The sequence below is a fragment of the Triticum urartu genome, chromosome 6A, assembly GCF_056163025.1.
Source record: "Triticum urartu cultivar PI428250 chromosome 6A, HENAU_Tu73, whole genome shotgun sequence".
In the NCBI taxonomy this organism is placed as follows: domain Eukaryota; kingdom Viridiplantae; phylum Streptophyta; class Magnoliopsida; order Poales; family Poaceae; genus Triticum; species Triticum urartu.
The window spans coordinates 601,786,424-601,858,512 of record NC_141878.1 but is presented as its reverse complement, the minus strand read 5'-3'; the positions used below and the strand labels follow the sequence as shown (position 1 = coordinate 601,858,512).

At 46.3% G+C, this 72,089-nt stretch overlaps 1 protein-coding gene and 2 pseudogenes across 2 annotated transcripts; 2 read left to right on the top strand and 1 right to left on the bottom strand.

The window, feature by feature from the left end:
* Positions 1–128, top strand: part of LOC147967141 (disease resistance protein RGA5-like) — a 7,446-nt pseudogene extending 7,318 nt beyond the window's left edge.
* A 17,316-nt stretch (positions 129–17,444) lies between these two features.
* On the bottom strand, positions 17,445–19,570 carry LOC147967140 (uncharacterized). Its single transcript, XM_087531054.1, has 6 exons — positions 19,519–19,570; positions 19,109–19,410; positions 18,636–19,015; positions 18,476–18,546; positions 18,153–18,400; positions 17,445–17,588 (listed from the first exon to the last, which is right to left on the bottom strand). Exons 1-6 carry the CDS (start codon positions 19,568–19,570, stop codon positions 17,445–17,447), a joined length of 1,197 nt encoding a protein of 398 aa, XP_087387180.1.
* A 13,459-nt stretch (positions 19,571–33,029) lies between these two features.
* On the top strand, positions 33,030–38,128 carry LOC147967139 (disease resistance protein RGA5-like; annotated as a pseudogene). Its single transcript, XR_015609151.1, has 3 exons — positions 33,030–33,924; positions 35,442–37,380; positions 37,606–38,128. The product of XR_015609151.1 is annotated as a disease resistance protein RGA5-like (transcript).
* The last annotated feature ends 33,961 nt before the right edge of the window (positions 38,129–72,089 follow it).

Here is a 72,089-nt window from a genome sequence, read left to right as displayed (position 1 = left end):
AACCTCCAGAAACTTACGACCACGGGTTTTGTCTTCCCAAAGGTTCCAGATTGGGTAGGATCGCTCGTCAACCTACAGAAGTTATGCTTGCAAGTGAAGAGAATTAAGCATGAAGATTTGTGCATCCTTGGAGCCTTACCTGCTCTGCTCTCTCTAGGTCTTGAAGCAAAGGAATACCAATCTTCCTGTGAGGATAAAAGGCTGACAGTCACTTGTGAAGTTGGGTTCCGACGTCTGAAAGTGTTTACTTATTGGGCACAGGGAGATGGGATGGATCTCATGTTTGTAGCAAGATGTATGCCCAAGCTAGAAAAACTGGTGATTGTTTTTCTCGGCTGTGACAATGAGTCTCTGAGCAGATCTGGTGCTTTCAGTTTTGGGATTACAAACCTCTCCAGCCTCATTACATTCAAATGTGTCTTAAATTGCTCGGGTATCACGAGAAGTGCTGGAATTTAGTCTATTTTGGGCAGCCCAATAACTATTTCAGAAATTCCTAATAAATCCTACAGGCCCACTTAGCCCATTTGTGCAAGGCAAGGGATACTACTAAAGTTTAGTCCCACATTGCTAGTTTAGTGGGAGTTGGACCTCCTTATAAGGGAGGTTCTTTCCCCACTTGTACGAGCATGAGAACAAGAGGGATATCCACGTGCGCTCCTCCTCCGCCGCCCGCCTCGTCACGCCGCGGGTATGAGCCGAGCCGATATCTAAATTTTTGCCACGCACTACGGGTATACGAAAGGTCACTTGGGAGCTAGAAAGTTTTTGCTGTAGTGGATATTGAATACGAACGCTGCACCCTTCGGCTGCTGACTGTTCGTTTCATCTCCCGCGTTCCCTTCAGCTCCCGGCGCAGCCTCTCACCTCCTTCTCTTGCACCTATAAAAGGGAGGTCGCTCCTCTCAGAGAGACGCACCAGAATTTCTTCCTCCTCTCGCCACAAGTTCCTGAGCACTACGCTGCTCCTACGATCTTCCCCATCCCGGCTTGCGGCGTGCACCGCGGGTCGGGACAGTAGGCCTCCGAAACCGCACCTCTTTGAGTCCTGTACGGGAGAAGGGTGATAAGGTTTTTGGGGAGCGCTCCGCGCGACTACTGACTCCTTCATCACGGACTCCGACGACTACTTCCCCGGCGACGACTTCTTCCCTGACATCGACGACATGGCTGGAGAGGACGTCGACCCCAAGTCCAGTGCTTCTGCTGCTGCTGTCCCGTACGTATTTATGCTCTTTCTGTTAGATGTCCTGCCACAGTTCTTTGCTCTAGTTTTTGCCCTACATGTGTTAGGTTCTACTTCATATATGCAACTTGCTATACTGTCTGATCTAGATGTGTTTACTTACAGTTCATATGTGAAGTTGCTATTTACCTTCTCTTTGTCAAATCGCATGACTTGCTTTATCACTGTTATATTAGTCATGCTTTATCTAGTATTTCTGTTAATAAAATCATTTGGTAAATTGCTCATATTTCCAACAATCCAAAAACCTTATTATAGGCAATTTACCCCAAGTGGTTTTGCTGCTTCCATGAGACCTCCTATGTTTGAGGGTATCCACTATAAGAGGTGGCGCGTGAGAGCAGTCTTATGGTTTCAAACCATGAGTTGCTATGACGCCGCTCTCGGCAAACCTGAAGCAGAGCTTGATGCTCAAGAGGCACAAGCTTTTCAGAAAATGGATACTCTGTTTAAGGCTGCTCTCTTGAGTGTTCTTGGTGAGAACATAGTTGATGCTTATGCGTCAATTGATAATGGAAAAGATATGTGGTATGCACTCGAGGCCAAGTTTGGGGTCTGGGATGCTGGCACTGAGCTGCACATCATGGAGCAATTCTATGATTACAGGATGACTGAAGAGCGCTCCGTGGTTGAGCAAGCTCATGAGATACAGTCATTTGCTAGAGAACTTGAGCACTTCAGTTGTATGCTACCGGACAAGTTTGTTGCCGGAGGTATCATCACTAAGCTTCCTCCTTCATGGAGGAACTTTTCTACCTTGCTGAAGCATAAGAGGCAGGAGTTTTCCGTCCCGGATCTCATTGGCACTCTTGATGTGGAAGAAAAGGCAAGAGCAAAGGACACACGTGCTCGAGGTATTGAGGGAGGATCTAGTGCCAATGTGGCACAGAAGCAGAACTTCCAGCCCCACAAGTTCAAGAACAAGGGCAAGTTTGATGGTAAAGCAAAGTTTGATGGGAAGAACAAAGCTGTGCAACACACGAACTTCAAGAAGAAGAATGGCAAGAAGAAAGGTGCTTGTCATGTGTGTGGGGATCCTGATCATTGGGCTCCTAGTTGCCCTAATCGCTATGACAAGCGTAATCCTGGGAAAGGCGGCAAGACCGCTAATGTTGTCATTGGAGACACTGACATGAAGGATGCTGGGTATGGTATATTTCCCACTATTCTTTCAGTATGTCATTCTCCTGACTGGTTGATTGACACGGGTGCTAATGTGCATGTATGCGGTGATATTTCCATGTTTTCGTCTTATCAGACCGCAGGGACTTCAACCGTGCTGATGGGCAACGGTTCAAGTGCTTCTGTTCGTGGTGTTGTCACGGTCGATCTGAAGTTTACTTCGGGGAAGATCGTGCGGCTAAAGAACGTGCATTATGTCCCCTCCGTCAATAAAAATCTTGTTAGCGGATCTCTTCTGTGTAGAGATGGCTACAAGCTTGTCTTTGTGTCGAATAAATTTGTAATATCCAAGTATGGAACCTTTGTTGGTAAAGGCTATGAGTCAGGAGGCTTGTTTCGTTTATCCTTATCAGACATTTGCAATAAAGTTGTTAATCATATTTGCAACAATAGTGAATCCAATGTGTGGCATTCACGTCTTTGTTATGTTAACTTTGGTTGCATGTCGCGACTAGCGAAGTTGAACTTAATCCCTAGTTTCACCACCGTCAAGGGATCTAAGTGTCAAGTGTGTGTGCAAGCTAAGCAACCTCATAAGTCTCACACGACTGCGGAAATAAGAAATCTTGCACCACTAGAGCTCATACATTCAGATCTATGTGAAATGAATGGTGTGTTGACAAAAGGTGGAAAGAAATATTTCATGATGTTAATTGATGACTCCACTAGATATTGCCGTGTGTATCTTCTGAAGTCTAAGGATGAGGCTTTGATCTTTTTCAAGATCTATAAAGCCGAAGTGGAAAACCAACTTGATCGAAAAATCAAGAGGCTTAGGTCCGACCGTGGTGGAGAGTATTTTTCCAATGAATTTGATGCTTTTTGTGCGGAACATGGTATAATTCATGAGAGGACGCCTCCTTATTCACCTCAGTCAAATGGGGTGGCCGAAAGAAAGAACCGTACTCTAACTGATTTGGTTAACGCCATGTTAGACACATCGGGTCTCTCCAAGGCATGGTGGGGGGAGGCGATATTGACAGCATGTCATGTCCTGAACCGAGTCCCCACAAAGAACAAAGAGATAACTCCATTCGAAGAATGGGAGAAGAAAAGGTTAAAACTCTCTTATCTTTGAACATGGGGTTGTTTGGCGAAAGTCAATGTTCCAATTCCAAAGAAGCGGAAGCTTGGACCAAAGACTGTGGATTGTGTTTTCTCGGGATATGCTTTTCATAGCATTGGCTATAGATTCTTGGTTGTAAAATCTGAGGTACCTGACATGCATGTCGGTACGATCATGGAGTCGAATGATGCGACTTTCTTTGAAGATATCTTTCCCATGAAGGATATGGCTACCTCATCTAATCAGGAGATGCCTAGTTCATCGAATCAGGAACCAGTTATAATTACCGAACCTACCATTTCGATGGAACACTTCGAAAGTCCTGTGGAGGAGAACAATGAAGTTCCTACCAGGAGCAAGAGACAGAGGACTGCAAAGTCCTTTGGTGATGATTTTCTTGTGTATCTCATAGATGACACTCCCAGTTCTATTTCAGAGGCCTATGCATCTGAAGATGCTGACTACTGGAAGGAAGCGGTTCGTAGCGAGATGGATTCCATCTTGGCAAATGAAACTTGGAAGATAACTGATCGTCCTTATGGGTGCAAACCTATAGGATGCAAATGGGTATTCAAGAAGAAGCTTAGGCCTGATGGTACTATTGAAAAGTACAAGGCTCGGCTCGTGGCTAAGGGTTATACCCAAAAGGAAGGTGAAGACTTCGTTGATACTTACTCACCTGAGGCTCGACTGACCACTATTCGAGTTCTACTTTCACTAGCTGCCTCGCATGGTCTTCTCGTTCATCAAATGGGTGTTAAGACTGCTTTCCTAAATGGAGAGTTGGACGAGGAAATTTATAGGGAACAACCAGATGGGTTTGTACTAAATGGTCAGGAAGAGAAAGTGTGCAAGTTGCTGAAGTCTTTGTACGGACTTAAGCAAGCACCCAAACAGTGGCATGAGAAGTTTGAAAGAACTTTAACAGCTGCAGGCTTTGTTGTGAACGAAGCTGACAAATGTGTGTACTATCGCCATGGTGGGCGAGGAAGTTATCCTGTGCTTGTATGTCGATGACATACTGATTTTCGGAACAAATCTGAAAGTTATTAAGCAAGTCAAGGATTTCCTATCTCGTTGTTTTGAGATGAAGGATTTAGGAGTGGCTGATGTCATTCTGAACATCAAGTTGTTGAGAGACGATGATGGTGGGATTACTTTGCTTCAATCTCACTATGTGGAAAAGATCTTGAGTCGCTTTGGCTATAGTGACTGCAAGCCCTCTCCAACACCATATGATGCTAGTGTGTTGCTTCGAAAGAATCGAAGAATTGCTAGAGACCAATTGAAGTGTTCTCAGATTATTGGCTCGCTTATGTACTTAGCCAGTGCTATAAGACCTGACATCTCTTTTGCTGTTAGCAAACTTAGTCGGTTTGTTTCAAAACCAGGAGATGTGCATTGGAAAGCTCTAGAAAGAGTTTTGCGTTATTTGAAAGACACTGCAAATTATGGAATTCACTACACCGGGCATCCAAAGGTGCTTGAAGGGTATAGTGACTCAAACTGGATCTCAGATGCTGATGAGATAAAGGCCACGAGCGGTTATGTATTCACTCATGGAGGTGGCGCTGTTTCTTGGAAGTCTTGCAAGCAGACCATCTTAGCGAGGTCAACAATGGAAGCAGAACTCATAGCACTAGATACAGCTATGGTTGAAGCAGATTGGCTTCGCTGGCTCTTGAATGACTTGCCGGTTGTTGAGAAACCTGTATTGGGTGTCCTTATGAACTGCGACAATCAAACTGTGATCACGAAAGTGAGCAGTTCAAAGGATAACATGAAGTCACCAAGACACGTTCAGAGAAGGTTAAAATCTGTCAGGAAAATGAAAAACTCCGGAGTTATCACGTTGGATTATATCCAAACATCTAAAAATCTGGCAGATCCTTTTACCAAGGGTCTATCACGTAATGTGATAGATAATGCATCGAGGGAGATGGGTATGAGACCCACAATATGAGTTGTTCACAGTGGTAACCTATTCTTTGTGATCGGAGATCCCGTGAATTAGATGTGGAAGACAAGCTGTTGGCCAACTGAGAGGAGAGTATCCTTACTATTCACAATACCACTCCATGAAGATGCAATACTCTCCTAATCTGCATGGCAGGTTGATGTATATCTTAATGTGCTCTAAGTGGCTTACTTAAGCAGAGATGTTATCCTGCAGAACATCTTTTGAAGAACACACCTATATGAGTCTGATTGTTAAACATCGCAATCTATGAGAGTAGGGTTCTCTCTAGTAAACTCATGAAAGGTCACGGAGTATGACGCATAAGCTCCACCCGCGGGGAATGAAGGAAATATGCCCTAGAGGCAATAATAAAGTTATTATTTATTTCCTTATATCATGATAAAAGTTTATTATTCATGCTAGAATTGTATTAACCGGAAACATAATACATGTGTGAAAACATAGACAAACTATGTGTCACTAGTATGCCTCTACTTGACTAGCTCGTTAATCAAAGATGGTTATGTTTCCTAACCATAGACAAAGAGTTGTCATTTGATTAAACGGGATCACATCATTAGTTGAATGATCTGATTGACATGACCCATTCCATTAGCTTAGCACCCGATCATTTAGTATGTTGCTATTGCTTTCTTAATGACTTATACATGTTCCTATGACTATGAGATTATGTAACTCCCGTGTGCCGGAGGAACACTTTGTGTGCTACCAAACGTCACAATGTAACTGGGTGATTATAAAGGTGCTCTACAGGTGTCTCCAAAGGTACATGTTGGGTTGACGTATTTCGAGATTAGGATTTGTCACTCCGATCATCGGAGAGGTATCTCTGGGCCCTCTTGGTAATGCACATCACTTAAGCCTTGCAAGCAATGTAACTAATGAGTTAGTTGCGAGTTGATGTATTACGGAACGAGTAAAGAGACTTGCCGGTAACGAGATTGAACTAGGTATTGGATACCGACGATCGAATCTCGGGCAAGTAACATACCGATGACAAAGGGAACAACGTATGTTGTTATGTGGTCTGACCGATAAAGATCTTCGTAGAATATGTAGGAGCCAATATGGGCATCCAGGTCCCGCTATTGGTTATTGACCGGAGACATGTCTCGGTCATGTCTACATTGTTCTCGAACCCGTAGGGTCCGCACGCTTAAGGTTTCGATGACAGTTATATTATGAGTTTATACGTTTTGATGTACCGAAGGTTGTTCGGAGTCCCGGATGTGATCACGGACATGACGAGGAGTCCCGAAATGGTCGAGACATAAATATTAATATATTGGAAGCCTATGTTTGGATATCGGAAGTGTTCCGGGTGAAATCGGGATTTTACCGGAGTACCGGGAGGTTACCAGAACCCCCCGGGAGCTATATGGGCCTTAGTGAAAAAGAGAAGGGGCAGCCTAAGATGGGCCGTGCGCCCCTCCCCTCCCTTGGTCCGAATAGGACAAGGAGAGGGGGCTGGCCCCCCTCTCTCTTTTCCCCCCTCCGCGAATCCTATTCCAACTAGAATTGGGGGTGGGAGAATCCTACTCCCAGAGGGAGTAGGACTCCTCCTGGCGCGCCTCTCCTAGGCCGGCCACACCCCCCCTTGATCCTTTATATACGGAGGCAGGGGCACCCCAGAGGAACACAAGTTGATCCACGTGATCATATTCTTAGCCGTGTGCGGCGCCCCCTGCCACCATAGTCCTCGATAATATTGTAGCGGTGCTTAGGCAAAGCCCTGCGACAGTAGTACATCAAGATCGTCACCACGCCGTCGTGCTGACGGAACTCTTCCCCGACACTTTGCTGGATCGGAGTCCGGGGATCGTCATCGAGCTGAACGTGTGCTAAAACTCGGAGGTGCCGTAGTTTCGGTGCTTGATCGGTCGGGCCATGGAGACGTACGACTACATCAACCAAACGCTTCCGTTGTCGATCTACAAGGGTACGTAGATCACACTCTCCCCTCTCGTTGCTATGCATCACCATGATCTTGCGTGTGCGTAGGAAATTTTTTGAAATTACTACGTTACCCAACAGTGGCATCCGAGCCTAGGTTTTATGTGTTGATGTTATATGCACGAGTAGAACACAAGTGAGTTGTGGGCGATATAAGTCATACTGCTTACCAGCATGTCATACTTTGGTTCGGCGGTATTGTTGGACGGAGCGGCCCGGACCGACATTACGCGTACGCTTACGCGAGACCGGTTCTCCCGACGTGCTTTGCACATAGGTGGCTTGCGGGTGACAGTTTCTCCAACTTTAGTTGAACCGAGTGTGGCTACGCCCGGTCCTTGCGAAGGTTAAAACAGCACCAACTTGACAAACTATCGTTGTGGTTTTGATGCGTAGGTAAGATTGGTTCTTGCTTAAGCCCGTAGCAGCCACGTAAAACTTGCAACAACAAAGTAGAGGACGTCTAACTTATTTTTGCAGGGCATGTTGTGATGTGATATGGTCAAGACATGATGCTAAATTTTATTGTATGAGATGATCATGTTTTGTAACCGAGTTATCGGCAACTGGCAGGAGCCATATGGTTGTCGCTTTATTGTATGCAATGCAATCGCGCTGTAATGCTTTACTTTATCACTAAGCGGTAGCGATAGTCATGGAAGCATAAGATTGGCGAGACGACAACGATGCTATGATGGAGATCAAGGTGTCGCGCCGGTGACGATGGTGATCATGACGGTGCTTCGGAGATGGAGATCACAAGCACAAGATGATGATGGCCATATCATATCACTTATATTGATTGCATGTGATGTTTATCTTTTATGCATCTTATCTTGCTTTGATTGACGGTAGCATTATAAGATGATCTCTCACTAAATTATCAAGATAAAAGTGTTCTCCCTGAGTATGCACCATTGCCAAAGTTCGTCGTGCCTGATGAAGCTATGTACCTAGGGTAGGGGCATGGACCTGTCCTAAGAGTCCTACCCAAGGACATCCCTAGAAGAAGTCACCTTTCAATCGACTTGAAGGTATCCCACTCGACGGATTCAAAACACTCGACCACGAAGCCAACCACTCGACTGACAGGAGATCTAAAGTCACCCCGCAAGCAAACGGTCGGCCATTAAGTAGTCTTTATGGTCATCATAGCACTTTATTAGGGACGTTACCAGTAACGCCCAGTCTTAATGTATTTTAACTCTGCATTACTGAGGGCCGGAGGGGTCTGGCGAACTCTATATAAGCCACCCCCTCCTCAGTAGCAAGGGTTTGACCCCTGGAATTCATACACACATAATCCAATCGACCGCCTCCGGGCTCCGAGACGTAGGGCTGTTACTTCCTCCGCGAAGGGCCTGAACTCGTACATCCTGGTGTGTTTACATCTTCTCCATAGCTGAGATCTAGCCTCTCCATACATACCCCCCTACATCACTGTCAGAGTTAGAACCACGACAGTTGGCGCCCACCGTGGGGCCGGAGTCTTAGCGCCTAGTTGGAGAAGTTGCGGTTTTTCCAATCCCTTTGATCATGTTTTCGTACGGAGATTTGGTGGAGGGCCGCGAGATCCGTCTCGGCGCGCTCACGTTCATCGCCGACGACTCCGCTTGGCTTCAGGAGGCTCCACTCGACATCGACGCACTCCCCGTCCACGGTGCGATGCACTTCCGCGCATGTGTTCGCGGCATCCTCCTGCGGCAGCCGTCGACCCAGTATCGGTCGGCTCCCGTGTCATCTTCCCGCCCTGTCTCCCACCGGCGCAAGTGCTCCGGTCGGTTGAGACTTAAGAGGTGGGTGAGGCATGCCATGGCTCGCCAGTCGGCAGCCCCACAAGTCGCGGCAATCGAGCCCGGTGAATCCCTCTACGGCCTGTTCGACCTGTCGACTGGCTCCGCGGAGACCACATCCGAGTGCGACAGCAGCGACCCAGCGGCTGAGGTTCTAGCGGTCGATGGAACACACAGTCCTCCCGGTTTCCCTCGCGCCGATGGAGGCGCGGGCGGAGGCGACCCGTCGCATCCCCACAATGAGTATCTCCCCGAACCTCTCACGTCATTGCAGCGAGAGGAGCTTCGCCGCCGGAACATGGATGCACTCCACACTCCTATCATCGGAGAAACCCCTGAGGCCCGGGCCTTGGAGCACGCGCGCTTGGCTAGCCGAGTGCACTCGACTGGAGAATCTCCAGCGAATACTCGACGAGCAAGCGCGTCAGCGAGCTCCCGAGTCCAGCCGACGTCAGCTCTTCCCGCCTACGCAGGTATATCGAACCCCAGTTCAGAATTTGGCAGCCGCGGCCCATATAGCAGAATCGATTCAGCCCTCCCAGTCGGAGGCTGGCAGGGGCTTGTTGCAAATCAGAGCGTTGCTCCAGGCAGCGGGAAACCAGAATTCCGCTGTTTCTCAGTCGCGGAATAGGATCCACAGTCGATCCGTTGCAACAGATACAGTCCAGTCGGCTCACAGCCCAAGATCGGCCCCGAGGCGTGAGGGGCGCGGAGACCGGCACGATCAGTACAGAAGAAATGAGCAGTATGATCACCGATTCGATCGGGATGATCGGCATCGAGTGTCAACCCCTCCCCCGAGGAGTGGGTCATATGCGCCTCGGCAGGGGGATGACAGACGCCCTCATAGTGTTGGGCGGAGGGTTCCTGTCGACCCCAGGGACCCAGGCTTTGATGCGAGATCCATCCTCGTTCAGGGTCTGGTTGACAAGAACAGAGCTCACCGAGAAGGCCACGACAGAGATGCGCCTGCCAGCAGCAGAGTACATGTTTCAGGGCCAGAGTGTTTCAGTCGAGCCATTAGAGCCGCAGTGATTCCTCCCAACTTCAGGTTGGCGACTGGAGTCAGCAAGTTCACCGGTGAGTCTAAGCCTGACACTTAGCTCGAAGATTACCGAGTGGCTGTCCAGATTGGCGGTGGCAATGATGAGGTAGCTATGAAGCATTTGTCTCTCATGTTGGAGGGCTCAGCCAGAGCGTGGCTGAATCAGTTAGCACCCAGCAGCATCTACACTTGGGAGGACCTCTCCCGAGTGTTTGTCACAACCTTTGAAGGAACATGCAAGCGACCTGCAGGCCTTACAGAATTTCAGTCTTGCGTGCAGAAACTGAATGAAACTCTGAGGGATTACATCCATAGGTGGATCACATTGCATCACATGGTTGAGAATGTACCAGATCATCAAGCAGTTTGTGTCTTTAAAGAAGGCGTTAAGTATAGAGAATTGAACCTGAAGTTTGGTCGAACTGGAGAGATGTCTCTGAATCGAATGATGGAGATTGCCACCAAATACGCTAATGGTGAAGACGAAGATCGCCTCCGGAGTGGCAAGCACAAGGCAGTCGCCCAAGAAGCTGGAGGAAATTCTAGTCGGAAACAGAAGCGGAAGGCCGAGCCAGCCGCCCCTGGGGAGGCCCTGGCCATAACCCAGAGAAAATTCAAGGGAAAACCCAAGGGGCCTTGGAACCCCAAGAAAGTTAAAGATCAAGATGGAAATGATGTTTTGGATCTGCCATGTCACATCCACACCAAGAAAGATGAAGAGGGTAATCTTATTTACCCAAAACATACCACCCGACAGTGCCGGCTCCTGATCCAGCAGTTTCAGGGCAAGCAGTCCAAAGACAAGGAAAAAGAGTCAGACAGAGTTGAGGACAAAGAAGATAGTGACGATGGATACCCCCAAGTCAATTCCACCCTGATGATTTTTGCTGATGTCGAAAGCAAAAGTCGACTGAAAGTCATTAACCGTGAGGTGAATATGGTTGCTCCGGCAACACCCAGTTACCTGAAATGGTCTCAGACTGCCATCACATTCGACTAGTCTGATCACCCTACGCACATTGCCACCCCTGGGAGGCAAGCTTTGGTGGTCGACCCAGTTGTCGAAGGCACTCGACTGACCAAAGTCCTGATGGATGGTGGCAGTGGCCTGAACATACTGTATGCAGAAATATTGAAAGGGATGGGCATTCCGATGTCCAGGCTCAGTACCAGTAACATGAGCTTCCACGGAGTCATTCCTGGGAAGAAAGCCGAATCACTCGGCCAGATTGCTCTTGATGTGGTTTTCGGTGATTCAAAGAATTACCGCAAGGAAAGGTTGACATTCGAGGTTGTGGACTTCCAAAGTGCTTATCATGCCATTTTGGGCAGGCCAGCTTATGCATGCTTCATGGCTCGACCGTGTTATGTGTATCTCAAACTGAAGATGCCTGGCCCCAGAGGTGTGATTACTGTTACAGGCAATCGAAAGAAAGCAGAAGAGTGTTTTCAGAAAGGCTCAAAGATCGCTGATGCTCAGATGGCAGTGGTCGAGCTGCAAGAGTACCATAAGACTGCCGATCCGAGTGAATTGCTACGAGGCAAGAAGCCTGCTTCAGAATCAGCTTTTCAGTCGTCCGGAGAAACAAAGCCAGCCCACATTCACCCGACCGACCCCAATGCTGCCCCGACTCACATCTCAATGACGCTCGACTCCAAATAGGAAGAAGTGCTCATCTAGTTCCTCCGTGAGAACTGGGACATCTTCGCATGGAAGCCCTCTGACATGCCTGGAGTTCCCAGGGAGCTGGCTGAGCACCGTCTACGAGTCGACCCAAAATTTAAGCCTGTGAAAGAACATCTTCGACGGTCCGCCGTCCAGAAGAGGAAAGCTATTGGCGAGGAGGTGGCTCAGCTCTTAGCAGCGGAGTTCATCCGAGAGATTTACCACTCCGAGTGGCTCGCCAATGTTGTCATGGTCCCCAAGAAGGACAAGTCACTTCGCATGTGCATTGATTTTAAACATATCAATCGGGCCTGCCCGAAAGATCATTTTCCTCTCCCTCGCATCGACCAAATAGTCGACTCGACCGCGGGGTGCGAGCGATTGTCTTTTTGGATGCCTATTCTGGGTACCATTAGATCCGTCTGTATGGACCCGACGAGATCAAAACAGCTTTCATCACTCCATTCAGATGCTTCTGTTATGTCACCATGCCATTCGGCCTCAAGAATGCCGGAGCCACGTTCATGAGGATGATTCAGAAGTGTTTACTCACCCAAATCAGTCGGAATGTGGAGGCATACATGGATGATATTGTGGTTAAGTCACGGAAAGGTTCCGACCTGCGGACTGACCTTGCTAAAACCTTTGCAAACCTCAGGAGGTATGATATCAAGCTCAATCCATCAAAGTGCACATTCGGAGTTCCAGGTGGAAAGTTACTCGGTTTTCTCGTTTCCGAACGGGGAATCGACGCCAATCCTGAAAAAGTCGGTGCCATACTCCGGATGAAGCGCCCTGTGCATGTGCACGATGTCCAGAAGCTTACAGGTTGCTTGGCCGCTCTAAGTCGATTCATTTCTCGTCTCGGTGAAAAGGCGTTGCCCCTTTACCGACTGATGAAGAAGTCTGACAAGTTCGAGTGGACTCCAGAAGCTGATGCAGCATTTGCAGAGCTCAAAGCTCTGCTCTCCACCCAGCCGGTGCTTGCTGCCCCAATCATTAAAGAGCCTCTGCTGCTTTACATTGCGGCCACGGGACAAGTTGTCAGTACAGTACTTACGGTCGAGCGGGAAGAAGAAGGAAAGGTCTTCAGAGTTCAGCGCCCAGTATATTATGTGTTTGAAGTTTTGACCCCTTCAAAACAAAGCTATCCTAATTACCAGAAGCTTGTATATGGGATTTATATGACCACGAAGTAGGTTGCTCATTACTTCTCTGACCACTCCATTACAGTCGTCAGTGACGCCCCACTGTCAGAGATTCTGCATAATAGAGATGCAACTAGTCGAGTGGCAAAGTGGGCGATTGAACTCCTTCCCCTGGATATCAAGTTTGAAGCAAAGAAGGCTATCAAGTCCCAAGCAATCACAGATTTCGTTGCCGAGTGGATTGAACAGCAGCTTCCGACTCAAATTCACTCGGAGCACTGGACCATGTTCTTCGATGGATCTAAGATGCTAAATGGTTCCGGTGTTGGGGTAGTATTAGTCTCCCCCCGAGGAGATAAGCTCAGATACGTTCTCAAGATTCACTTCGATTCCTCCAATAATGAAGCAGAATATGAAGCACTTTTGTATGGGTTGCGCATGGCCATTTCACTCGGCGTCCGTCGCCTCATGGTCTATGGCGACTCAGATTTGGTGGTCAATCAGGTGATGAAGGAGTGGGACGTCAGAAGTCCGGCAATGACTGGTTATTGCAATGCAGTGAGAAAGTTAGAAAAGAAATTCGAGGGGTTAGAGCTTCATCACATCCCCCGACTGAAAAATCAAGCGGCTGACGATTTGGCAAAGATAGGCTCCAAGAGAGAAGCCATTCCCAGCAACGTGTTTCTGGAGCACATCCAATCACCGTCAGTCCAAGAAGATCCTTTTACAGAAGAAGCCCCGCAGCCGAAAAGTGCCACAGATCCGACTGAAGTCGAAGTTCCTGCTGTGGTCGACCTAATCATGGAAGTCTTGGCAATCACTCCCGACTGGACGATACCATACATCACGTATATCCTGAGGAAAGAACTCCCGGAGGACGAGGAAGAGGCTCAACAGATCGTCCGTCGATCCAAGGCCTTCACGGTCGTAAAGGGACAGTTGTATAGAGAAAGCGTGACTGGAATCGGTCAGAAGTGCATAACACCAGAAGAAGGTCAGATAATCCTTGATGATATCCACTCGGGGACCTGTGGTCACCATGCGTCTTCTCGGACCATTGTGGCTAAAGCATACCGAGCGGGATTTTACTGGCCAAGAGCAAATGAAATGGCAAAGGAGATAGTCGACAAGTGTGGAGGGTGCCAGTTCTACTCCAACATGTCACACACGCCTGCATCAGCCCTGAAGACCATTCCACTCGTCTGGCCTTTCGCTGTTTGGGGACTGGACATGGTTGGCCCGTTGAGAACAAGCAGGAGCGGCTTCACTCATGTGCTTGTGGCAGTCGACACGTTTACCAAATGGATCGAAGCTAAACCTATCAAGAATCTTGACGCCTGCACTGCTATCAGTTTCATCAGGGAGTTAACATTCAGATATGGACTCCCGCATACCATCATCACTGACAATGGATCAAACTTTGATTCGGACAAATTCAGAGCTTTTTGCGCCTCACAAGGCACACGAGTCGACTACGCATCGGTCGCCCATCCTTAATCGAATGGACAAGCTGAAAGGGCAAATGGTCTGATTCTCAAAGGACTAAAGCCTCGACTGATGCGTGATCTCAAGCACGTGGCAGGTGCTTGGGTCGACGAGCTTTCGTCAGTTCTGTGGGGATTGAGGACCACCCCGAACCGGTCGACTAGAAGAACTCCATTCTTTCTGGTTTATGGAGCCGAAGCAGTTCTGCCGAGTGATCTTCTTCACAACGCACCCTGAGTCGAACTTTATACCGAAGATGAAGCAGAGCAAGCCCGGCAAGACACGGTCGACCTCTTAGAAGAAGAGAGGGAAATGGCCATGATCAGATCGACCATTTATCAACAAGACTTGCGTCGATTCCACGCCAGGAATGTGAAGAGTCGAGCCTTCCAAGAAGGAGATTTGGTCCTCCGAGTGGATCAACAGAAACCACACAAGCTTGCTCCTACTTGGGAAGGCCCCTTCATCGTCACCAGAGTCCTCCACAATGGAGCGTATCACCTCTACAATGTTGATCGCCAGATCGACGAGCCGCGAGCTTGGAATGCGGAACTGCTCCGCCCCTTTTACACTTGAGTTCTCTCTCGGATAAGATGTAATAAGAAAAACTTTTGCAGTTCATTTTTATCAAAGACAAGAGTGTCCCAATAATTGCTGTCACTTTTGTTTGCGTTCGAAATCCCCCAGTGGGTGACTTAGCTGCGAATCCGTTTCGCCCAAGTTTATAAAAAAAAAAACCTACCGAGTGGAGAGCAAACCTCCCACTCGGAGGCTTAGCTGCAGCCCAGTGCTCGCCTAAGTGTTTAAAAATCCTACCGAGTGGAGAGCAAACCTCCCACTCGGGGGCTTAGCTGCAGCCCAGTGCTCGCCTAAGTGTTTAAAAAATCCTACCGATTGGAGAGCAAACCTCCCACTCGGGGGCTTAGCTGCAGCCCAGTGCTCGCCTAAGAGTTTTAAAATCCTACCGAGTGGCGAGCCAGACTCCCACTCGGAGGCTTAGCTGCAGCCCAGTGCTCGCCTAAGTGTTTAAAAATCCTACCGAGTGGAGAGCAAACCTCCCACTCGGGGGCTTAGCTGCAGCCCAGTGCTCGCCTAAGAGTTTTAAAAGTCCTACCGAGTGGAGAGCAAACCTCCCACTCGGGGGCTTAGCTGCAGCCCAGTGCTCGCCTAAGTGTTTAAAAATCCTACCGAGTGGAGAGCAAACCTCCCACTCGGGGGCTTAGCTGCAGCCCAGTGCTCGCCTAAGTGTTTAAAAAATCCTACCGATTGGAGAGCAAACCTCCCACTCGGGGGCTTAGCTGCAGCCCAGTGCTCGCCCAAGAGTTTTAAAATCCTACCGAGTGGCGAGCCAGAATCCCACTCGGAGGCTTAGCTGCAGCCCAGTGCTCGCCTAAGTGTTTAAAAATCCTACCGAGTGGAGAGCAAACCTCCCACTCGGGGGCTTAGCTGCAGCCCAGTGCTCACCTAAGAGTTTTAAAATCCTACCGAGTGGCGAGCCAGACTCCCACTCAGAGGCTTAGCTGCAGCCCAGTGCTCGCCTAAGTGTTTAAAAATCCTACCGAGTGGAGAGCAAACCTCCCACTCGGGGGCTTAGCCGCAGTCCAAGTACTCGCCTAAGTTTGAAAAATCTTACCGAGTGGAGAGCAAACCTCCCACTCGGGGGCTTAGCTGCAGCCCAGCGCTCGCCTAAGTACGGAACACAACCCAACCCGCAAGGACGATGAGGTGCAAATCGTCTGCTACCTTCTTCTTCGGAGCTGCACCACAAATGCAAGGTTATTTCGACTGAAGATCTAGTTCCACTCGACGGATCGACCACGAAGATATTCCACGATAAATCAAGTTTAGATAAGACCCAAAGGTCCCAGGCCTCAGATCAAAGTGCTCGAGCCCTCGGCTCGACAGAGTTTAACGGTTACAAAATCCACTCAGCATTCCGAGGCAAATTTAAAGTGAAGCATAAAAGTTTTTCATTCCTCAAGTGGAGGACTGGAAGGGGCGACGAACTGGTCCAAGTCGATCCCGTCTGCAATACGAGTAGCAGCAGCAATGAAAGTCTCCATGAAGTCTTGAAAGCTGTGCTTCCTGGTATTGGCAACTTGGATGGCGGCCAGCTTTTCTTCTCGCGCCTCCTTGCAATGGACGCGGACCAGAGACAGAGCGACATCAGCACCACATCTAGCAGAAGATTTCTTCCATTCCGCCACTCGACCCGGGACTTCATCCAGTCGAACCATCAGGGACTCGAGGTCGTTCTGAAGCGTCGTTCCAGGCTAGAGTGATGTGTCGATCCGCGACATCGCAACCTTCAGCCGAGCAAGATAGTCAACAACGCTGGTAACACGAGACTCCAGTCGGAGCACGTTCATAGCAGCCTCGTCCTTCATGAGAGAATTGGCGGGATCCAAGCCTGGCTCCACTCGACTGGTTTCCTCTTCGAAGCTCTGGCAGAATTCTGCAAACACGATTCAAGAATAAGACAGTGGCCTTATGCGGGCTTGGTAACTGCAAGACAGCCGGGTCGGAGTAATTACCTTCGAGCATGATGAACAGCTTCTTGGCGAGTCCACCGAGATAAACCTCCAGATCGTTTACCTTCCCCGCCAGCTCACCCGCCTGGTCGTGCAGAACCATCTTGTCGTACTTCAGTCGGCTGACCTCTTGATTAGCTGTCTCGAGAGCAGTTTTCAGTCTGGAGTTCTCCTGCTCAAGAGTTCCGACCGAAGCCAGTTTCTCTTCTGCAAGCTTCGTTTTGCTCAAGGCCTCCTTCTGTGCTTCGGCAAGATCTTGATACTTCTTCTTCAGAGCTTCCTCCAGTTTATCTACAGAATGATGAGTGAACTCAACATCAAGAACGGGCAAGAAAGGAAAGTCACTCGTCAAGAATGAGAAACCTCACCAGCCATACCTTTTGCTTCGTCTCGCGCCTTCTGCAGGTTCTGTTGAGCGAGCTTCAAGTCAAGGTTGAGCTGGATCTGTTTGTTCTCCAACTCAGTGTAGAGAGCCACAAGTTCACATGATTTCTGCAAAAATCAGTCGACAGAGGTCCAAGATAAGTTGCTTCCGAGTAACCAAGAGACAATGATGGCGTTTCTAAGACTACAGCTGAATCAAAAACATTCAACAGTAGTCTCGGGGACTACACCCAGTGGGTGCACTCAGCGTGCCCCCACTGGTTTTGAAAAAAAATCGACTGCCCGCAGTCGACCGGATACAGTTTCATTCGACATGGCCTGGCCAGACCGAGTGAAGAAGTAAACCTACAGCAACACAATATAAAGACTATAGTCGACTGCCAGCAGTCCACCGTAGTCTCGGGGACTACACCCAGTGGGTGCACTCAGCATGCCCCCACTCGACCAAAAAACTTAACAGAAACACCCAGTGGGTGTACAGATCTAAAGATCTTCGGAAAAGAGATTCTTCAGAAAGCATACCCTAACAGAACAAGCAGTGAATCGACTGACCTGGACGTTACTCTGAAGAGCTGAACTCGCGTCATAAGCCGCTTGGCTGGCTTCTCGAACCACCTTGACCTACTCCATCATGATGCCTGCCTGGCGTATAGCTTCCTTAGCTACACCCACTTGGTCCTCAGGGATGTGGTGTGTGGCGAAGAGCGAAGGCGGATTTACGGTCGTCGTCGAGGGCCGCACACTCGTCAGAGGATCGGCGAAAGTCACAGAAGCCCGGGTGGTATCGCCACCGTCTCGAGCTACGGCCTCAGGCGCCGGAGTGGATGGTGGGGTCTCGCCAGCCAACGCTTTCCTGTTCCGCCTCACTCTCAGCGGCGCTTCGTCTTCGTCGTCAGGAAGGTTAATAACATGAGGAGGAGCTACGAGAAAAATTCAATCGACCAGAGTTATAAGAAATCGTCAGTCGATTCAAGGCAGAACATCAGTAATCATACCAGGGTTGGAAGTAACAGCATCTTCCATCTCTTGATCATCGTCCTTGGCGGAGATCTCAGAAGTAGCAGCACTGCAAATTTTGAAAGACAGTCGGTCGGCTCAGTGGATCGACCAAGGATCCGTCCACGGTCGACAAAGGAGAACAAGTTCTATCATTACCCAGAAATGGTGGGGACAGTCATCCTCATCTTGGGCAGAGCCTTGGCTGGCTTAGACGGCGCCGCGCGGGGGTGCTTGGGAGCTTTTTCAGTCAGTGCTGGAGTAGAGGTCCGAGGGCGCTTCGACGACTGCCCAACGGGAGCAGTCGCCTTACCACGTTCCCACGCAGGGTCGTGTGTAAGCTTGGATCGCCTTTCCGAGCGGGGAGGTTCAGCTTCCTCCTCCTCCTCCTCTTCGCTGGAGTCGACGTCGTCGTCTCCCTCTCCTTCACCGTCAGATTCCCACTCTCCTTGTTCGTCTCCACTTTCGCCTCCGCTCGCCTCCCCTTCTTCGGCCTGCTCCTGTGCTCCATTGGGTGTCGAGTACATCTCTATAGTTGCCTGGAGAACAGCAGACAAGTCGAAAGTCAGTCGACTGATTCAAAGAGAGCAAAGGAAGAAAGCAAGATCTCATTCGAGAACACAAGGTCAGACCTGGTCCACGTCGAATGTACTGTCAAGCGGGGGAACCCTCCTGGCTCCTCGGGGGTTGTCTTTGTTCCCTGTGATGCTCGACAGCCACCCTTCCAGCATCTCGTCAGTGACCTCCTCTGGATGAATCCGAGTGGTGTCGTCGAGACCCGAGTACAGCCACATAGGGTGGTCACGAGCCTGAAGCGGTTGGATGCGCCTCCGAAGGAAGACCTCCAGCAAGTCCATGCCCGTCACGCCCTCTCGGACAAGCTGAACCACTCGACCGACCAGCACCTTAACTTGCGCCTTTTCCTCCGGCAGCACTTTCAGAGAAGCGGGTTTTTTAGCTCGGTCCAGAGAGAAAGGGGGAAGACCAGTCGACTGCCCTGGGGTCACCTGGTCTCGGCAATAAAACCAGGTCGACTGCCAACCACGGACCGACTCGGGAAAAGTGATGGACGGAAAAGAACTTTTTCCCCTCATCTGGATCGCCAGGCCCCCGCACAGCTAGATCACTTGCGTCCGTTCGTCACTCGACTTGGCTTTCTTTACCGATTGGGAACGGCAAGTGAAGATGTGTTTAAAGAGTCCCCAATGAGGGCGGCAACCCAAGAAACTTTCGCACAAGGAAACGAAGGCCGCAAGATACACGATGGAATTGGGAGTGAAATGGTGGAGCTGCGCTCCGAAGAAGTTCAAAAAGCTCCGAAAAAAAGGATGAGGAGGTAGAGAAAATCCGCGATCGATATGGGTGGCAAGGAGGACGCACTCACCGTCACGAGGTTGGGGTTCGACTTCTCTCCCCGGGAGACGCGCAGCTTCATGGGGAATGACTCCCCCTCGACCATGTCGTCAAGATCTTCCTGCCGAATCACCGACGGCATCCAGTCGCCTTGGATCCAATCCCTGGGCAGAGCAGTCCTCGAGGAAGATCCGCCCCGAGCAGACCTCTTCCCCTTCCCCTGCACCGCCGCCTTTTTTGCGCGCTCCAAAGCCGACGTCTTGTCCTTCACCATCGTCGCCGGCGAGGCTCGAACGGACCTACGGCGATAGGGTGAGAGCGGAGGTGGCAGAAGACCTTGCGGGAGGAGGAGGAAAGGCGAGAGCACACTGTTGGGGAGCCCCGAGCCGGCAACTTATAAGGAGCCGCTTCCGAGTGGCTGACCAGTAGGCCCAGGCGATCCCGTCAAATCCCACAACAGGCGCGCGTGCGGTACGTGGCGAAAAAGGTGGCGCGGGGATCGAGGAGCTTCCATCCTATCCCATCCGATTATTGTGGCCGCCCCTGTCCCGCTCGCTTCCCGAAATTCAAATCCCGCGAAATCCGCGAGCTGTGGAACAACCCATCGAACAGAAGATCCCGCTTGTGCCGGCACTTGGTATTTCACAAGTAAGGAAATTCACTCGACGAGAGACCAAGAATTGATCAAGGTGACCGAAAGAAGTCGACAACGTCATCCGTGACGATTGATCCAGTACAAGACATTCATAGAACGCTAAGGACCGGACGGGAGGACCCCCAACTCCTTCCCCACTTGAACCTCGATCCATTCGGGGGCTAATGATGAAGCTATGTACCTAGGGTAGGGGCATGGACCTGTCCTAAGAGCCCTACCCAAGGACATCCCTAGAAGAAGTCACCTTTCAATCGACTTGAAGGTATCCCACTCGACGGATTCAAAACACTCGACTAGGAAGCTACCACTCGACCACGAAGCCAACCACTCGACTGACAGGAGATCTAAAGTCACCCCGCAAGCAAACGGTCGACCATTAAGTAGTCTTTATGGTCATCATAGCACTTTATTAGGGACATTACCAGTAACGCCCAGTCTTAATGTATTTTAACTCTGCATTACTCAGGGCCGGAGGGGTCTGGCGAACTCTATATAAGCCACCCCCCTCCTCAGTAGCAAGGTTTCGACCCCTGGAATTCATACACACATAATCCAATCGACCGCCTCCGGGCTCCGAGACGTAGGGCTGTTACTTCCTTCGCGAAGGGCCTGAACTCGTACATCCTGGTGTGTTTACAACTTCTCCATAGCTGAGATCTAGCCTCTCCATACATACCCCCCTACATCACTGTCAGAGTTAGAACCACGACAGTGCCCAGACACCACGTGATGATCGGGTGTGATAAGCTCTACGTCCATCTACAACGGGTGCAAGCCAGTTTTGCACACGCAGAATACTCAGGTTAAACTTGACGAGCCTAGCATATGCAGATATGGCCTCGGAACACTGAGATCGAAAGGTCGAGCGTGAATCATATAGTAGATATGATCAACATAGTGATGTTCACCATTGAAACTACTCCATCTCACGTGATGATCGGTTATGGTTTAGTTGATTTGGATCACGTGATCACTTAGAAGATTAGAGGGATGTCTATCTAAGTGGGAGTTCTTAAGTAATATGATTAATTGAACTTAAATTTATCATGAACTTAGTACCTGATAGTATCTTGCTTATGTATGTTTGATTGTAGATAGATGGCCCGTGTTGTTGTTCCATTGAATTTTAATGCGTTTCTTGAGGAAGCAAAGTTGAAAGATGATGGTAGCAATTACACGGACTGGGTCCGTAACTTGAGGATTATCCTCATTGCTGCACATAAGAATTACGTCCTGGAAGCACCGCTGGGTGCCAGGCCTGCTGCTGGAGCAACACCAGATGTTATGAACGTCTGGCAGAGCAAAGCTGATGACTAGTCGATAGTTCAGTGTGCCATGCTTTACGGCTTAGAATCGGGACTTCAACGATGTTTTGAACGTCATGGAGCATATGAGATGTTCCAGGAGTTGAAGTTAATATTTCAAGCAAATGCCCGAATTGAGAGATATGAAGTCTCCAATAAGTTCTATAGCTGCAAGATGGAGGAGAACAGTTCTGTCAATGAGCATATACTCAAAATGTCTGGGTATAATAATCACTTGATTCAGATGGGAGTTAATCTTCCAGATGATTGCGTCATTGACAAAATTCTCCAATCACTGCCACCAAGCTACAAGAGCTTCGTGATGAACTATAATATGCAAGGGATGAATAAGACTATTCCCGAGCTCTTCGCAATGCTGAAAGCTGCGGAGGTAGAAATCAAAAAGGAGCATCAAGTGTTGATGGTCAACAAGACCACTAGTTTCAAAAAAAATGGCAAATGGAAGAAGGGGAACTTCAAGAAGAACAGCAAGCAAGTTGCTGCTCAAGAGAAGAAACCCAAGTCTGGACCTAAGCCTGAAACTGAGTGCTTCTACTGCAAGCAGACTGGTCACTGGAAGCGGAACTGCCCCAAGTATTTGGCGGATAAGAAGGATGGCAAGGTGAACAAAGGTATATGTGATATACATGTTATTGATGTGTACCTTACTAGAGCTCACAGTAGCACCTGGGTATTTGATACTGGTTCTGTTGCTAATATTTGCAACTCGAAACAGGGACTACGGATTAAGCGAACACTGGCAAAGGACGAGGTGACGATGCGCGTGGGAAACGGTTCCAAAGTCAATGTGATCGCGGTCGGCACGCTACCTCTACATCTACCTTCGGGATTAATATTAGACCTAAATAATTGTTATTTGGTGCCAGCGTTGAGCATGAACATTATATCTGGATCTTGTTTAATGCGAGACGGTTATTCATTTAAATCAGAGAATAATGGTTGTTCTATTTATATGAGTAATATCTTTTATGGTCATGCACCTTTAAAGAGTGGTCTATTTTTGATGAATCTCGATAGTAGTAACACACATATTCATAATGTTGAAGCCAAAAGATGCAGAGTTGATAATAATAGTGCAACTTATTTGTGGCACTGCCGTTTAGGTCATATCGGTATAAAGCGCATGAAGAAACTCCATACTGATGGGTTTTTGGAACCACTTGATTATGAATCACTTGGTACTTGCGAACCGTGCCTCATGGGCAAGATGACTAAAACACCGTTCTCTAGCACTATGGAGAGAGCAACAGATTTGTTGGAAATCATACATATAGATATGGTACGATCTATGATGTCTCTTACTGATTTACCGCTATTGTTTTGGGGTTATGCTTTAGAGACGGCCGCATTCACGTTAAATAGGGCACCATCAAAATCCGTTGAGACGACGCCTTATGAACTATGGTTTGGCAAGAAACCAAAGTTGTCATTTCTTAAAATTTGGGGCTGCGATGCTTATGTGAAAAAGCTTCAACCTGATAAGCTCGAACCCAAATCGGAGAAATGTGTCTTCATAGGATACCCAAAGGAGACTGTTGGGTACACCTTCTATCACAGATTCGAAGGCAAGACATTCGTTGCCAAGAATGGATCCTTTCTAGAGAAGGAGTTTCTCTCGAAAGAAGTGAGTGGGAGGAAAGTAGAACTTGACGAGGTAACTGTACCTGCTCCCTTATTGGAAAGTAGTACATCACAGAAACCTGTTTCTGCGACACCTACACCAATTAGTGAGGAAGCTAATGATAATGATCATGAAACTTCAGAACAATATACTACTGAACCTCGTAGATCAACCAGAGTAAGATCCGCGCCAGAGTGGTACGGTAATCCTGTTCTGGAAATCATGCTGCTAGATCATGATGAACCTACGAACTATGAAGAAGCGATGGTGAGCCCAGATTCCGCAAAATGGCTTGAAGCCATGAAATCTGAGATGGGATCCATGTATGAGAACAAAGTATGGACTTTGGTTGACTTGCCCGATGATCGTCAAGCAATTGAGAATAAATAGATCTTCAAGAAGAAGACTGACGCTGACGGTAATATTACTGTCTACAAAGCTTGACTTGTCGCAAAAGGTTTTCGACAAGTTCAAGGGGTTGACTACAATGAGACCTTCTCACCCGTAGCGATGCTTAAGTCTGTCCGAATCATGTTAGCAATTGCCGCATTTTATGATTATGAAATTTGGCAGATGGATGTCAAAACTGCATTCCTGAATGGATTTCTGGAAGAAGAGTTGTATATGATGCAACCGGAAGGTTTTGTCGATCCAGAGGGAGCTAACAAAGTGTGCAAGCTCCAGCGATCCATTTATGGACTGGTGCAAGCCTCTCGGAGTTGGAATAAACACTTTGATAGTGTGATCAAAGCATTTGGTTTTATACAGACTTTCGGAGAAGCCTGTATTTACAAGAAAGTGAGTGGGAGCTCTGTAGCATTTCTGATATTATATGTGGATGACATATTACTGATTGGAAATGATATAGAATTTCTGGATAGCATAAAGGGATACTTGAATAAGAGTTTTTCAATGAAAGACCTCGGTGAAGCTGCTTACATATTAGGCATAAAGATCTATAGAGGTAGATCAAGACGCTTAATTGGACTTTCACAAAGCACATACCTTGACAAGATTTTGAAGAAGTTCAAAATGGATCAAGCAAAGAAAGGGTTCTTGCCTGTGTTACAAGGTGTGAAGTTGAGTCAGACTCAATGCCCGACCATTGCAGAAGATAGAGAGAAAATGAAAGGTGTTCCCTATGCTTCAGCCATAGGCTCTATCATGTATGCAATGCTGTGTACCAGACCTGATGTGTGCCTTGCTATAAGTTTAGCAGGGAGGTACCAAAGTAATCCAGGAGTGGATCACTGGATAGCGGTCAAGAACATCCTGAAATACCTGAAAAGAACTAAGGATATGTTTCTCGTATATGGAGGTGACAAAGAGCTCATCGTAAACGGTTACGTTGATGCAAGCTTTGACACTGATCCGGACGATTCTAAATCGCAAACCAGATACGTGTTTACATTAAACGGTGGAGCTGTCAGTTGGTGCAGTTCTAAACAAAGCGTCGTGGCGGGATCTACATGTGAAGCGGAGTACATAGCTTCTTCGGAAGCAGCAAACGAAGGAGTCTGGATGAAGGAGTTCATATCCGATCTAGGTGTCATACCTAGTGCATCGGGTCCAATGAAAATCTTTTGTGACAATACTGGTGCAATTGCCTTGGCAAAGGAATCCAAATTTCACAAGAGGACCAAACACATCAAGAGACGCTTCAATTCCATCCGGGATCTAGTCCAAGTGGGAGACATAGAGATTTGCAAGATACATAGGAGCTGAATATAGCAGACCCGTTGACTAAGCCTCTTCCATGAGCAAAACATGATCAGCACCAAAGCTCCATGGGTGTTAGAATCATTACTGTGTAATCTAGATTATTGACTCTAGTGCAAGTGGGAGACCGAAGGAAATATGCCCTAGAGGCAATAATAAAGTTATTATTTATTTCCTTATATCATGATAAAAGTTTATTATCCATGCTAGAATTGTATTAACTGGAAACATAATACATGTGTGAAAACATAGACAAACTAAGTGTCACTAGTATGCCTCTACTTGACTAGCTCGTTAATCAAAGATGGTTTTGTTTCCTAACCATAGACAAAGAGTTGTCATTTGATTAAACGGGATCACATCATTAGTTGAATGATCTGATTGACATGGCCCATTCCATTAGCTTAGCACCCGATCGTTTAGTATGTTGCTATTGCTTTCTTCATGACTTATACATGTTCCTATGACTATGAGATTATGTAACTCCCGTGTGCCGGAGGAACACTTTGTGTGCTACCAAACGTCACAATGTAACTGGGTGATTATAAAGGTGCTCTACAGGTGTCTCCAAAGGTACATGTTGGGTTGACGTATTTCGAGATTAGGATTTGTCACTCCGATCGTCGGAGAGGTATCTCTGGGCCCTCTCGGTAATGCACATCACTTAAGCCTTGCAAGCAATGTAACTAATGAGTTAGTTGCGAGATGATGTATTACGGAACGAGTAAAGAGACTTCCGGTAACGAGATTGAACTAGGTATTGGATACCGACGATCGAATCTCGGGCAAGTAACATACCGATGACAAAGGGAACAACGTATGTTGTTATGCGGTCTGACCGATAAAGATCTTCGTAGAATATGTAGGAGCCAATATGGGCATCCAGGTCCTGCTCTTGGTTATTGACCGGAGACATGTCTCGGTCATGTCTACATTGTTCTCGAACCCGTAGGGTCCGCACGCTTAAGGTTTCGATGACAGTTATATTATGAGTTTATACGTTTTGATGTACCGAAGGTTGTTCGGAGTCCCGGATGTGATCACGGACATGACGAGGAGTCTCGAAATGGTCGAGACATAAAGATTGATATATTGGAAGCCTATGTTTGGATATTGGAAGTGTTCCGGGTGAAATCGGGATTTTACCGGAGTACCGGGAGGTTACCGGAACCCCCGGGAGCTATATGGGCCTTAGTGGGCCTTAGTGAAAAAGAGAAGGGGCAGCCTAAGATGGGCCGCGCGCCCCTCCCCTCCCTTGGTCCAAATAGGACAAGGAGAGGGGGCCGGCCCCCCTCTCTCTTTTCCCCCCTCCACGAATCCTATTCCAACTAGGATTGGGGGGGAATCCTACTCCCAGAGGGAGTAGGACTCCTCCTGGCGCGCCTCTCCTAGGCCGCCCCCCCCCTTGATCCTTTATATACGGAGGCAGGGGCACCCCAGAGGAACACAAGTTGATCCACGTGATCATATTCTTAGCCGTGTGCGGCGCCCCCTGCCACCATAGTCCTCGATAATATTGTAGTGGTGCTTAGGCGAAGCCCTGCGACAGTAGTACATCAAGATCGTCACCACGCCGTCGTGCTGACGGAACTCTTCCCCGACACTTTGCTGGATTGGAGTCCGGGGATCGTCATCGAGCTGAACGTGTGCTAAAACTCGAAGGTGCCGTAGTTTCGGTGCTTGATCGGTCGGGCCGTGGAGACGTACGACTACATCAACCAAACGCTTCCGTTGTCGATCTACAAGGGTACGTAGATCACACTCTCCCCTCTCGTTGCAATGCATCACCATGATCTTGCGTGTGCGTAGGAAATTTTTTGAAATTACTACGTTACCCAACAGGGAAGACCCACGGTAGCCACGTATCGGTCAAGGCTTTATGTGAAGCTAGATTCGCAGAAAACTTGCAGTTCAAGGCCCAGTCCACTGTTCAAGTTGCTTACTAGTGTAGCATAGAGTTCTAGGTGGAAGTTCAACTTAACAATCTCCACTGCAGTACCGGTATATAAAACAGTGTTTTGGAACCAAAGGCAAATTTCTGTGTGCCTCTGGGATCTGGTGGGGGATTGCTGGAATTTAGTCTATTTTGGGCAGCCCAATAACTATTTCAGAAATTCGTAATAAATCCTAGAGGCCCACTTAGCCCATTTGTGCAAGGCAAGGGATACTACTAAAGTTTAGTCCCACATTGCTAGTTTAGTGGGAGTTGGACCTCCTTATAAGGGAGGTTCTTTCCCCACTTGTACGAGCATGAGAACAAGAGGGATATCCACGTGCGCTCCTCCTCCGCCGCCCGCCTCGCCACGCCACGCCTCGTCACGCCGCGCCGCGCGGGAATGAGCCGAGCCGATATCTAAATTTTTGCCACGCACTATGGGTATACGAAAGGTCACTTGGGAGCTGGAAAGTTTTGCTGTAGTGGACATTGAATACGAACGCTGCACCCTTCGGCTGCTGACTGTTCGTTTCATCTCCCGCGTTCCCTTCAGCTCCGGGCGCAGCCTCTCACCTCCTTCTCTTGCACCTATAAAAGGGAGGTCGCTCCTCTCAGAGAGATGCACCAGAATCTCTTCCTCCTCTCGCCACAAGTTCCTGAGCACCGCGCTGCTGCTACGATCTTCCCCATCCCGGCTTGCGGCGTGCACCGCAGGTCGGGACAGTAGGCCTCCGAAACCGCACCTCTTTGAGTCCTGTACGGGAGAAGGGTGATAAGGTTTTTGGGGAGCGCTCCGCGCGACTACTGACTCCTTCATCACGGACTCCGACGACTACTTCCCCGACGACGACTTCTTCCCCGACATCGACGACATGGCTGGAGAGGACGTCGACCCCAAGTCTAGTGCTTCTGCTGCTGCTGTCCCGTACGTATTTATGCTCTTTCTGTTAGATGTCCTGCCACAGTTCTTTGCTCTAGTTTCTGCCCTAAATGCGTTAGGTTCTACTTCATATATGCAACTTGTTATACTGTCTGATCTAGATGTGTTTAGTAACAGTTCATATGTGAAGTTGCTATTTACCTTCTCTTTGTCAAATCGCATGACTTGCTTTATCACTGTTATATTAGTCATACTTTATCTAGTATTTCTGTTAATAAAATCATTTGGTAAATTGCTCATATTTCCAACAAGAAGCACTACTGACATCGTAAAGGCTTTGCTGGGAAGAGTAGTCGGCACACATCCCAACAAACAACTCAATCTAATCTTGGAAGATACCGCAATTCGGTTGTGAATAAAGGATCTGTAAGTTACTTCTTCTTCTTCCTCATATTTTACATCTATATATAAGTTCAGAGTGCTTACTAGCTACTAATTACCCTTTCTTGAACAGAGCAGCTCACAAAGTCTTGCCATTTTCTCAACTACCTGTTATGCTTATAGCATTTTGCACTGTAATATATGCTTGCTATCACAGTAGATTCTAACTTTCCAAATCACTTGCAGTGCTACGCTCCGGATGCTTCGGTAGCAGGCTGAGTATTTCAGTGCCCTGGATGATGCTGAATAGACACGCTTGTCTCTCTTGTTGAATGAGCTCAAGATGCCGCTGCTCTTCATGATTGTGTTTTGTTGGATATTACCGGAGAGTCTTCTAGGTTATAAGAATTATACCAGCAAAGTTGCATGTTGGATGCTAACTAGGCCCTAGGCACGCTGCCACTTCAGGTACTAATCCCATGCAGTCGTTTAAAGAACCGATGTATAATCTTTGCCTTACAAAGGAAATTATTGAGATTTCTGTGTACGTCATTGAGTAAGATGTTACAGATTCCTGTCCACAGGCATCTTCTTGTGTGGCAATCTGCGAGAGGTTAAAGAACTGACGTGTCCATCCTGGCGTGTTGTCTATGGAGTTTGTTGTTGTCTTTCGCTGAGTAGGTTCATCACGGCCATAATAATTTGCACTTTGCAAACTGTCTGTAATCAGCTACAATAGAAGTGTGTTCACTTAGTTCTCGAAATATTCGAGACAAATTCAACAAAGCAAGCTTTTTGCGCCACTGTTACAGTTGGACCACAATAATGCATGTTGTCAGAAATGATAAAGTTGCTATATTTTTGTAGTGTTTGTATTGGTTGTTGTTTCTCCTAGAGATCCTTGTTCTTGGTTTCTTGCTGGCGTTTTGGAGACTCTCCATATCCTTTTTCTAGAGATGTACCGTTGAGTTGAGTTGATGATGCGTTTTTTGCTGGCGTTTTGGAGACTCTCAAAAGTTTGTTGTTGTTTTGGAGATCGATGTGTCCGTTCATCGTTCTGCAGTGGGTGCTTATTGTTGCTGAGATGCAAGCACTGTTGCTTTTTTAATTGGCTACGGCCATTGCGTGAAAGGTCATGAACATGCGAACTGTGCAGGCCTCTCACGCCCTCTGTCTTATGTGGACACACACAAACAGTGATGCCCGCTTCAGAGTTTCAGAGAAGAAGCAGAAGCAGAGTAACTGAAAACAGAGGAGACCGAAACTATACAACACTGAACTTAAACACTGAACCATCGCACCCAGCTGCTTCAATTCTCTGGGACAGAAACATGTGCATGTTGCAGGCCGCTGCACTTGGCACACCACACAGTTGTACCCTTCACACTTACGCACTTGTTCAACTCAATGACACACCAATAAGTTTAACTCTAACAAACTGTCATGGAGCTCTCTCTGTGTACACATTTGCATGTCACTCCGATTGTTATTTTACTTCTTTCAGTGATAAATCTAGGTGCTGTTGGAATGGAGACGCTCTCTGCTTCCTGGATGAAGTTGACGCCGACTGATTTGGGCATCAAACTTGCTACCAGCTCGTTCTCTTGATGGCACATTTGGACACACACCAACACTCTCTTGTTGAATGGGCTGAAGAGATGCTGCTGCACTGCATGACAGGTGTTGGACATACATAACCGGGTTTTCTGTTGTTTCCCTCGGTATATGCCTTTTAGGTAGACAAAGCCAAAAACCAGGAGCATCACCAATATGAGAGTTGCTGCTGCTCCTCCTCATCCGGTTCTCGGGTTAATTTTCAGAGTTTTTAGCTACATACTTCCGCAAAAAGTATATTTTCTCTTTTTTCGTTGGAAAATGTAATTCATGCATCCGTCCGCGCTTACAAAGATCTACTTTTCGCATTTTGTTCAGTAGCAGTCTGGAATAGATGTTCCTAAGTTTCCTCTTACAATTCGTTTCTGCATCTAAAAGGCATTACAAAGATTTACCTTTAGCTGTTATTTCTACGAGGACTGTTGCGTGTTTCGTACATTTCTGTCTTTATTGTTACTGAGATGCAAGCACTGCCATTATGAGAAAGCTTAGCACGTGAATTGTAATTGTTCTCTGCCTTTGACCACACTGGAATGCCATTCGGATTGTCCAGTGATATATCTTGGTGATGTTGGAAATGGAAATGCAGCATCCGAAGACATCATTTTATTCTTCGGCATGATATCATTGAAGGACAGAAAGTATATATAGTCGATGACAGCGTGTGGGTGGGTCAGTTTTACATAGGATACGACAATATCCACGGTCAAGTGGGCAGGTGTAGACTTTGCCAGGGAAACTCCGCCTAATACGACCAATAATCGCCACTGCCTTGCCCATATATGTTTCAATTTTCTATAGATCTGGATGTTAACGTTCTACCTAAGCCGACACCCAATAGCTAGCTAGCTAGCTAGCTAGCTTCAGTTGGCATTCATATGTAGAGCTAAGAAATAACCAAGCAACTACAGTTGGCTTCTTCCATTTGTCGACAACAAGGGTATCATTTGTATTGCTTACGTACTCAATCTTATTTTGCTCCGCAATAAATTCCACAATTTGTTCTACCATATCAAGAGCAAAGCATGATACTAATTTGCAGCCTTGGAAGTAAGCATCTGCATATCCAAACAAAAAAGAACATTGTGATAACCACCTCAAAACAAACAAAAACATTGTGACAACCTTTGCCTTGGTTAACTAATCAAAGGTAGTAGCATTGCGCTGTATACCTCATGCATGTTGGCAAAATGGCATTGGGTCTCTACACGCGTGGCTGCACATTTCAATACCTTTTGAACTTAATTATAGATGCAAGGCAAGGATAGGCATGAACCCCTCTTCCAGGTCAATTAGCATAAAAGTTTGATTAGCTATTAACTATCTCTAGTCGAGAGAACTTTTTCTGGAAGCAACATGGGACGAAACGTGGCGATCATTGGAATTCAGTAAATTGGTATTGGTATTGGTTATTTAGTTACAACCTACTAACATAATGACGCAATTAACCAGAGGATGGGCTAGTTTGGTTTGCACCCTAGATCCATGCCTGAAATTTTTTGTGCCTGGCATGTTCCTGGACAGTTGAAGTATTCTGCCTAATGAGGCTAGCCACGCAGCAGTATGTTTGGTTTCTACTCTGGCGTGCACCGTTAGTTGTATGGTACATTGGTTTCTAGTCGGTGTACGAAAGGAAAGAGGCATGTTACTGGGGCTAGCCGGTTGGTGCATATGCGTACAATTCTGACCAGCCGGTTGTACCGTCCAAAAAGAAAACCCCAAGAGAAGAAACAAAATGGGAACCAACAAAAAAGACCATCGGTACCGTGCGCCGTTAACCCGACCAGTGAATCTAAAACAAACTTGTGTCGTATACAACACATAGCCTGCATAAAATTTTGGGAATGGCTAGAAATCAGTCAGCTGACTTTTTTAGTTGAGGTCGGTCGATTTCTGGGCCATTGGATTCGAAATCAAAGGCCCAGATTGTTTCTTCAACCTCCAGCCCTTGAGCCGCCAGCCACCACCGGCCGAACCGCCGGCCCCCGCCGCCCGCAGCCGGCGGTGCTCCCGCGCCGCCTCGCCGCCCCGCCCTCCCGGGAACCACCCCCACCGCTGGTCATCCGCCGCCCCGGCCATCCCTCTAGGCCCCCCGCGCCGAAGTTTTTCTCCGGCGAATCCCCACGCCACTGCCCCATGCTTAGGCACACCTTCATTCCAATCGAGGGAGCAAATCGAAGAGGCTTACTGTGACAACAAATGCAACCTAGAAGGTGAACTACTTGTATCGTGCGCTTATGCATTCAGATGTCCCATTGGCTAATAACATGAAAATATGGAAGTTGAAGACTTCACTCAAAGTAAACATTTTCATATGGTATTTTTGACGGGGATTTGTGCTATCCAAACAAGATATTGACCGCAGCAATTGGCAAGGAAGCAAGAAGTGTAACTTTTGTACTCATGATATGAGATATTCAGACACCTCTTTCCCTAGTGCTACTTTGTGAGTTCTACGTGGCCAGTCTTTCAAACAACGTTCAATTTGTATCAGCCCACAAGTATTATCAATATTATTATGTGATATATTAGCATCATAATCATAGGTTTATATGAAAAATAATGGTCAATGTTACACCTTCAAGTATGTATTGATGCCTATAATGTTGTCTATTATGCAATGAAAGGATAATAGGAGTAGGAAAAAATAATTGCTTGATGCCATCGCATTTGCGAAAGCCACCTTGCCAGTTAAAACTAAAATTATGGTGAGCACTAGCTAAGACAACGCTTGCAATTATTGATCACTGGGGCTAACTTGTTAGAGCGGGACTTGAATTAGCTTAAAATAATGAGCATAGGGCCAGTACATCACTAGGTCTTTCAGCTAGGAGCGTGGGGCAGTTAGCATCTAAGTTAACTTAAAAATCATTGGAACAAACGTGGATGTTGCCTCTCAGCTAATAGTGTGGATGAACATGGTCATAAGTCTTGGGAAGCAAGTGGGTTACTTGTTTAACAAGAATGACGAAGCAGAAGCAAGTGGGTTCTTTGTTTAATTAGAATGACGAAGCAAAAGGCTATATGGATGGAGTGGGGAGTCATTCATTCAGCCTAGACTTCTTTCTCATCAATACACACAAAACTAATAGCCTTAGCGAGCTCTTGGCGCAACCATGGAGGCAGCTCTAGTGAGTGCAGCGACGGGCGCCCTGAAACCCGTCATGAGGAAGCTGGCCGCTTTGCTGGGTGACGAGTACAAGCATCTCAAGGAAGTGCGAGGCGAGATCAGGTTCGTCACGGATGAGCTCACCGCCATGCATGCGTTTCTCCTCAAGATGTCGGAGGAGGAGGAACCTGATGAACAAGATAAGGTATGGATGACAGCAGTGCGGGAGCTATCCTATGACATGGATGACTCTATCAACGACTTCATGCAATGTGTTGACGATAAAAACACTAAGCCAGATGGCTTCATAGAGAAAATCAAGAACTCACTCAGAAAATTGGGGAAAGTGAAGGATCGGCGCCAGATTGGCTTTGATATACAAGATCTGAAGAGGCAAATCATTCTGGTGAGCAGTCGGAATGAAAGGTACAAGACTCCTCAGGCTCTCCTCAAGACCATCAACTTCTCCAACAACAAAATTGAGGTCGTTGACCCTAGAGCTCTAGCTATCTTTGAGCATGCATCAAAGCTCGTCGGAATTGATGAACCAAAGTCCGAACTAATGAAACTATTGACCGAAGAGGATGGACGCACATCAACGGAACAACAACTGAAGATGTTATCCATCGTCGGATCTGGAGGAATGGGCAAGACGACTCTTGCAAATCAAGTATATCAAGAGATCAAAGAGAAATTCAAGTGCAAGGCTTTCGTATCACTATCACGAAATCCAGACATGATGAATATCTTGAGAATCATCCTCAGCGAACTTAGTTGTCAAGTTTATGCTCACACTGAAGCAGGGAGCATACAACAACTAATCAGCAAGATTAACGATTACCTAGCGCACAAAAGGTACTGTTTTATTTGTTTAATTTGCCTGGCATCCATACAAATTTATTACTATTTATGAAATAAAAATTATACTAGTAACTAATTTTTTCATCAAATAGTTTCATAATCATACTTTATGTTTTTAATATAAAAATTGATAGTCAGACATATGTGAACACTTCTATCGATGTACTTGACTAGTTAATTAATTTGGTTGTTGCATATGGAGGAAAATGAAGTCATGTGAAAGCGGTAAGTGCATATATTTAGCATAGAGTGAAATGCATCACTAGTCCCATAACTCAAACTGATTGCATACTTTAGGCCAACAACTCGGAAAATGATCAATTTAGACCATAAACTCGTTAATATGATCAAATAAAGCCAAAACCGATTCGGAAGGGGAAAAAACCCAGCTATGTGGCCGCCACGTGCTCCAACTGACTTGTAGTAATCTATTTGCAAACTGGCAATATTTTTGACACAAACCAAAGTACCGGTGTATGGGGGGAAGATATAAAAAAGTATTGCGTTGCCTTGAACGTGAACCCAAGCCTTTTGGTACATGCACCTAGCTAACCACTAGGGTACGAACCAATTAGTCTTTTATGATGTAGCCCACTCTATAAATTACAATGACGCCTTTGAAATTAATCTTTGTAAGATTATGTAAAATCTGCTTGATTTCCTTCTGGAATTAATCTTTATAATGACGGCTTTGAAAGCACTTTTTAAAACTATGAAATAAAGAATGGATTGAACCCACACTATAAGGAAAGGATCAAAGTGTAAAAGTTTTGAAATCCAGAGTGTAATAGTGTTTGGTGTACCTAACGAGTTACATGAAATATATTAACGAGTTTATTGCCTGCCAAGCATGATCTATGCTACAAGATATGTATTACTCAATGCATAGAGCTGCATTGCTCTTTTATGACCTACCTAGAAAAAACATTATTTTGTTTAATAAGCACCCATTTAAGTGTGTACATACAGCTCTATTGGCCTATTATGGCCTGGTCTGTTTAAGTTGCATAGAGATCCCCCATTTAACATGAAAAGTAGTGGCTGCACCCACCTTCGGTGCACCCACACAAGAAAACTTAGCAAATTTTTTAAAAAAAAATCTGAAACTTTGTGAGAATTATCATCAACAAATGTTATGAGTGCTTGCAAAGTTCGGTGGTCAAATAACATTCGAGGAGCTCCATACAAAAAAGAAAAAGAATACAAAATCTGCTCAAAAAGTGCACTTACATTTTGACTAATTTTCAGTGATTTTGTCTTTTTTGTATAGAGCTTCTGGAATGTTATTTGACCACCAAACTTTGCAAACACCCATAACATTTGTTGATGATCATTCTCACAAAGTTTCAGAATTTTTTGAAATGTTTTCCTAGGTGGAGGCACCGAGCTGGGTGTAGAAAAACCACTCTCTTTTTAATGTGAACTCATAAGTTCCTTCTTTTTCTCCTTTTGTTGTAGAAGTCATTTTAAGATCCCATAATAACTAATATCACTCATAAAATCGTGTGCAGGTATTTTATAGTGATTGATGATATATGGGACATTAAAACATGGGATGTTCTTAAGTGCGCATTCCCCATGACCAGTTGTGGTAGCATAATAATCACCACCACTCGTATGCGTGATGTCGCATATTCATGTCGTTCATCAATCAGTGGTCATATTTACAATATAAAGCCTCTTAATATGTCACACTCAAGACAACTATTTCACAGAAGATTATTTAACTCTGAAGAAGATTGCCCGCTATCCCTCGAAACCATTTCTAACCAAATATTGAAAAAGTGTGATGGGTTGCCTTTGGCGATCATTGCTATGTCTGGTTTGTTGGCCAACAAAGAAAGAACAAAGCATCTGTGGAACGAAGTGAAAGATTCAATTGGTCGTGCACTAGAAAGGAATCCTAGTGTCGAACGAATGATCAAGATATTGTCACTTAGTTACTTTGATCTTCCTCCTCATCTTAAAACATGTCTCCTGTATCTAAGTATATTTCCAGAAGATTCTGTTATTGAGAAGAAAGCCCTTATATGGAAATGGATTGCAGAAGGAATTATTCACAAAGATGGTAGATATACAACATATGAGTTAGGAGAGAGGTGTTTTAATGAGCTCGTTAATAGGAGTTTAATCCAACCAGTGAAGCTGGACAAATATGATAAGGTGTTTAATTGCCGAGTTCATGATACAATTCTAGACTTCATTATATCCAAGTCCATTGAAGAGAACTTTGTTACTTTCATTGGTGTCCCCAGTTTAACAACAGGAACAGAAAGTAGAGTACGCCGACTCTCCATGCAAGTTGAAGGAGAACGAATTTCTGAAATGCCGACGAGCCTGATACTGTCTCATGTCCGGTCACTTAATGTGTTTGGGGATACAGTAAAAATCCCCAATGAAGAATTTCAGACATTTGCGCGTTGTGGACTTTGGAAGATGCGGGCAAGTGGAAAACCACCATCTTGCAGATGTAGGCTGTCCTTTTCAGCTAAGGTACCTCAACATTAGCTGGACAAGGGTACGCGACCTTCCAGAACAAATTGGGCATCTACTGTGTTTAGAGGTGTTGGACATTAGGCGCACGGAGGTCTCCAGTTTACCAGCAAGTATTGTCAATCTTGAAAAGTTGGCACATCTACTTGTTAGCAGACTTGTTAGATTTCCTGATGGGATTGCAAAGATGCAAGCACTGGAAACATTGAAATGGGTGAGCGCTGACCAGTCATGTAACTTTCTGCAGGAGCTTGGGCAGCTAAAGAATCTGAGGAAGCTGAACCTTTGCCATATGAATGATGCAGAACAGAACAAGGAAATTATTGCTTATTCTCTCAATGAACTATGCACACAAAACCTTACATCTCTAACTATGTGGAATGATCATGATAGCGTCCTATTGAATACATGGTGCACTGCTCCCCCAATTAACCTTCAAAAGCTTGTGACTTCATCGTGGGTCCTCCCAAAGGTTCCGGATTGGGTAGGATCACTCATGAACTTGCAGAAGTTAAGCTTGGAAGTGGAGAGAATCAGGCAGGAAGATATCTTCATCCTTGGAGCCTTACCTTCTCTGCTTACTCTGAGTCTCGAAGGAATGGAAGATCGGTCTTCTTGTAAAGTCAGAAGGCTGGCAATCACAAGTGAAGCTGGGTTCCGATGCCTGAGGATGTTTACTTACGTGGTGCTGGGAGATGGGATGGATCTCATGTTTACACCAAGATGTATGCCCAAGCTAGAAAAACTGATAATTCATTTTTCCGGGGGTGTTGAAAATAAGACTCGCTGCTGTACTGGTGCTATTGATTTTGGGATAAGAAACCTGTCAAGCCTCGCTACTTTCAGATGCGAGTTTGGTTGCGACAGAGTCAGTGCTGATGCCATAATTGCTTCCCTGAAGAGAGAAGTCAGCACACATCCTAATAACCACCTTTGTCCAATCATTGAGGTGTACAAGTACGTATCTTACTTCTTCTCTAGATTTATTATGCATACATCGCTTACTAGTTACAAGTTCATTATTAGGACATACAAGTAATGACTCTATCTCGAACTGAACATCTCATAATGTTTTATAGAAAAAAATCAACAGTTTGGGTTCTACGTATTATGCTTACAATTTTTTCACCTTAATATATGCAGCTATCACCGTTAGATTCTAACTGTCCCACTCATTTTCAGTGTTGAATTCGGGCTGCTTCAGTAGCAGACTGCGTATCATGAATTCATGATACTGCCTGAACATACCGGAACATTGATGAAATGTTGAATGGACTCGAGATGCTGCTGCAATTTATGATGGTGTTCAGTTTGATATATATTACTGGTCTTCTGTTGTGGCATCAACAATTAATCCATGCAGTGGAATTTGGAGCTAGATCTATTGTGCCGATGCTATTTGGGTAAACAAGCCAAGAACATCACCAACATGACAGTTGCTGCTGGCTCCTGCTCCTCATAAAAAGTCCTGTAATTAGTTTTCAGAGTTTTCGACTAGAAACTTCTCTCAAAAAGTATATTTGTCTCTTTCTGTTGCAAAATGTAATCGCTTATGAAGCTTTACACAAATAATTAGTGTATCCGCATGCTTGTAATGCGTTTCTTTGGTGGTTGTGATTCTGTAAATATAAGCAGAAGTGTCTGCACTCCGCAGAATCTTCGCACCGAAAGTTGAACTTTGAAAATCATGGGCTCCTTGCAGAAATCAATGGGCAAAGTATGTCATAGCAAGTTCTAGCTTAACCTTTCTTGTTGGAAAGTCTCTGAGACGCCACTCATTTTCTGCCATGGGTGTGTCCAACTTCTTATTCGTTTCGTTTGTTTCGGCGGATGATGAATCCTTCAGGTACTTTCTCAATTCTATCTTAACCTTGATTTTTCCCTTCTTAATGCTCCCTGCGTACCTATACAAGTGCTACTTCCAAAATAATGTTTATGAGGTGCATGCATGCATGTCATCCTGCATTATGCAGCTGGTATTTGTAAAGGCATTGCTTCTTTGCATTATTATGTACACTTGTGTTCTACGGATCAGTTAGCTAATTGGGTTTGCTACTTACAGGTTCTTGGACTAAAAAAATACTCCTACCATATAAACTCTTCTTGTTTTCTAAAAATAGTACTCTGACATGTCCTAGTACACATGTACTAGTAAAATATGTGGAATAATATAAAAATCACTTCTCTGAATCATCCAAGCTGTGATTAAAACATTTCTGTAAGTTTCTTAATTCCAGTAGCACAAATACTGTGCTAGCGGAGATTTTATTTACGAGATACCATTGCCCACTAGTACAGTAATATATGTGAAACGGTACCACAAATACTGTGTAAATTGTAGAAATTGGCTAATGTTTCTGTTGTATTGATCTGACCCTCATATGAGGTATATATAGGAGTACAACGCGGGAAGAGGATTGGAGTACAAGGCAAGTCATTGTTGATTTAAACCAAATCTATCTTTATCTCTTATAATCCCTAACTAACACGTTGATACTTATAACATTCTCCCTCGGTCGTAGCGTTAGTGAAGCGGACGATTACGACTGAATTTAAAGTCTTGCGGTTCCGTCGTCTTCTCCGTTGTGCCGTCATCAACTGCATCTCTGATGGGCCGACGCTTGGAGCGGTGTGTGCGTCCTCTTCTGGTGCCCTCCAGCTGCCTTATCCTCTATTCCCTCCCGCAGTCACAGCGGGAGCGGCGTGGACGCTAGTGACGGTGCGGACGTTGTTGACTGGAGATGTTGCCGATAGTTGCTGTAGACCAAACCATTAATGTCGATGTCGAGGTAGCCGATCATGGTGATGTAGCCGTGGTCGACGTAGTCGTGGTCGATGGTGTGGTCGTCGTGGATGATGAAACCGCATAAAGCCGGAGGCGCAAAAAAAAGCTCTATGATGGAGATGCAGATGTGGACGATGCACTTTGCGGATGTCAGAGGGTGTCGTCGGTGATGAGTCCACCGGTTTTGCCAAGACCGGAGGAAGCCCATCGAGCAAACATCGGTTTTGCCAGAACCGTGTGGCCATGTAGGGTCGTCACTATAGTGACGCCGTGTCGATGCAGTCGTGCCATCGTGGATGATGCGGTCGATGCCGTTGTCGTGAGGCAGTCATTACCGTCGTTGAGGTCGCCTCTTGCAAAAAAGTCTGTCAGATGACGCTAGGTGTCCATCTTGTGGACGAGATGACGGCGGTGTGTTGACGATGATGGTGATGAAGACCACGTTGATGAAGGTCTTGGCGATGAAGTGTCGGCAACGGCGTTTCAGCGGCGTGCCGATGATGATATCGCTTGAAGGCGTCCCTCGTCGGCGACAATGTGTTAATGCCGTGCCGCGTCGAAGAAGTCGATGAAGACTTGCATCTCTCCACACCGGCCTGGCATGTGGACGGTGCATGTCATGCTTCTCGTAGATGTGCTCGATGAATTTTTTTTCTTAGCATGATGTAGTCGTACAGATCGATTATGTGGCGCGTGTCGGTGTAGATCGCTGGATGCAGGCGCGGGTCGGCGGCTGGTGCGTCGCTCAGTCGCATGGCCGACCCTCCCGGTCAGTGCCCAGATCGATGTGTAGCTGGCGGTTGTCGATGGCCTGTGCGGGACTGCGGGCGGCGGACCCGTCGGCCGGGGTGCCGCTCCCGTCTCGCCGGTCGAAGTAGATGTGGACATACGCGACAGGAGGAGGCACGTGTCGGAGTCTATGTATAGCTGGATGCATCTCCTCGCATGGCTGATGGACCTTTGACAATGGAGGCTGCTGGTGGCTGTTGGAGGAGCCGGTCGCCGATCTTCTGGATCGCGCTTGCGCGATTCCTGCCGCGCGTGCTTGTGGCCGGCCCTCCTGTGTGGCCTCCGCCGGTGGACGCGAGGAGGCGGTCGCCGTTGCCCTTGATCTCTCAGCCTGTGCAAAGCTAGCTAGCCTAAGGCTTTGGGATTGTTTGGTTTCTAGCCACATCTTGCCACACTTTATCACATCTCATTTTAGACAAGTTTGATAAAGTTAGATGAATTTTTAGTTCTAGCCACACCTAAGGTAAGATTTTTTATGAGAAATGAACCTCACATGTCATAGACACAAAAAGTGCGACAAGATTCTCTTAGACAAGCAAAAGTGTGGCTAACAATTTGAGCAACTCAAGTTAGGCAAGTGTGGCAGAAATAATGTGAAAATATATGATAATCACAATCCAAACAGCCCCTTGATCATCCATCACTAGCCAAATTACCAAGCTAGCTCACGATGCGAGGGTGCCGCGGCCGGCGCGGCCTTCCGGATCGAAGGCGTCATGTGTCTGGAGTCGAGGGAGCCGCCCAAAGCTACGAGATGTGTAGCCCGATCCGCAGGTGATCACCGCCGCGTACGTCGATAGGTCTTGTAGGATTGGCTGCCGGTAGAAGCACCAATTTTTTTTGGGTAGCAGGATTTATTTGGTAGCTAACTGGATCGAATCTAGTGGATGGACTTTGGAAAGCTCAAAATCGGAAACCTATGAAAATCTAATTGGATCTAATGTATCTAATTAACCGATCTATCTTTGATGATCGGATGCCGCGCCTCCGGGGAGAGGAGATTAATTTTCCCGGGGCTGTCGTTAGACAAACCGCTTTAATACCATGTATAAATTGGCTAATGTTTCTGTTGTATTGATCTGACCCTCATATATGGGGTATATATAGGAGTACAATGTGAGAAGAAAATTGAAGTACAAGGCAAGTCGTTGTTGGTTTAAACCAAATCTATCTTTATCTCTTCTAATCCCTAATTAACACGTTTATACTTCTAACATTCACTACTAGAAAACCGGCCTTTTGTCCCGGTTCATAAGGGCCTTTAGTCCCGGTTTCTGAACCGGGACTAAAGGGTCGTTACTAATACCCTCACCCTTTAGTCTCGGTTTAAACCAGAACCGGGACAGATGGGCCTCCACGTGGCCTATGCGCCGAGTCCAGGCAGGAGGGCCTTTGGTCCCGGTTGGTGGCACCAACCGGGACCAATAGACCTTCACGCGTCAGCATTTCTGTGGCTGGGGTTTTTGGTTTTTTTTAAAAGGGGTTTAGGGGTTTTGGGGGGTTAATTTAGGTATTTCATATATTGTGTTAGATAGCTAATTAATAGAGAGAAGTGTCCTCTCTTATGTCCATGCTTGGTCGATGCTACGTACTATACATACGTATAGAGAGGACTAGTCACGCTAACTAGCTAGTAAGCAAACGAAGGAAACAGAAGATCGTCATGAACATATATGCATACAGAAAGAAGTGATATCGACCACCTCTCCTTCTCCGAGAGATTGGTCGAACAACAAGTTCTCATATATCTATCGTCCGACACTACCGGCTACATATATACAATAATTATCTCTTACAAATATAATCTCCTACATTATGGACGCATGGTCCACATAGTATTCTCCGTCTTCAGCGATCACGTGGTCAAGAAAGAATGCCGCCAATTCCTCTTGAATTGCTCGCATGCGATCTGGTTTTAGGAGTTCATCCCGCTGCCGAAACATCTAATTTGAAGAAGGGGGTCAATACATATATATATGAATGAATGGACATCAACACAAATGATGGTAATAAACAAAAATTATGAATATTATTTCTTACGCACTTCATATTGTTTGTCAGAGTAGCCCCGCTCACAGGTTGTGTGGCGGATGGACTCGCAGATGTAGTATCCACAGAAATCATTCCCTTGTTCCTGCCACAACCACTTTACAAGAAATAGAGGTCAATCAAACAAATAAGCAAGAATGCCAAATGGTATTGATGAAACTAGCGCTTGAATCAATAGCTAGGAGACGCGCGGAACATGGTACTATATGTACTTACTTTCGGGTATCTAAATTGCAGCTCCTTCGGGAGTCCCGGGGATTTTGTGCTGAATTTTCTCCAAACCCTGCCAGACAAAAGAAAACAATTACTTGATATCAGGAAATGAACAAATTTGCTGATATGGTGGATAATGATCGATTTAACTTACTTTTTGAGGATTTCAGTCATGTCCGCATACTCTTGGGGATCTTTTCGTCTCGAGTCCAAGACAGTTACTACTCCCTGCTCAAGCCTAATCTCCAGGAGAATATAGTGGAAACTGCGCACGCATGCATAACTCATCAATTACATTACTATAACCTGGACTAATATATAAGGGAAACCGAATATGCACAAGACAGCACTCACTTGAAGTTGTAAGGAAAGAGTATTATATCTTTGTGTTCATTTATTTTGAATGATCGTAGCAAGTTGGCCTCGGTTTCTGCGGCATGATCTTTAACCTGAACTGCATCTATGAGATTTGTGTTAATGAACCCAATATCACCGATTTGTCTTTTCTTCAATTCGGCGATCTTCAATCTGCATAATATCACTAGTAGAAAAAAGGTCAAACGTGAAGCACATTAGTGCCGGTTTGAATTAGAGCCGGCACTAATGTGTACATTAGTGCCGATTCGTGGCGGCGATCAATAGTACCGGTTCGTGGTGAACCTTTAGTACCGGTTCATGCCACGAACCGGTACTAAAGAGGCTGTGTCAGCCTGCGGTCAGGCTATGGCCCCACCATCACCATTTAGTGCCGGTTCATACCACGAACCGGTACTAATGTGGTTATGGTACGTAAGATGTTTTTAGTCCCACCTCGCTCCCCTAACAAGGCTTTTACCACCTTAAATATGTTACTTCTCAAACTATCACAAGCACTTGGTCTTCATTGAACTCTATGTGTAGAATTTGTGGCCGCAATATGAGTCTTCACCAGTTGCTAAACTGGTGAGGACTCATATTGACAAATCATATTGTACACAAAAAGATCATTGATGATCAATGTATTTTTGATGTATAAGAGATCATATTGACAATTTAGACTGTAAAGAAATATAAGATCATGCAAATTGCAGGCAGGAGTAGTTTTCTTTCTTCGAGGAGAAGAAAGAATGGCGATCTCGCCTTGTGCCGCCAGGGCCGCCTTCCTTCGCCGCCGTCCTCCGGCGGCTCCCCTCTGCTGACGACCTCGGTCGTCGGTGGTGAGGGGGGCCGCCGGATCCGCGCGTGTGGATTGATTTAGGCATTAGTTTCTTAGGATTTTGGGTTGTTCATCGTCATGGCTTCAGCTGTGGCGATGGCGGCACCGACTAATAAATCTTCAGATCCTTTCCCAACGAAGCGATCTGCTTTTGGGGTGGATTTGAAAACCAGACTATTCAAGCGAGGATGGTGCGGCAGCGGCGGCATCCTCGTGGTGGACCTGTGTCCTCGGGCTCCGCTGTTGCGACAACGTTTGCTCCAGCGCCGGCGTGGAGCTTGGGAGGTAGTCCAGGAGTGGATGCAGATTGTGGTCTGCATCGACGACATCTGGAAGATGGTGGATCTGGGTTCGTGGTTCGTGGCAGGCAGGTATGGTTTCCTCCTCCAACTTCTTTGTTGGGGGGTGCCAGATATGGAGTTCGATGGCGTGTCCGGGGTGTTGCCCCGGTCTGATTCGTTCAACGGCAATGGTTTCGCCTTTATTGGCGAGCCACCTTGGAGGTCCGCAAAGTTACATATCAGCGATGGAGCCGCGTCGAGCTCGGGTGTGGAGGTGACCCGTCATTTTCTCTTTTGGTGGCTGCTATGGTGGTGCCAGAGGAAGGTGACGGTCATTGGTATCAAGCTTAGAGGATTCTTCAATCTTGTTTGTAATTTTACTTCTTGGCTGGTGTTCCTGTGTGCAAAGGCTAGCGTTCTGCTGTCTTTTCAGTTTTGTCAGGTCGGTATGTACGTGACTTGTACTATGATCCTTATAATATAAATGACACGTATTGCCATGCAAAAAAAGAAATATAAGATCATGATCTAAATGCTCTTATATTTTTTGCGTTCAGTATGCACCATTCAAAGCGACGCCATCAACTTTTAACCGTTTATGCCTTCATTTGCTATTTTTCATGCATTTAATGATTTGTTTTGAGCTAAATGACACTAAATTTTGTGCAGGCAGCGCAACACCTTTAGTACCGGTTGGAGCCACCAACCGGTACTACAGTTGCTTAGTAAGCTATTTTTTAGTCCCACCTCGCCAAGAGAGAGGGACTAGGAGCGGTTTATAAACCCTGAGTGCAGAGACGATGAAAGAAGAGGCTCAATGCTCACGTTGCTTAGCTTCAAGCCTTCAGGAGTATGGTAGATTGCACGGAGCTATGCGCAGTGCAGTTTACGCTATTCCGAAAGGCTTGAAGCAAATTAACGAGCATTGCACCTCTTTTTTATTTTTAATAACTTATTACAACTCCGGACTTCTTCTGTTATGGCAAAAACTATATGCACGTCGGCATTTCTTTTTTTAAAACTTTGGTTATAACTCCAGACTTTGACCATCAAGTTTTGCAGAAAAGAAAAAAATAGCAGAAAAGAAAAAAAAGTATAGTTGAAAAGAAAAAAACTATATAAAAAAACTACTCAGAAATAAATAGAACAAAATAAATATAGCAGAAAAGAAAATTATATTTGCTATTTTTCAATCATTTACAAAATGACCGTGAAATTGAAAATCACTACAAAATAAACTCTGAAAATGTTGAATTTTGGCAAACTAGATGAAAAACTACTCACTAATAAATAGAAGAAAATAAATATAACAGAAAAGAAAAAACTATACAAAAAACTATGCAGAAATAAATAGAAGAAAATAAAGCAGAAAAGAAAAAAACTATAAAAAAATTGGGACGCTGCCCTGTGGGCCTGCTAGGACACGGGCGTGCAATTACAGGTCTTAAGGCCCAGCAGACTCACAGGGCAGCGCGCAGAATTTAGGCCCACAAGCCTGCTATATAGAGGAGTTCGAAGAGGTAGCCGCAGCTGGGTTTATAAATCAGTGCGGCTTCCCTTCGCCCGGCGAGGTGGGACTAAACTTTGGGGTAGCAGCGCGAGGCCTTTAGTACCGGTTGGTGGCTCCAACCGGTACTAAAGGGTGGTCTTTAGTACCGGTTGGAGCTACCAACCGGTACTAAAGACCTGCTCTTCCCGCCTCCTGGCCTGGCCAAAGTTGGCCTTTAGTACCGGTTGGTGGCTCCAACCGGTACTAAAGGCCTCTCCTATATATACAACACTTGCGAAAATTCAGTTAGATCTCCACTTCTTTTGTCTCAACAACCTCTCGCGCGCGCCCGTCGCCCGTCGTCGCCGCCGCCGCCCGTCGTCCGTCGTCGTCGTCGTCGTCCCCGCCGCCACTCGTCGTCGTCGCCGTCTCGCGTCGCCGCCCCGAACGCCGCGCGCCGCCGTCCGTCGTCGTTCCGCCACGGTACGTCTATCGCTCTCCCCGCCACCGTCCGTCATCGTCGCACACGTACGCCGCCGCCCCGTACGTACGCCGCCGCCGCCCCGTACGCCGGCGCCCCCGCTCGTACGTACGGGGCGGCGGCGTACGGGGACACACACACATGCATATACACACACATATATACGTACACGTACATGCACACATACACATACACACAGACACACATTTTTTTTACTTTTTTCTGTTTTTTAGAAAAGTTAATTAGATGATCGAATGTTAGATGAATTAGCTAGATAGAAAATTGTCGAACTAGAGATTTGAACTAGTTGAATAATTAATATAACTAGTTTATTTTTAGTAAGAAAATTGTCGAACTAGTTTATTTAGGTATATGAGATTTGAACTAGTTCAATAATTAATATAACTAGTCTATTTTTAGTAAGAAAATTTAGGTATCTGAGATTTGATGATCTAAGTAAAATATTATTTGTTAATGCGTTTTTCTGTTTATTTAAGAAAAACCCGCTTCCTGACACGATTGCCTCTTTATCTTTATATAGATAGATTCTATGGGGTTATTACTTAGTAAGTCTATTTTGTACAAGAGCCCCTCCGTTGAGGGTGGAAATTTAAGAATAAATAAGTTTTAAGCAAACTTGTTTAGTCGTCTTTTTCAAACGATGTTTCATTCATATGATAGAATTTTAATATGGGTTTAGTTAGATATATTAATGTCAAATGTTAGATGAATATATATTTGGCTAGATATTAATTAATGTTAGATAGTAATAGGTGTTTAATGTCATCTGACGACGAAAAGGATTTCATTATGTGCGAACACTGTGAAGACCAGCGCGGCCTGTGCGACAGAAATTTCCTTGTTGATGGTAGGCGCTTCAGCATCAAACTGGATGAGACATTCGAAGTTGATACAGTAAGTCACTTTGACAATTATTATTTGAATGCAAAACTTATGTTTCATTTGCTTCAACTTATAATTTTAAATTTTCATTATTCTACTAGCGCATCCCCTGCCATGCAAGAATTTTTGTCTTGGATAAGATAGGTTTTAGTGCTATAGATGATATGGAGGTAAAGAGAGTTTACTTGAAGACGGAGCATGGGTATACTTTCAACGTCAAATTATATAATGGAGACACATACACCCATTTTGAATGCAAAACTTGGCAAGCACTATGCAAGGCTTATGCCTTTGAGCCTGATATGGTTATCACCTTTGATATTCGTCCGGAAGATGATATTGAAGGTAATATAGACATCTGGGTCGATGTGCAAACGCCTCCAGTTCTACCATTATGTGAGTTTTTCTCAACCATGCATGCATATGTTTATGTCTTTGATACAGTTTATTCAAAAATAGTTGACAACTAATTTGCATTGTCAGCTTATTTCGGTTCAAGCAAACATGTCCGATGCTTGGTAGACAGGACCTACTACTGCCCCGGGGCTCAACTAAACTGCGAGGAGATAAGTCATTATGTTTCATGGCTTGAGGATCTTAATAACGTCAAGACAATTTTTTTACTGAACTTAGAAATGTTAGTACTCAAAACGTGCGACCAATGGTGATCGTATTGAACTACGGTCACATCTATAATTGAAAGATGGTAAGATTTTAACTATTAGTCCTTAATTAGTGCATCTTTTGCATACATTATTTTTGAAGCTAAACTTTCATTGCTTAGTATATTAATTACTATACGATGTTCTTCAACAGGGACTTCCGATGACAGTTGTGCCTCAGTGGATCGAGACTAAAGGTCACATGTCAATGGTTAGCTTACGGCCAAGATATCCTACATTGCACATGAGTGCATTCAGGATTTCTGAAAGCGAAGAATGCTTGATAGTGAAAGATTGGAGCAAAATTGTTAATGATCGCAGAGAAGTACTAGGAGGCAGCAAGGAGAAGCGCAAACCAAGATTAGGAGACAGATTCATCTGCATGCTCCAGTATGATGAATCAGGAGAGCTATACATGTTCTATGCTATTCTACCTGAGAGGGAGCAGCAGGAGTAGCTAGCTACTAGTTCATGCTCTTAATTAATTAATTAGTACTTGTCTCATGTCCGTGTCCTGAACTTCGATGTTGGTGATGATTATGTTGAACTCGACGATATCTTTGCTTCTGTTACAAAGTGAATGTTTCCTCTTTAAGCTAGCCAGTGTTGGTGATGATTAGATAGCTAGCGGTAATGACTATGATGATTAAATAGTGTGGTATATATAATTAGACGACTACGATGATTTTTAGCTAGCTAGAGTTTATTTATTTATTAATATGCGATGATGATGATGATGATGACGACTACAACTCATTATAACGTAAAACAATCCTAAATTAAATTGATAACACAAATTTAATTGAAAAATAAAAAATAAAACAAAAACATTTAGTACCGGTTGGTAACACCAACCGGTACTAAAGGGCTCCCGGCCCCCGGAGCTGGCTCGTGCCACGTGGTTGCCCTTTAGCACCGGTTCGTGCTAAACCGGTACTAAAGGGCACTAGTAGAAAACAGGGCTATGGTCCAGGCCGGCTCAGCCCATTAGTCCCAGTTCAGTCTAGAACCGGGACCAATGTGGGCATTGGTCCCGGTTCGTGAGCCCAGGGGGCCGGTCGGGCCACGTGGGCCATTGGTCCCCGTTCGTCTGGACCTTTTGGTCCCGGTTGGTGGGACGAACCGGGACCAATGGGCCTCGCTCCTGGCCCACCACCATTGGTCCCGGTTGGTGGCTTGAACCGGGACCAAAGGCTCCCCTTTAGTCCCGGCTCATGTCACCAACCGGGACCAATGAGGTGCCTATATATACCCCTCGCTCGCGAGCAGAGCACCCTAGTGCTCTGTTTTCTCTGGCCGAGGGGGAGAGGGCTTTGTGGTGATCTAGCTCACCTCCTATGCACATGAGGTGTTCGATGGAATGCCCGAGCCACACTACTTAAGCTTTCTCCTCTCGAAGCTCGACCTCCAAGCTCCATTTTCCTCGAGATTTGTCTAGATTTAGCGGTCCGTCACGCCCCGTCCCCGTCTTCACCGCCGTCGATCACCTGCGCCGATCTCATCACCGACACCACCGTGGTGAGCCTCTTGTTCTTATCTTCTTTCTGAAAGGAAAAATATTCTTACTTGTATGTTTAGATAGATGCTTGTATCATTTTCTTACATTTATTATTGCATCTTATATAGTGCGATGGTTTTGGTATCCGCCCCCGTCGGCCCTCGTCCTGTCTATGATTCGGATTTGGTATGTATATTATCTTTATAACTATTAGTTCATTTATTGTTTATGAAAATTATGCCGACCAACGTGACATAGATTTTATTTATCTAGGATGTATGTGAATCAGAAATGCCAACTGACCCTATTGTCGAGAGGTTAAATTTAGTTGAAGAAGAAAACAATTTGTTGAAGGAAAAAATAAAAAATATGAGGAGGAGAAGATGATATTGGAGTTGCATGTTGCGGATGTCGTCGATGATCACAAGATCAAGATGGATGCAATGCGCTTGAAGATTAGAAAGATTAGAAAATATTCCATTCATACCGAGGCTTGGTATCATTATGCCGTTGGATCAATTGTTACCTTGGTTGCGATTATGATCGCATTTGTTTTCGCATTGAAATGTTTTACATAGTTTCAATGTATGGTTTAATTAATTAGATGCTCTGGAGAGCTATATGTTATTAGATGAGAACTATGTATGCACTTTGGTTTTAATGTGATGATGAACTTCTATTAATTTGGACACTTAATTATATATAATGCACGCAGATGAACCGGCAATGGATGTACGGTGACAGACACACCCGCGAGTACATTAAGGGCGTGCATGAGTTTCTCGATGCGGCTGAGGCAAACAAGCAGAATGGTTTTATGTGTTGTCCATGCACTGAATGTGGGAATACGAGGTCTTACTCTAACCGGAAAATCCTTCACTCCCACCTGCTTTACAAGGGTTTCATGCCACACTATAATGTTTGGACGAGGCACGGAGAAATAGGGGTTATGATGGAAGACGGCGAAGAAGAAGAGTACGATGACAACTATGTGCCCCTGAATACGGTGATGCTGCAACGGGGGGAGCTGGTGAAGATCAAGAGGAACCAGACGATGTGCCCAATGATGCTGCCATGGGTGAAGCTGCTGAAGATCAAGAGGAAACAGACGATGTGCTCGATGATGATGATCTCCGCCGGGTCATTGTCGATGCAAGGACGCAATGCATTAGTCAAAAGGAGAAGCTGAAGATGGCAACACAAAGCTCGGTACCGTACTGGAATTGCTGTAGTGGAAGGCAGAGAATGATGTGGCTGACAAAGGATTTGAGAAGCTACTGAAAATATTGAAGAAGAAGCTTCCAAAGGATAACGAATTGCCCGCCAGTACATACGCAGCAAAGAAGGTCGTATGCCCTCCAGGATTGGAGGTGGAGAAGATACATGCATGCCCTAATGACTGCATCCTCTACCGCGGTGCATACAAGGATCTGAACACATGCCCGGTATGCGGTGCGTTGCGGCATAAGATCAGACGAGATGACCCTGGTGATGTCGCCGCGCCCTGTCGCTGTCGTCGTCGTCGCGCCCTCCTGCCCGTCGCCGGCCGCCCTGCCCCGAGCTCGCTGCCGTCCGCCCTGCCCCGAGCCCTGCCTCCTCGTCCGAGTCGTCGTGTGCCGCCCCGAGCCCGCGGCCATCCCCGTCGCCGTGTGCCACCCCGAGCCCGTCGTCCCCGTCACCACGTGCCGCCCCGCGCACGCCGTCCCCGTCGCCGGCATCCCCGAGCCCGCCGTCCTCCTTCCCGTCGCTGGCCTCCTCTCCCCGTCGCCGCCCGCCCGCAGTGAGCTCCCCCCTTTCCCATCCCCGTCGCCGACGATGCCACCCATTGCCTCCGCTGCTCTCTGTTCATATATGCAAAAGTTACATTTTTAGAAAATCATCTATATATGTTCAGAAAAGTTCTATATGAATGTGGCTATATATATATGTTCAGAAAAGTTCTATATGTATGTGGCTATGTATGTGTATGTGGCTATGTGAATATGTAAAGAAGAGGAGATGAAGAAGATGATATATTTTCTTATTCGTGGGTGTGTCGAGAGGGTCATCAATAACTTCAGTGAATTTTAGGTTATTTTCATTTTAGGTCATTTTAGGTCGTGGGTGTGTCGAGAGGGCGGCCAAGGGGTCGAGGGTCGTCGAACATGAGAGGGGGGGATGATAGATGATGATGAGGGGGGGAGGGGGGACGTCGGACATTCATGAGAGAGGCGGGGAAGAAGGGGAAGAAGAGGGAGAAGAAGAGGGGGTCGAGAGGGGGTCTAGGGTCGCCGAGGGGTCGAGGGTCGTCGAACATGAGAGGAGGAAGAGGATAAAAAAGAAGAGGAATAAGAAAAGAAAAAAGAGGAGAAGAAAGAATAGAGGAGAAGATCTCCTCTATTCTTTCTTCTCCTCTTTTTTTTCTTCTTCTTCTTCTTTTTTTATCGGGAACGAGGGTCGTCGAGGGTCGCCGAGCGGTAGAGGAAGAAGAGGATAAAAAAGAAGAGGAAGAAAAAAAGAGAGGGGTCGACGGTCGCCTAGGGGTCGAGGGTCGAGAGGGGGTCTAGGGTCGCCGAGAGGGGAGAGGAAGACGAGGAGAAATAAATAAGAAGAAGAAAAAAGAAGAAGAGGAGGAGGAGAAGAAGAAAGGAATAGAGGAGAAGAAGAGAAAAATAGAATATATATTCTATTTTCTCTTTTCTCCTCTATTCCTTTCTTCTTCTCCTATTTTTTTCTTCTTTTTTTTCTTCGACACGTGGGGGGGGGGGTCGAGAACGTCGGACATTCATGAGAGAGGAGAGGAAGAAGGGGAAGAAGAGGGATAAGAAGAGGAGAGGAAGAAGAGGAAGTCTTCTCCTCTATTCTTTCTTCTCTTCTTTTTTCTTCTTCTTCTTCCTCTTTATTTTATCGGGAACGAGGGTCGTCGAGGGTCGCCGAGCGGTAGAGGAGAAACCCTAAATAGAAAGTATCGTCGGTGTGAGATACATGTACCGTCGATGTCGGACACTACATCCACATCCCACAAGTGGCGCGGGCTTCGACGCCCACGTCACTTGTGGGACGTGGATGTAGTGTCCGACACCGACGGCCACATGTATCTCACACCCACGATACTTGCTATTTAGGGTTTCCTCTACCGAAAAGAAGAGGAGAAATAAATAAGAAGAAGAAAAAAGAAGAAAAAGAAGAGGAGAAGAAGAAAGGAATAGTGGAGAAGAAGAGAAAATAGAATATATTCTATTTTCTCTTCTTCTCCACTATTCCTTTCTTCTTCTCCTCTTTTTTTTCTTCTTTTTTTTTCTTCGAGGGTCGGGAACTAGGGTAGAGGGTCGAGGGTCGTTAAGGGGTCAAGGGTCGAGGGTTTCAGGGTCGAGGGTTCGAGGGTTCTATAGGGTCGAGGGTCGAGGGTTCCAGCAGGGTCGTCTAGGGGTCGAGGGTTCCAGGGTCGTCGAGGGTTCGAGGGGTCGAGGATCGCCGAGGGGTCGAGAGAGGTTTCCTAGTGTCAAAGTATTGAAGAAATCCATGCCTTCATCATTAGCCGGAAGTAACCAGGGCATGTTGGTACGAAGTTCTGCAAAGTTGTTCTGGAATGGAGTCCCGGATAGAATAATCCGCCTTTTGGTACGAATTCAGCAAAGGCCTTCCAAATAGCGATATTCGGAAGGCTCTTTCTGAACTTTGTACCAAAAAGCGAATTATCCTATCTGGGACTCCGTTCCAGAACAACTTTGAAGAGCTTCGTACCATCATGCACATGTTACTTTCGCCTAATGATGAAGACATGGTTTTGTTGAATCCTTTGACACTAGGCAACCTCCCGACCCCTCGGCGATCCTCTCGAACATGAGAGGAAGAAGAGGGTCATCTAGGGGTCGAGGGTTTCAGGGTCGTCGAGGGTTCGAGGGGTCAAGGATCGCTGAGGGGTCGAGAGAGGTTTCCTAGTGTCAAAGTATTGAAGAAATCCATGCCTTCATCATTAGCCGGAAGTAACCAGGGCATGTTGGTACGAAGTTCTGCAAAGTTGTTCTGGAATGGAGTCCCGGATAGAATAATCCGCCTTTTGGTACGAATTCAGCAAAGGCCTTCCAAATAGCGATATTCGGAAGGCTCTTTCTGAACTTTGTACCAAAAAGCGAGTTATCCTATCTGGGACTCCGTTCCAGAACAACTTTGAAGAGCTTTGTACCATCATGCACATGTTACTTTCGCCTAATGATGAAGACATGGTTTTGTTGAATCCTTTGACAGTAGGCAACCTCCCGACCCCTCGGCGATCCTCTCGAACATGAGAGGAAGAAGAGGATAAAAAAAGAAGAGGAAGAAGAAAAAAAAGAGGAGAAGATAGAATAGAGGAGTTCTTATTCTATCTTCTCCTCTTTTTTTTCTTCTTCTTCCTCTTTTTTTTATCGGGAACGAGGGTCATCGAGGGACATAGATGTATTGTCGTCGTTGTCGATATATACCCCCTCCTGATAGCTTACTATGATTAGGTAGCTAGTTCTACGTTTGGCACTAATATATCCATCTGTCATGTTTGAATAATAATTGCCATGTTGTAAATATTTGTAGAAACTATGGACACCGCCCTAGACGAAGCAACAAAAGAAGCGTTGTTGAGGGACATAATCGCAGAAGGAAGTGATGCCATCTCGTTGTTTCTCAACGAAACCGATGGTCTGGAAGGAGAGGGTGAACAAGCTGGCTACGGTGACCTAATGCCGGTGCAAGAAGAAGAACATGAGGACGGCTCCGGTGACCCAATGTCGATGCAAGAAGGAGACCGTGATGACGGCTCCGGTGACCGAACCGAGTCCGGCCAGGTATATATATTAGTTAAGCCTATGCTGACTAGCTGATTGATGCATTCATTGTTTTGGTATGTACACATATTAATTAAGTCTTTATTCTTTTTTCTAGCCCTCCGGATCGAGCACAACTTCGGTAAAGAGACGAGGCCCGAAGAAAAAGTTGAGCTCGGATGAAAAGTTTGAGATCATAGCAATGCGCCCGACGGCCAACCTATTGAACTCCTCCGGACAAAGAGCGCATTTGTTGCTCAGTGCGGGGTTCTGGTTAGGGACAAGATCCCGATAAGCATCCAGCAATGGTTTAAGCCGGCTACAGAAGACCCTGAGGTGTCTTATGTCAATGATATGCAGAAAAATGATCTTTGGACTGAGCTGAAGTCAAATTTCACCCTACCGCCAGAGGATAATCCTGAGAACCCAGTTAAAGAGAAATTAATCAAGTCTTTTGCTCTGAAGAGGATGGCGGAACTATTCAGGAGGTGGAAGAAAGAGCTGAATAAGTTTGTCGAAAATAATGAGACACCAGAATTTAAGGGTAGATATGAGAAGATCAGAGATCACTGGCCCGCATTTGTGGCCCACAAGACATCGGAAAAGAGTAAGAAGATGTCGGCGACAAACAAGCAAAATGCTGCGAAGAAGAAGCTTCACCATCGCACGGGGTCAGGTGGCTACCTCATAGCCCGGCCTAAGTGGTCCAAGACTGAGAATGATCTGGTTCATAAAGGGATCGAACCAGAGACAATTAACTGGCCAGACCGTTGCCGGACTTGGTTCTTCGGGGCTGGCGGAACCTTGGACCCTGTAACAGGGAAGTGCATTTGGACGAACGATCAAATGGACATACCAGTCAGTAAGCTTAAGCAGTATATCGAAGCAGCGCAGTAAGGGACGTTCTTTCCAGACAGAGAGAACGACGAGCTCACAATGGCCCTCGGGAATCCTGAGCACCCTGGACGGACACGAGGGACGCCAGGCTCCATTCCGTGGAAGGTTGGGTTTCCGGACGCAGGCGGTTACAAATCCCATGAGAGGAGGAAAAAAGTGCAGCAGACCCAAATGCAGGCGCTGCAAGCAAGGGTAGACGCGATAGAGGAACGAGAAGCAAATCGCAGCAAACGTACTGCCGAAGCCTCCCCTGAAGCTACCCCGCCATCTTAGCGCAGAAGCAGCGTGGCTTCCACCGAGCTGCTTCAGCTGGAGCATGCCTTGACGGCTCCTGTCAGCTATCCCATGGATGCTATCACGGAGTCTCAAAATTGCCACCTTATGATGCAATGGATGAATTTGAAGGTCAAGGCGGCTGTTGGCTCTGTTTATCCTACTGAACCCGGCGCAACTTTTCACTGCTGGCCGATTCCAAAAGGATATGCTAGGGTGATGGTGGATGAGATAACGGAGGGATTTGAGGACCTCTAGCTTGACCACCCTACCGGTGAAGGGGAGACTCGGCTGGGGTCTGCTCTGAAGACTCCATGCCTATGGCGGAAGGAGCTCATCAACCTTCCGAACTGGACGCCCCCGCCTCCTCCTCCTCCTCCTCCGGCGAGTCAGGGCACTCCGCCTCCTCCTCCGGCGAGTGACGATCAGGGCCCTCGGCCGGCTCCTTCTCCGGCACGTGGCGGCACTCCGCCTCCTTCTCCGCCTGCGCCGACGCGCCCGAGCAGCCAGCCTCCTCCTTCTCCGCCTCGTCAGCAAGGGCGGAAGAGACCTGCCGCCGCTCCAGCTGCTCCAGCGCGTCGTAGTCCTTCTCCTCCGCCTCTTAAGCAAGTAAAGAAGACAACCGCTCCGTCTACTCGGTCGGCGCCTAGCAGTACAACCAGAGGCGGGAGGACATACAGATTCGGTCCTTCTCTGAAGACTCTAGAGAAGTTACCATACGAGAGGACCCAGGAGGAGAACGCCGAGATCGTGTGAGAAGAAGTGAGGAAATTCTTTGAAGGGGTGAAATCAAAGAAACATCCACCTCCGGAGGAGAAGGTAGATCGGGTGAAAGTGAAGCGCACTCTGGCTGCCCTGACAAAACCACCGAAGTCTGATCCGCCGAAAGGAAACTATGACCGCATTATTGGAAAGGAATTTGCCGAAGCGGAGCGGTCGGGAAGTACTGTCAGTGATCAAAGTCTCGGGGGGTGTCCATACTTTCTACAAATATTTACAACATGGCAATTATTATTCAAACATGACAAATGGATATATTAGTGGCAAACGTAGAACTAGCTAGCTAATCATAGTAAGGAATCATATATATTAATTAGTGGCCTCGACGCTGCTTCTCTTGGGTTTGGGGTGGCCTCGACAACGCTTCAAGGGTTTGGGGTGGCCTCGAGAGAGTTTGTTGGGTAGGGGCGCGGCGGGAGGGGGTAGGAGACCGACATCGTTGTTTCTAGGGTTTGGGTGTCCTCGAGAGTTTTGGTCCAGCGAGAGGGTCGGGGGGGGGTGCTCCCGCGGTATAAGTTATTATCACAGTCGAGAGGGGGTATATATATCGACCGCCCTTCATGTCGAAGTTATCCGAGGGGTATATCGACCCCCCCTCGTGTTGAAGTTATCGGGAGAGGGAATAGAGGAGAAGAAGATAGGAATAGAGGAGAAGATCGAAGAAAAAAAAGAAGAAAAAAAAAGAGGAGAAGAAGAAAAAATAGAAAATTTCTATTTTTTCTTCTTCTCCTCTATTCCTTTCTTCTTCTCCTCTTCTTTTTCTTCTTTTTTCCTCTTCTTATTTATTTCTCCTCTTCTTCCTCTCCTCTTCTTCTTTCTTCCCCTTCTTATTTTCTTCTTCCCTATCCTTCTTTTTCTTCTAAATTTTAGCATATTCTAAATTTTCTTCTAACTTTCTATATATGAACAAAAAACTTTCTATGAACAAAAAACTTTATATATATATATGAACAAAATTTCTATGACCAAAAAAAATTAAACTAACCACATACACATATACATACACATATACATTATACATAGACATATACATACACATATACATACACATACACATATACATTATACATACACATATACAATATACATACACATATGAAAAAAAAAATTAAACTAAAAAAAATTAAGGGTAGGGGCGGCAGCGAAGGGCAGGGGCGCGCGGCGGCGTCGACGGCCAGTACAGGGGGAGGAGCAGGGGAACGGGGCGGCGCTCACCGCGAGGTGGCGTCGGCGACGAGGAAGGCTCGGGGACGGCGGAGGCGCGCGCGCTCGGGGGCGAGGGCAGGGGTGCGCGGGCTCGGGGACGACGTCGGCGACGGCGACGGCGAGGCACGGGCGACGGCGACGGCGCGGTCGGGGGCGACGGCAGGGGCGGCGGACGGCGTCGGGGCAGCCTGGCGGCGTCGATGTGCTCGGCGTCGTTGGGCGGGCCGGGGGGCAACTAGCGATGAGTTCGTCAAATTTTCCTAAGTGCTACTTATATACCCAGGTCTTTGGTACCGGTTCGTGCCACGAACCGGTACCAATGCCCCTCTTTAGTCCCGGTTGGTGCCACCAACCGAGACCAAAGGCCTCTTTTCAGCAGCCCAAAGGGCGGGAAGCAGCGGCCTTTGGTCCCGGTTGGTGGCACCAACCGGGACTAAAGAGGGGCATTGGTACCGGTTCGTGGCACGAACCGGGACCATTGCCCCCTTTGGTCCCGGTTCGTCCCACCAACCGGGACCAATGGCCTTGTGCTGCCCCGCGCCTAAAAGTTTAGTCCCACCTCGCTAGTTGAGAGGGCTCGGGAGTGGTTTATAAGCGCTGCTGCGCCCACCCTCTCGAGCTCCTCTCAACTACAGGCTTTCGGGCCTAATCTGTTACTGCAATGCCTGTGGGCCTACTGGGCCTGCTGCGGGCCTGAATCCTGGCCATGGTTGGGTTTCTAGTCGTATTCAGGCCGTGGTGGCCCAGTAGGTGGCATTTTTTTTGCTATTTTTTCATTTCTACTTAGAACTAAATACTTATAGTTTTGTAGTGATTTCTTTTTTATTTTATGTCACAAAAATTATAAACTTTCTGTTAGCGCAATTAGTTTTAAAATTAGAATAGTTTAAATTTGAATTTTTTAAAATTTATGTGAATCACTAGTTTATGAATAACTTTACAATAAAAATTGATTTTTGAGTCATTGTTTTTCCTGCTATTTAATATTACTGTGTTTTATCATTATACTCAATTTGGTAATTTTAGTTAGTCATAACAAATATTATAGGCATTTTTTCAAATGAACTCTGAAAAAGTTGGCACAGCATGCTCGTCTTTTACAAATTTGGCATGGTATCATCATAATAGTTGTGGGAGAAAGTCTTCACTTTTTTTCCGCTTGTGTCATTTGCTTATTGCGCCGTAACCATGGATAATTTTCATCGTTTATCAGGATGCTTGGGTCAGCCTTGACATTGAAGGGAGGAATTTCATGAAACCTTTCATAATCTTCAGACATGTCTGTCTTGCCCTCCACTCCCAGGATATCCCTTTTTCCTGAAAGAACTATGTGGCGCTTTGGCTCATGGTATGATGTATTCGTTTCCTTATCTTTTCTTTTTCTCGGTCTGGTAGACATGTCCTTCACATAGATAACCTGTGCCACATCATTGGCTAGGACGAACGGTTCGTCAGTGTACCCAAGATTTTTCAGATCGACTGTTGTCATTCCGTACTGTGGGTCTACATGTACCCCGCCTCCTGACAGATTGCCCATTTGCACTTAAACAAAGGGACCTTAAAATCTTGTCCGTAGTCAAGTTCCCATATGTCCACTATGTAACCATAATATGTGTCCTTTCCCTTTTCGGTTGTTGCATCAAAGCGGACACCGTTGTTTTGGTTGGTGCTCTTTTAATCTTGGTCAATCGTGTAAAATGTATTCCCATTTATCTCGTATCCTTTGTAAATCAATACAGTCAAAGATGGTCCCCTGGACAATAAGTACAACTCATCACAAACAGTGTTGTCACCTCTGAGACGTGCTTCCAACCAACTGCTGAAAGTCCTAATGTGTTCACATGTAATCCAGTCGTCGCACTGCTCCGGGTGTTTGGAGCGCAGACTGTTCTTGTGTTCATCGACATACGGGGTCACCAAGGTAGAGTTCTGTAGAACTGTGTAGTGTGCTTGAGACCAAGAATGCTCGTCCCTGCATATCATTGAGTCCGCTCCTAGCGTGCCTTTTCCAGTCAGTCTCCCCTCATACCGTGATTTCGGGAGACCTATCTTCTTAAGGCCAGGAATGAAGTCAACACAAAACCCGATGACATCCTCTGTTTGATGGCCCATGGAGATGCTTCCTTCTAGCCTAGCACAGTTACGGACATATTTCTTTAGGACTCCCATGAACCTCTCAAAGGGGAACATATTGTGTAGAAATACGGGCCCCAGAACGACAATCTCGTCGACTAGATGAACTAGGACATGCGTCATGATATTGAAGAAGGATGGTGGGAACACCAGATCGAAACTGACAAGACATTGCGCCACATCACTCCTTAGCCTTGGTACCATTTCTGGATCGATCACCTTCTGAGAGATTGCATTGAGAAATGCACATAGCTTCACAATGGCTAATCGGACGTTTTCCGGTAGAAGCCCCCTCAATGCAACCGGAAGCAGTTGCGTCATAATCACGTGGCAGTCATGAGACTTTAGGTTCTGGAACTTTTTCTCTAGAATATTTATTATTCCCTTTATATTCGACGAGAAGCCAGTCGGGACCTTCATACTGAGCAGGCATTCAAAGAAGATTTCTTTCTCATCTTTCGTAAGAGTGTAGCTGGCAGGACCTTCATACTGCTTCTGAGGCATGCCGTCTTTTTCGTGCAAACGTTGGAGGTCCTCCCGTGCCTCAGGTGTATCTTTTGTCTTTCCATACACGCCCAAGAAGCCTAGCAGGTTCACGCAAAGGTTCTTCGTCACGTGCATCACGTTGATTGAAGAGCGGACCTCTAGGTCTTTCCAATAGGGTAGGTCCCAAAATATAGATTTCTTCTTCCACATGGGTGCGTGTCCCTCAGCGTCATTCGGAACAGCTAGTGCGCCGGGACCCTTTCCAAAGATTACGTGTAAATCATTGACCATAGCAAGTACGTGACCACCGGTACGCATGGTGGGCTTCTTCCGGTGATGTGCCTCACCTTTGAAAAGCTTGCCTTTCTTTCGACATTGATGGTTGGTCGGAAGAAATCGACGATGGCCCAAGTACACATTCTTCCTGCATTTGTCCAGGTATACACTTTCAGTGTCATCTAAACAGTGTGTGCATGCGTGGTATCCTTTGTTTGTCTGTCCTGAAAGGTTACTGAGAGCGGGTCAATCGTTGATGGTCACGAACAGCAACGTCTTTAGGTTAAATTCCTCCTGTCCGTGCTCATACCACGTACGTACACCGTTTCCATTCCACAACTGTAAAAGTTCTTCAACTAATGGCCTTAGGTACACATCAATGTCGTTGCCGGGTTGCTTAGGGCCTTGGATGAGAACTGGCATCATAATGAACTTCCGCTTCATGCACATCCAAGGAGGAAGGTTATACATACATAGAGTGACCGGCCAGGTGCTGTGATTGCTGCTCTGCTCCCCGAAAGGATTAATGCCATCCACGCTTAAAGCAAACCATACGTTCCTTGGGTCCTTTGCAAACTCATCCCAGTACTTCCTCATGATTTTCTCCATTGCGACCCGTCAGCGGGTGCTCTCAACTTCCCGTCTTTCTTACGGTCCTCACTGTGCCATCGCATCGACTTGGCATGCCTTCCGTTTCTGAACAGACGTTTCAACCGTGGTATTATAGGAGCATACCACATCACCTTCACAGGAACCCTCTTCCTGTGGGGCTCGCCGTGAACATCACCAAGGTCATCTCGTCTGATCTTATACCGCAATGCACCGCATACGGGGCATGCGTTCAGATCCTTGTATGCACCGCGGTATAGGATGCAGTCATTAGGGCATGCATGTATCTTCTCCACCTCCAATCCTAGAGGGCATACGACCTTCTTTGCTGCGTATGTACTGTCGGGCAATTCGTTATCCTTTGGAAGCTTCTTCTTCAATATTTTCAGTAGCTTCTCAAATCCTTTGTCAGGCACAGCATTCTCTGCCTTCCACTGCAGCAATTCCAGTACGGTACCGAGCTTTGTGTTGCCATCTTTGCAATTGGGGTACAACCCTTTTTTGTGATCCTCTAACATGCGATCGAACTTCAGCTTCTCCTTTTGACTTTCGCATTGCGTCCTTGCATCGACAATGACCCGGCGGAGATCATCATCATCGGGCACATCGTCTGGTTCCTCTTGTTCTTCAGCACCTTCACCCGTTGCAGCATCATTGGGCACATCGTCTGGTTCCTCTTGACCTTCACCAGCTTCCCCCATTCCAGCATCACGGTATTCAGGGGGCACGTAGTTGTCATCGTACTCTTCTTCTTCGTCGTCTTCCATCATAACCCCTATTTCTCCATGCCTCGTCCAAACATTATAGTGTGGCATGAAACCCTTGTAAAGCATGTAGGTGTGAAGGATTTTCCGGTCAGAGTAAGACTTCGTATTCCCACAATCAGGGCATGGACAACACATAAAACCATTCTGCTTGTTTGCCTCAGCCGCATCGAGAAACTCATGCACGCCCTTAATGTACTCGGAGGTGTGTCTGTCACCGTACATCCATTGCTGGTTCATCTACGTGCATTATATATAATTAAGTGTCCAAATTAATAGAAGTTCATCATCACATTAAAAGCAAAGTACATACATAGTTCTCATCTAACAACATATAGCTCTCCAGAGCATCTAATTAATTAAACCATACATTGAAACTATGTAAAACATTTTAATGCGAAAACAAAGGCGATCATAATCGCAACCAAGGTAACAATTGATCCAACGGCATAATGATACCAAGCCTCGGTATGAATGGCATATTTTCTAATCTTTCTAATCTTCAAGCGCATTGCATCCATCTTGATCTTGTGATCATCGACGACATCCGCAACATGCAACTCCAATATCATCTTCTCCTCCTCAATTTTTTTTTATTTTTTCCTTCAAGAAATTGTTTTCTTCTTCAACTAAATTTAACCTCTCGACAATAGGGTCGGTTGGAATTTCCGGTTCACATACATCCTAGATAAATAAAATCTATGTCACGTTGGTCCGCATAATTTTCATAAACAATAAATGAACTAATAGTTATAAAGATTAATATATATACCACATCCGAATCATAGACAGGACGAGGGCTGACGGGGGCGGATACCAAAACCATCGCACTATATAAGATGCAATAATAAAAGTAAGAAAATGATACAAGTATCTATCTAAACATACAAGTAACAATATTTTTCCTTTTAGAAAGAAGATAAGAACAAGAGGCTCACCACGGTGGTGTCGGTGATGAGATCAGCGCGGGTGATCGATGGTGGTGAAGATGGGGGTGGGGCGTGACGGACCGCTAAATCTAGACAAATCTCGAGGAAAATGGAGTTTTGAGGTCGAGCTTCGAGAGGAGAAAGCTTAACTAGTGTGGCTCGGACATTTCATCGAACACCTCATGTGCATAGGAGGTGAGCTATAGCACCACAAACACCTCCCCTCGCCGGCCCAGAAAAACAGAGCACTGGAGTGCTCTGCTCGCGGGCGAGGGTATATATAGGCAGCACTATTGGTCCCGGTTCGTGGCACAAACCGGGACTAAAGGGGAGCCTTTGGTCCCGGTTCAGGCCACCAACCGGGACCAATGGTGGTGGGCCAGGAGCCAGGCCCATTGGTCCCGGTTCGTCCCACCAACCGGGACCAAAAGGTCCAGACGAACCGGGACCAATGGCCCACGTGGCCCGGCCGGCCCCCTGGGCTCACGAACCGGGACCAATGCCCCCATTGGTCCCGGTTCTGGTCTGAACCGGGACTAATGGGCTGCCCTGGCCTGAACCGTTGCCCCCTTTTCTACTAGTTATCATAAATTACCTGCAAAAAATACTGTGTAGATTAACACTGAGCAGGGCAGAGGTAACAAAGATGAGAGACTAGCTAGCTACATCTGCCTTTGAACAAAACTCGAAAAGGAATAACTCGGGCGAAGGAAACTAATACTGCCACTAGCTACCCAGCTGCGGCACGTCCCATGCATGCAGAGATCTAGAGGAGAGTTGAAATGGAGACAACGTACCTTGCCTTGGTTCACTAATGGAAGTTCACGCAGGCCAAACGAATCTTGCTGAAATTAGGGCACATGCATATACCTCGTGTCGGCAAATGGTTTTTGGTCTCTCTACAGGGGCAGCTTCACAATTTGATGCCTTCTCCCCCTTCTTTGTGGTTAATTAACTGGCAATCTCTGGACCAGACAACTATTGATCGAGCAACGTGACGGACTTCTTGGAAAGCAGTGCATTGTTACTACATCCATCTTAGTTTATGTGGTGTCTATGTATTCTAGGGATCAAGTTTGGCTATCAGTTTGGTCAATAAAATGCAGGTTATGTGTCAAAAGACATTATACTACAGAATTCATTAAAAATGTTATTAATAAAAGCAGTAACCACAAACTGCATAAACATCAACCAGTCAGTCAAGCACGGCATCAGCAACAAAGACCACCGGTGGCCGTGCCGTCGACGTAGTGGAAAACGCCGGCGCCCCGCAACTGCGGCATGATCTTTGTCCGCCACAGGATGTAGTTGGTGCGGGAGAGTTTCTCCGGGACTCCACCGCTAAGCGTTGGCTGGAAGGAGGAGGTGGAGGAAGACATGGCTGCGCACGGAGATGGATTAGCTAGGGTTTAGTGGAAGATGGCTCTGTATACCATGTGCGACTTGCGGTAAACGTCTTGCCTATCCTGACACACGTGTTGCGTGTTATATATATGGGTTGCAAGCCCAGATACGCGTACAAGTCGGTTGAGAGAGATACATCTTGGAAAGGAAGAAAGCTAGAGATAAGAGGAGATAAAGATTACAAAATACTTGCCTAACTAACTACTCCAATGGTGATGATCTTCCTTCTTGTACACGCCATGATCACGCACGCAATATCATCATGTTTGAAACATATGTGTATGTCATTCGGGTTGTGATTTTCGGTTTTCTTTTCTCAACAGTGATACATCGTTGGAAATGGAGAGGCTCTCTGTTTCCTTGTCGAAGATGACGACCATGGATCTGGGCAATGCAATCGCTACAAGCTGTCCTCAAAGATCGCCAAGGACCCATCCCCAACTCAGTGAAAGCAGCACCATCTCTCCCATCTCTTGAGGAGACGAGACAAACAATTACATTGTCTCTTTCCGTTGCAAAATGCAGTAACCCGTACATCAATGGAGCCGAGTATGCATTAGCAGGTTCTAGCTTAAGCTGCTCTTTCTTGTTGGGAAACTCTTTGACACGTCACTCGTTTTCTGGGATGAATAATGTGGCAAAGCTTTCATTGACATCCTGTTTTTGTTTGTTTCTACGAGGGATGAATCCTGCAGGTACTTGCTCAATTCTATCTCCACCTTGAATTTTGCTTCTGACTGCTACTTCCATATCCTTTGGCTAGAGATGCACCGTTGGGTTGATGATGTGTGGTGGCTTGATTGAGGTACTAACTGATGATGCGAAGCAATTTCGTGGAGGCTGCAATCTCAAAAGTTTGTTGCTGTTTCGGAGATCGATGGGTTGGTTCATCGTTCTGCAGTGGGTGCTTATTGTTGCTGAGATGCAAGCACTGCTGCTTTTTTATAGAAAATTTGGCTACGGCCACTGCGAGAAAAAGTTAATGAACATGCAAACTGTGGAGGCCTCTCTCGCTCTCTGTTTTCTTCAGCGTTTCACAGAAGAAACAGAGTACCTGAAACAGAGGAGACAGTAGTACAACCAATGCCTGAACATTTATACTACAAGATTCAATTGCCAACACATGCGACTTAAAGACTGAATCGACGCACCCAGCTGGTTCAACTCACCAGGGCTTCTGTTAACTTATTGGGTGCAGGGAGATGGGATGGATCTCATGTTTGTAGCAAGATGTATGCCCAAGCTAGAAAAGCTGGTGATAGTTTTTCTCGGCTGTGACAATGAGTCTCTGAGCGGATCTAGTGCTTTTAGTTTCGGGATTATGAACCTCTCTAGCCTCATTACTTTCAAATGTGTGTTAAATTGCTTGGGTATCACAAGAAGCACTACCGACATCGTAAAGGCTTTGCTGGAGAGAGTAGTTGGCACACATCCAAACAAACAACCCACTCTAATCTTCGAAGATACCACAATTCGGTTGTGAATAAAGGATTTGTACATTCGTTCTTCTTCTTGATTCCCCTTCTTGCTGCTACCAAATTCATCAATTGTATCCAGGCTATGTGATGAACTGATATATAGTTCGTCACCAGTCTGGATTTGTGGGCAGGGTACCACCAGATCCGCATGAAGCCCTCGGATGAAGCAAAAACAGCATTCAAGACGCATCACAGGCACTTTGAATTCAAAGTAATGCCCTATGAGGCCATGGGGGGCCCAGTACTTTCCAGGAAGGCATGAACACCATGCTAGCTCCCTTGATCCGTCACGGTGTCCTAGTCTTCATTGACGACATCTTGTGTTACAGTGAGATGTTGGAAGCTCATGTGCAGTTGCTGAGAAAAGTGTTCAAGATACTTGCAGAGAACCAAATGAAGGTGAAACGAAGCAAATGCACATTCGCTAGTCAGAAGTTGAAGTACTTGGGCCATGTCATCAATGAAGAGGGAGTGCAAACCGATCCCGCGAACATCGAAAAAGTGCAGAGATGGCCCAGCCCGCATAATGTGAAAGAGGTGCGGCAGTTTCTTGGTTTGGCAGGGTATTACCGGAAATTCGTCAGGCACTTTGGCATTATCAGCTGGCCCTTGACAGAATTGCTCAAAAAAGGGGTAGTCTTCCGTTGGACACCTGCACATGAGGACTCCTTCCAAGCTCGGAAGACCACTTTGACCACAGCACCGGTTCTCGCGTTGCCATACTTTTCAAGACCATTTGTGGTGGAAACAGATGCATCTGATAGGGACATCGATGCGGTGCTGATGCAAGACCAGCACCCCATTGCCTTCCTCAGTCAAACCTTGGGGCCAAAATTACGTTCACTCTCGACTTATGAAAAAGAAAGCTTGGCAGTGTTGATGGCCATGGACCGTTAGCGCCCTTATCTGATAACTTCTGAATTCGTGATCCGTACTGATCATAGGAGTCTGGCCTTCTTGGACGAACAACGACTGACCACGCCATGGCAGCAAAAGGCCATAACGAAAATGTTGGGGCTGCAGTACTGCATAGAGTACCGAAAAGGGGCTTTGAATCAGGCAGCGGATGCCTTGTCTCGCCGGCTAGAGGCTGAGGCATGTGCGATCACGGTCTGTGTGCCCCGTTGGCTGGAGGAAGTGAAGCAATGGTATTCGCAGGATCCTCAGTGTGTAAGGTGCTAGCATCTGCAGCGGGGCAGTCTGCTGTCGAAGGACCATATACAGTAAATGATGGCTTGATTCGATACAAAGGACGCGTTTGGATTGGAAACAACAGCGTCGTGCAGCAGCGAGTACTGTGTGAGCTACATTCTGGAGCAATTGGGGGGCACTCCGGAATTCAAGCCACCTATAGCCGGGTGAAGCAACATTTTGCGTGGCCGCAACTCAAGCGAACAGTTAAAGCATTTGTGGCGCAGTGTGATGTGTGCAAACAAGCAAAGCCAGAACACGCGAGGTATCCAGGACTGCTGCAACCAATTCCTGTTCCTGACCAAGCTTGGGAAATGGTCACCCTTGACTTCATTGAAGGGCTACCCACATCAAAAGGATGCAACTCCATCCTCGTGGTGGTGGACAAGCTCACGCTCTATGCGCACTTCATACCTCTGCGTCACCCATTCTCCGCTATGCAAGTGGCAAAAGCGTACATGGACAATGTCTTCAAGCTCCACGGTCCCCCGGATGCCATGGCCTCGGACCGTGATATGATATTTACCAGCAAGGTGTGGCAAGAGTTGTGCAGGTTGACTCACATCACTCTGAACATGTCGTCAGCCCGACATCCTCAAACAGACGGCACTACTGAACGGGCCAACCAATGCATGGAGCTGTATGCTCTGAAGATGGATTGGTGGCAGGTGGCTGCGGCGGCCTCATACCCGGCAGGCGTCCTGGTTGAGAAGCACGCCGGACTGGTGGGTGCCCATACCCGGCAGGCGTCCTGGTTGAGACCTCAAGTCTTAGATGTTAGGTTTGGCTGCGAGGTCTATTTGGTATTAGGCCCAGACTTTCAGCGCCCCTACATCAACTGGATAGGAATAGCGACAGATGTTGCTTAGTTTGGTGGCTTTAGACTTATTGTTGTATGACTCTGTAAGGTCTTGTGTCAATAATTAATAAAATGGCGTGCAGAGGCCGGGGTCGTTCTCCTTTTCTAAAAAAATGCATGGAGCTGTACTTGAGGTGCTTCGTTCACAACTGTCCAAGTAAGTGGGTTGACTGGTTGTCCTTGGCCGAGTTTTGGTACAATACTTCTTACCACTCCACGCTCAAGTCCACTCCGTTTGAGGTTTTGTACGAACACAAGCCCCGCTTTTTTGGCATAACCAACATCGCTGAGGCAAAGGTGACGGATCTAGCAGTCTGGGCCCAGGAAAGGGCTATGGTACTGGCGTCCCTCCGTCAACATTTAAACAGAGCTCGACAGTGGATGAAAGACAAGGCAGATCACCACCGTTCTGACCGGGCCTTTGCGGTCGATGACTGGGTTTACTTGAAGCTGCAGCCATATGCCCAGTCCTAGGTGGCAGCACGAGCTAACCACAAACTTGCTTTCCTCTACTTTGGTCCGTTTCAGGTTCTCCAGCGAATCGGCGAAGTGGCGTACAAGTTGGCCTTACCAGAGCAGGCGAAGATCCATCCGGTGGTGCACGTGTCCCAGCTGTGAGCAGCCGTTCCTCCATCGACTACGATCATGCCGGAGCTGCCCACGCTGGATGAAGACCTGCTTCCGTTCCAAGTACCTGAAGCGATTCTACAGAGGCGTTCAGTACAGCGAGGAACGCGCCAAGTCGAGCAGGCGCTGGTGCACTGGTCCGGCTTTCCGGTGTCCTTGGCGTCCTGGGAGGATGTCATTCCTCTCAAGGCACGGTTCCCTCGGGCGTTGGCTTGGGGACAAGCCAGTTCTAAAGGGGCAGGGAATGTCACGAGAATTACGTCCACCACGTGCCAGAAGGACACCCCAGGCTCGGCCCAGGAGCGGCCCAGGCGCGACAAGAGGCCCAACAGCCGCTACACCGGCCTGAGCTGGAGTGACCTAGCTATACAGTGTGTGAGGATGGAAGGGGAGGGACGAAAGAACTGATCCCTGAACCGGCCGCCTGTGGCGTATTCCTCCTCCCATCCCCGGCTCTCACTTCCTGATTCCCCTTCTTGCTGCTACCAAATTCCTCAATTGTATCCAGACTATGTGATGAACTGACATATAGTTCGAAGAGAGAGGTTAAGGATCGTAACATTTTCGTCTTTAGATTTGATATTTATATATAAGTTTGGAGTACTTACTAGCTACTAATCACCCTTTCTTAAACAGAATAGCTCGTAAGGTCTTGCCATTTTCTCAACTACCTGTTATGCTTATAGTTTTTTGCATTGTAATATATGCTTGCTATCACGGTAGATTCTAACTTTCCAAATCACTTGCAGTGCTACTCTCTGGATGCTTCGGTAGCAGGCTGAGTATTTCAGTGTCCTGGATGATGCTGGATAGACACACTTTCTCTATTGTTTAATGAGCTCCAGATGCTGTTGCACTTCATGGTTGTGTTCTGTTGGATATTACTGGAGAGTCTTCTGTTGTTGGCTTCAAGGATTAAACCCTGTACAAGATAAATCATCTCTATAGGTTATAAGAATTGTGCCAGCAAAGCTGCCACTTCAGGTACTAATCCCATGTAGTTGTTTGAACAGCCGCTGTATAGTCTTTCTTTGCCTTACCAAGGAAATTATTGAGATTTCTGTGTACGTCAATGAGTGAGATGTTACAGATTCCTGTCCTCAGGCATCTTCTTGTGTGCCAACCTGCCTTCCTATGTGATGTTACAGATTCCTGTCCTCATGCTTCTTCTTGTGTGGTTACAGAAGCACATGTGCTGACGTGTTGTCTGTGGAGAGTTGCATCCTTTTTTGTTTCGGTGTTATTTGTTGCTGAGTCGGTCCATCACAACCATAATAGTTTGCACTTTGTAAACTGTCTATAATCAGCTACTCCATCCCAAAATAAGTGTCGCTGATTTAGTACAGCTTTGTACTAAAGTTGTAGTAAACCGGGGACACTTATTTTGGAACGGAGGGAGTACAATTGACGTGTGTTAAGTTAGTTCTCGAAACGTTCGGCAAAAACTCGACAAAGCAAAGCTTTTTGTGTCAGTATTACAGTTGGACCATAATAATCCAAGTTGTCAGAAATGATCAATTTGCTATATTTTTCTAGTTTTTGCATTGGTTGTTGTTTCTCCTAGAGAGCCTTGTTCTTGGCTTCTTGCTGACATTTTGAAGACCTTCCATGTCTTTTGGCTAGAGATGCACCGTTGAGTTGATGATGTGTGATGGCTTGATCATGGTCTCCGTACTAAATGATGATGCGAAGCAATTTTGCCGAGGCTGCAATCTCAAAAGTTTGTTGTTGTTTCGGTGATTGATGGGTCTGCTCATCGTTCTGCAGTGGGTGCTTATGGTTGCTGAGATGCAAGGACTGCTTCTTCTTTAAAAAACAAATTGGCTACTGCCATTGCGAGAAAGCTAATGAACATGTAAACTGTGTAGGCTCAGACCCTCACAGTCTCTCTCGCTCTCTCTATTGGGTGGACACACTTCAGAGTTTCAGACAAGAAACAGAGTAACTGAAAACAGAGTTCCAGAGAAGAAACAGAGTAACTGAAAAGAGAGGAGACAGTAGTACAACACGACCGACTTAAACACTGAACCGTCACAACAAACACATTCTGTCACGTGTGCAAGTTGCAGGCCGCTGCACTTGGGCACACTACACAGTTGTACCTTTCACACTTCTGCACTTGTTCAACTCAATGACACAACAACATGTTCAACATTTGTATGTCATTCGGATTGTTATTTTCGTTCTTCTTTCAGTGATACATCTTATCTTTGTGATGCTTGAATGGAGACACTCTCCGTTTCCAGGATGAAAATGACGCTGACGGATCTGGGCATCCAACTTGCTACCAGCTGTCCTCGAAGATCGCATCCTGAACACTGCGAATGCTTTGCAGATGCTTCTGTAGCAACGCTCTCTTGTTGAATGGGCTCAAGAGATGTTGCTGCACTGCGTGACGGTATTGGACATGCATAACCGGGTTTTCTGTTGTTTGCATCAGTAGAAGCCGAAAACCAAGAACATCACCAACAGGGGAGTTGCTGCTGATCCTCCTATTGGTTCTCAAGTTAATTTTTATAAGAGCTTTCAGCTACATATTTCCTCAACAAGCATATTATCTCTTTTTTGTTTGAAGATGTAACGCATCAAGCTGTCCACGCTTACAAATATTTACCTTTGATCCAGAATTATTATTTTTCTGTGGGCTTTTTTTCTCGAATAACTTTATGGTGGTTGTGATTCTATAAGTACAAGAAGAAGCATCTGCAGAATGTTTGCTTAATTCTGTCTTAACCTTGATTTCTTGCTTAATACTGCTCAATTGACATGCAGCAGGCATTTGCTTGTTTTGATGATAATGCGAGAGATAATCCATCTTAGTTGTTGATTACTTGATCCTACGCAACTTCGGGGCTGCCTTTTTCCCCCCTTATGTCCTATAGTAATTCTTGTTCATTTCTTTCAACAGGTTTGTTTGGCAAGCCCTGGCGCCATGTAAGCAGAGTCCAGCCACTTCTACAGTTTCTTCACTAAAAAGGAACCACGAGCTCTTCAGATTTTCTCCATGGTTTCGCCTTGTCCTACAAGATATATGTAGTAAAAAATGTGGAATGTTATCAAATTTCTCTTTCTGAATCATCCAAGTTGTCATTACAAATATGTCAAAGCTCCTTAGTTTCAGTAGCACAAATACTGTGGTGGTGGAGATTTATGCATACAAAATACCGTTACCCACTAATATGAGTGAAAGCAGAAAAAATACTGTAAAAATTAACACTGAGCAGGGCCACATCGACCTTTGAACAAAACATATAATAATAACTCGGGCGAAGAAAACTAATACTGCCACTAGCTATCTAGCAGCGGCACGACCCATGCATGCAGAGATCTAGAGGAGAGTTGAAATGCAGAAACTAATACTGCCTTGGTTAACTAATGAAATGGCACACAGGCCAAACGAATCATTGCTGAAATTAGGGCACATCGTGTCGGCAAAATGGCTTTTGGCCCTCTTTGAGGTTAATTAACTGGCAACTTTGAGTCAGAGGCAACTATTGATGGAGCGACGTGACAAGACTTGTTGGAAAGCTGTGCATTGTTACTACAACCAGTCTCAGTTTATGTGGTGCTTATGTATTCTAGGCATCAAGTTGGACTATCAATTTGATCAGTAAACTGTAGATTATGTGTCAAGGAAAGTATACTACAGAATTCATTAAAAAAAGTTCTTCATAAAAGCAGTAACCACAACTGCATAAAGATCAACCGGGTAGGCAAGCAGGGCATCAGTAACAAAGACGAACTGAATGATTGACTGGCTACATCGATCTTGAACAAAGCTGGTACAAGCGAACAACTCGGTAAAGAAAAACTAATATGGCAATGCAGTTCACGGGGAATCATGGAATAAGAAATTGGTTAACAAATGAGAGGGGATACTTTCTGCCGGCAAATTGTTTCAGATCTCAACTTAAATTAACAGCGCACGCAGTTCGATTGACATGACCTACGTGCTTTTGTCTTATCTGTGGGGGCTAGCTGAGGTTAATTAACAATCTCGGGTTAAGAAAACTAGTACGTACATGTGATTTATCATTCATGCAATTGCATAGAGTAAGAAAGAAGCCGAGTAGTTGCTTGGTTCTTTCCCAGCTCCAGATGTCAAAGGAGCTGTTGAGCGTTCGTACGTGCTGGATCAGTGCTTACTAACTACTTCCTCTATAAACTAATATAAGAACATTTAGATCACTACTTTAGTAACGCTTTTATATTAGTTTACGGGGGGAGTAAGTTGTAGCACGGTAATAATAGGGTATGAGAAATTCAAGCAACTACACGGAAGCCTGTTGGCTTCTTACTCTTTGTCAATAACAAGCATTCAATTAGTAGCGTGGTAGCCCACTCTATCTTAAAAAAGAGAGTACCATCTTATCAATAGAAAAGTACAGTCTTGGGGGTATTAAGAACTTAAGAACGCTCATGCATGCACAGATCTAGAGGTGTTAAGGCTGAGACAACCTTGCCTTGGCTGTAAAAATGACAATTCGCTGAAACTGCATTGCCCTGCTCACCACCGGCTAGGCCAGAGGAAGAGGTTGGGCAGAGGTGGGATGGCGGAGAGATTGAGGTGGAGAGGCATGTAGTGGTTGTGTGTAGGTAAAAAAAACTCCCATGCAACGGGCTTGAGTAAC

Coding starts and splice junctions, on each gene's coding strand:
- LOC147967140 (XM_087531054.1), bottom strand. CDS start 19,570: ATGAGGGGAAAAAGTTCTTTTCCGTCCATCACTTTTCCCGAGTCGGTC. Junction 19,411..19,518: donor TTTTCCCGAGTCGGTCCGTG/GTTGGCAGTCGA, acceptor CTTCTCTGAAAG/TGCTGCCGGAGGAAAAGGCG. Junction 18,547..18,635: donor ACTGTCCCCACCATTTCTGG/GTAATGATAGAA, acceptor CAAAATTTGCAG/TGCTGCTACTTCTGAGATCT.